The 69,429-nt window shown below is 31.4% G+C and overlaps 6 protein-coding genes across 14 annotated transcripts in view; 2 read left to right on the top strand and 4 right to left on the bottom strand.

The window, feature by feature from the left end:
• Positions 1–9,165: 9,165 nt before the first annotated feature.
• LOC25495266 (inositol hexakisphosphate and diphosphoinositol-pentakisphosphate kinase VIP2) lies at positions 9,166–27,236 on the bottom strand. 7 transcript variants are annotated; one of them, XM_013595468.3, is made up of 30 exons: positions 26,909–27,235; positions 26,066–26,125; positions 25,546–25,592; positions 25,257–25,340; positions 24,185–24,248; positions 23,721–23,874; positions 22,673–22,743; positions 22,057–22,161; positions 21,867–21,959; positions 21,179–21,253; positions 20,464–20,549; positions 19,877–20,083; positions 19,703–19,802; positions 19,532–19,602; positions 18,971–19,052; positions 18,248–18,403; positions 18,053–18,095; positions 17,497–17,579; positions 17,250–17,312; positions 17,091–17,165; positions 16,015–16,140; positions 14,652–14,893; positions 14,057–14,101; positions 13,253–13,319; positions 12,979–13,050; positions 11,360–11,610; positions 11,231–11,288; positions 10,480–10,647; positions 9,966–10,040; positions 9,166–9,610 (listed from the first exon to the last, which is right to left on the bottom strand). In XM_013595468.3, the coding sequence occupies exons 1-30, from the start codon at positions 26,978–26,980 to the stop codon at positions 9,374–9,376; spliced, it is 3,132 nt and encodes a 1,043-aa protein (XP_013450922.1). In that variant the 5' UTR covers positions 26,981–27,235; the 3' UTR covers positions 9,166–9,373. The 7 variants fall into 7 exon arrangements, with proteins under 7 accessions (XP_013450922.1, XP_024641726.1, XP_013450919.1 ...); XM_024785958.2 differs by having other exon boundaries at positions 9,374–9,610; positions 22,673–22,704; positions 26,909–27,236; XM_013595465.3 differs by having other exon boundaries at positions 9,374–9,610; positions 26,927–27,235.
• Positions 27,237–32,247: 5,011 nt separating this feature from the next.
• On the bottom strand, positions 32,248–39,338 carry LOC25495264 (uncharacterized protein YtfP). 3 transcript variants are annotated; one of them, XM_039826850.1, is made up of 17 exons: positions 39,129–39,338; positions 38,550–38,669; positions 38,390–38,449; positions 37,786–37,899; positions 37,621–37,708; positions 37,006–37,151; positions 36,824–36,925; positions 36,223–36,294; positions 36,038–36,137; positions 35,474–35,556; positions 35,027–35,104; positions 34,822–34,920; positions 34,340–34,390; positions 34,194–34,250; positions 34,062–34,103; positions 33,220–33,288; positions 32,248–32,377 (listed from the first exon to the last, which is right to left on the bottom strand). In XM_039826850.1, exons 1-16 carry the CDS (start codon positions 39,285–39,287, stop codon positions 33,220–33,222), a joined length of 1,440 nt encoding a protein of 479 aa, XP_039682784.1. In that variant the 5' UTR covers positions 39,288–39,338; the 3' UTR covers positions 32,248–32,377. The 3 variants fall into 3 exon arrangements, with proteins under 3 accessions (XP_039682784.1, XP_013450917.1, XP_039682785.1); XM_013595463.3 differs by lacking the exon at positions 32,248–32,377 and having other exon boundaries at positions 33,015–33,288; XM_039826851.1 differs by lacking the exons at positions 32,248–32,377; positions 36,824–36,925 and having other exon boundaries at positions 33,015–33,288.
• Positions 39,339–44,984: 5,646 nt separating this feature from the next.
• Positions 44,985–45,530, bottom strand: LOC25495262 (LOB domain-containing protein 24). The gene has a single exon (XM_013595460.2). The coding sequence runs from the start codon at positions 45,528–45,530 to the stop codon at positions 44,985–44,987; it is 546 nt and encodes a 181-aa protein (XP_013450914.2).
• Positions 45,531–49,452: 3,922 nt separating this feature from the next.
• LOC25495261 (uncharacterized) lies at positions 49,453–51,033 on the bottom strand. Its single transcript, XM_013595459.3, has 2 exons — positions 50,392–51,033; positions 49,453–49,764 (listed from the first exon to the last, which is right to left on the bottom strand). Exons 1-2 carry the CDS (start codon positions 51,031–51,033, stop codon positions 49,453–49,455), a joined length of 954 nt encoding a protein of 317 aa, XP_013450913.1.
• A 4,517-nt stretch (positions 51,034–55,550) lies between these two features.
• On the top strand, positions 55,551–56,159 carry LOC25495260 (LOB domain-containing protein 22). Its single transcript, XM_013595458.1, has one exon. The coding sequence runs from the start codon at positions 55,551–55,553 to the stop codon at positions 56,157–56,159; it is 609 nt and encodes a 202-aa protein (XP_013450912.1).
• Positions 56,160–69,239: 13,080 nt separating this feature from the next.
• Positions 69,240–69,429, top strand: part of LOC25495258 (LOB domain-containing protein 27) — a 645-nt gene continuing 455 nt past the window's right edge. The window contains exon 1 of the mRNA XM_013595456.3: positions 69,240–69,429. This exon is cut by the window's right edge and continues 455 nt beyond it. Coding sequence (XP_013450910.2) covers positions 69,240–69,429 — 190 coding nt within the window.

Here is a 69,429-nt window from a genome sequence, read left to right as displayed (position 1 = left end):
ATATATATATATATATATATATATATATATATATATTCATTTGTTTATTCATTATATATACAAAGCTAAAAATAAAGTTAAAAAGAAAAGAATGTGAGTAGCCTTTCAAAGCATTATAGAGCTGCTTATATATAGCAGGACCTAAAGAGATGGAAGATAGAGATGGTTGGATATTTCAAAGGGCAATTAAACTTCTTTAATCTAAACGTTTCCACTGCTTATTTTGGTGATAAATTAATTATCAGAACATTGACAAATGTACACTCTTCACTGATTACCTTTTTGTATTATAAAGTGCGTGATACGAATATATATATGACCATCGGATCAATCATCAATCATGTTACTTAAATTAGTATTATACCAAAGTTAGGTTTGATTTTTAATAGTTGGCATTTGGCTTTACAAGTTTGTAATACGGGAAAATTTTATAGTGAAGTTATGAGAATGATTTTTTTGATAAAGTTATTATCTTTTTTTGTTATAGTTTGTATATTATCATCTATGTATATGCATTACTCACTATAATTATTTCATGTCAAAAAAATTGTAACGTTGAGCATATAAAATAATAAGGGTAAAGATGAGCATATAAATAAGGGCAACGGCGAGCATATAAATTTGTTTATAATTATTTATCATTTAGGTGTCCAGTTTTATACAAGTGTAATTAAATTATAAAAGGGTAAGAATGACTTTTTGATAAATTAATAAAGGTAAAAGTAGAAGAAAAAACAATAAGCAAAAGTAATTTATGTTTTCTATGAGAACTGATTTGTAATAAGGAAAAGTTTAAATTTAGAGTGGTCCATGAGCGGTACACTATTTGATATGACATCAAAGTTATACTATTAGCTAAATAAAATAACTTTTTTCAAAAAAGTTAATTTTTTGACTGCACCATAAAACCGCCCATACTTTAAACCACTAATTTTTGGTTCAATAATAAAATGGAACAACTAACTCTTGCTCATGCAAGAATGTTAAAACATTTAAAGAGAATTTACTGTTTATTTGGGTCACACATGGCTAGAAAGATTAGTCGCACGTCCATAGAGTTACATGATTTACACACAAAAATGTTATGGTAAGCTAGTCCAGTTCATCTATGCAGTATAGTTTGTTTGTTATAAAAATTTAACCATAAATCTCATACTCACTAAATGTCAAAATATTAATAAATTATAATACATAGTTTACTCCAGTCATTTTGTGATACGTGTAATCAAGAAAAATTCAAACACATGCGATGAAAAAATAGTCATAGGTTGTCGTGTTTTATTTGGATTTCTTAAAACACCAACTAAGGTTAGTGACCACAAAGTGGAAACTTGACTATTACAAGTCACTCAAAATAAGAGTCACATCACTTTAGAGGCAAGGGAAACACGTTCAAAGAATTTTTGAATTCTTCCATTTTTTTAATGGTTTATGATGATTAATCCCTTATTTATGGGTGATAATTCAATAGCATGATGTAAACAACAAATTCAGGTTTATTTGAAATGGTCCGCAATCAAATATTCACCTACTCAAAGTCTTAGAGTATCAAGCCAACTAGCCAAGTATGGTATTGGTACACATGTGTTTGCTTAAAAGGCTTATGTTAATATTGCATATTATACCCTTTAGTTGATTATTATATCAACATCAACTTACTCTTTTTGAGATTCAATTGTCGTGTAAAAATTCATCATGTCATATCCATTTTTGTATGATTAGTGCAAATCCTAATAACAAATCATATTTTGTCGTATCTTAATGGATAATGATTGGAAGAAGAAAAAAAAATAGACTGTTACTTTTCTCACCTTATGGTCTTCTCGCACGCCCTATGCAAATTACCAAAGTGCCCTTCATATTATATAATGCGGAACATCTATGTGTATTACGGAATATAAATTCCGGACAACTGCGAAGTATAAAAGGAACTTCACCCACCATTTTTACAGTTTTACAGTTTCACTTTCACCATTTACTCTCTCTCTACATTATCCCAAATTCCGAACACCACAAATCTTGTCCAAATTTGGAGTTTTGTTGCTCAAAAGCACCGCATTTCAACCCTTGTCAAACATCATGGAAGGTAAGTTCGATTTCTGTACATTTACATGGTTAATTTGGTCGTTTTTTTTCTTCGAATTCTGGTTGGATGCAATCCGGATTTCGTTTTCCGGACTTGATTGTTGATGTCCGGAATTCGAAATCTGGACAAACCCAGAACGTTTTTCTCCTTCTGTTTTGTGTTGTTTGATTGTGATGTTTGATTACCCTAATTTGAATGTTACATAAAGTTCAACATCTAATACTCGGCGCGTAAGGGAGGCAGTGCATGCTTCCCGTAGGAGAGTGCATAGGTAACAACTGGAGGATGAAGGTGGTGTTCCTCCGAGGCGTCGGGGTGCTAGAGGACGTCGTGCTGATGTCGAGCATCAACCGGAGTAGCAAGAGTATATGGACTTGCAATAAGAGCAGCCTGATGTGGGCTTGCAGCATGCTATGGACTTGCAATAAGAGCAGGAGCTTAAGGAGGAGTTGCATGCTATGGACGAGGAAATGGAAGATGCTGAGCCACGACAAAGGCGAAAAAAGGAGAAGGTGGTGGACCTTGAGCCACGAGATGACTATCCCGGTGGCCCACACAAGACTGGCCTGTTTTGGAAGTACCATGTGCACGTGGCCAGGAAGGCGGGTGATGACGAGGTATTTATTAATGTTAAACTCACTTAATTAATGTTAATTTGTGTGAAAATGATGTTGATATTTGTGAAACTGCGTGTTTATGTAATGTTAAATCTGTTTGTGAAGCCATAAGTTTAAACTCACTTTATTAATTTTAATTATTTGCAGTGGCGTAGAAAATTAAAATGCATCAGCAACGGAAAGAAGATAAAAGCGATGCACGATGATGACACCAGACCTATCATGGCTGCACGGTGGTGGGAGAACAGATTGTAGGGCACCGACCTTGGTTGGCTCCAGGATACTAGCTACAACATGATTGACCATGGTCTGATTTGTGCCTTTGTGGAGAGGTGGCACGAGGAGACTTCCAGCTTCAAGCTTCTGTTTGGGGAGATGACAGTCACACTTGATGATGTTGCCTCTTTTCTGCATATCCCCATTGACGGCATGCTCCTGTCCCACGGGTCCATATCACGGAACGATACAGTTGAATTGATGGAGACGTACTTGGGGTCTAGTACGGGTGATGCTCTTAGAGAGGTCACAAGGACCAAAAGTGCACATTGCCGATTTAGCTACTTTGAGGAGATCTTCAAGGAGCGTTTGAAGGAGCAGAGGGATTTGGCGGCTGAGTATGGTGTGATTGAGGAGGTGGAGAGGTTGCGGGACCATGCTGTCCGCATATATTTGCTATACTTGATGGGGATCACGATCTTTACTGACAAGAGCCAGTGGGCTGTGGATGTTGTGTACCTTGTAACAGCCCGATTTTTAGCTAGATTTATTTTAATTACTTTTATTGTGTAATTGTGTGTGATTAATTGTGATTGTGTGTATTTTATTGTCATCGGGTGCATTTAAATGGATTACCGTATTAGAAGGGTATTTTGGTCATTTGGCGAGTAAGGGTAAAATGATAATTTTGGTGAGAATTATTTTAATATTTAGTGAGAACCCTTATTTTACTAAGTTACTAGTGTAGTGATTAGTTTTTACCGTTAGTGACCGTTCGTTATATTTTACCGTTGTTAGTAATTACCGTTGAGTGTATAGAAACTTTTAGAATTATGTTAGAATGGGTTAGGCACATTAAAATTTTGAGTTGAGCCCATTAAGGGAGATAACATTAGGGTTGTCATAGAATTATCATTCATTCACTTCACAAAACATTTTCCTAGAGAGAGGGAGAGGTAGAGAGAGAAAGAGGTGAAGAGAAGAACAAGAGTGTTGAAGGGAAAGCTTGAGGAATCAATTTGGGTGACCTAGGAGCTGAATTGAAGCAAGGGTTAGGGATAATCATCTTCAAAGGTAAGGGGGTTAGTGATTATCATAATCATGTACAATTTTTGCATTTTCTCATGTTGTATGAAAATGGGTTGATGAACAATTGTTGCTAAATTCTTGCTCTTGCTGTGATGCTATTTTCTTGTGCATGAATTGATGATTATGGTATGTTGTGGGTGAAATTACATGTTTCAAAGTATGTATAAATGTTAAGTTATGAAATTATGCTTAATTGATGAAATTTGATATGTTTTGATTGAAATGAGATGTGATTCATATTCCATTGATCTGGTTATTGTTAACTGATGCTATTGTGAGTGAATTATGATTTGGGTATACTTAGTTGTGGATTGATGATGAGAAATAAATTGTTGTTGGTGGTTTTGTGAAATTGGTGAAGTTGAGTTAACTGTTCATGTGAAGAACCAAAGTGAACTTTGATATATATATATGGTTGTTGACTGAAATTTTGTTATTGTTGGATGAATTGAACCTATGAGAATTTCTGTTTTCATGTTGTGGTTATGTTAGTTGAGTCATTTGGGAGAAAACGGGTTTTTTTGTGTGAAATGTCGATGTTTAAGCGTTTTCGCCAATAAGTGATTATGTGAGGTTTTGGAAAATGACCTTTGGGATGGTTGAAACATGAAATTTTTGTAGATTATGTTAGAGTCAAGTGTCAGGAGCGTGTAGGCGAAAACGACATCAAAATCCGATTAACGGTTTGAATTTTACGCGCGAAATAGTGAAAAACGCACTTTTTGAAGAACTGATTTCTGAACCTGATGCTGGCAAAACGTGTCACGATTTGGCAAGCGTGTCACGATTTTGTTGGCCGAAAATTCAGTGTTTCTGGACGTAAAATCGTGACACGATTTCTGCGAACCAGATCCTACATATTTCGCTATTTTTCACCCATTTCCGCTTTGAATTGGATTTTGATGTTAACATGAAAGTTTTAGATAATTTTGTTAGCTTTTTAATGGCCTTGGTTTGACGTCCAAATGATTTTTAGAACTTGAGTTATGATCAAATTACTACACATGGGTCATGTGGATTTTTGTGAAAACTTATCGTAACTTTTTCTATGAGCCGTGGAACTTTTCCAAACTTGATATTGGGTTTAATGAAGTACTTAGAGTGAATAATTGAGTATGCATTTATGTATTTTGGAATGTGAATGTGTTGATGGTTTATGAAATATTTTGGGCGGAGTTGAATCGGTGAAAACGGGTTTTGAGCTAAAATGTCGTTTTGTCTTGGATTTTCTCATACGAACTTAAGCTATCCTTTGAACTAATTTCTAATAGTTTGTAAGTGGCTTAAGTCCTTGACTACATGATTGATTAAAGTTGAATTGTAGGATTTTAAACTTAAATAAGTTGCCTAGCTTTGAAAATTATCAATGTTGGCCGTTTGCCACATGATTTGGATTTTCGTCGGAAATAATTCTTTAGCAAATTGTCTTGTGAGTTATTGAGATTATTCTTGTATGACTAAGTGAAGTTCTATGAATGAATGATTGTATTGAATATGATGTTTATCATGAGATGTGTATGCTATCTTACTTAGAATGTAAGGAATGTTTGAATGGTGAAACTATATGTGATAGTTGATGTTGAATGACTATATGTTGGATATGATATTTGTCATGAGATGTTGTATGTTCTCTTACTTGGAATATGAGAATGCTTGAATTGGTGAACTATATGTGATAGTTGATGTTAAATGACATTGTTGATCATTGAGAATCATGTTGATGTGTGTTGATGAATACTATGATTTAATTGTGTGTGGGCATGTTTTCTTGATAATGCAATGTGTGGAGATAATCAATATAATTGGGTGTCGTCCTATATATTGAGGTTGAAATTGTGGATTGTTGTCGCATTATCGAGTCCTTATACATGTCCATGCATCATAGTCGTTGTTGCTGTAAAATGGTTGAACTCTTTTACTTCGAGATTATTGTAAGGCAGGTGTGAGCCCTTACATTCGATGTGCAAGTGGCATCGAAAGGTGACGACCTTGTTGAGATTTGGTAGCACATGCATTTATGTGTCAATAAGTGCATATCATAACATGAGTCTTATGTGAAATATGTGATTGGTGATGAAATGAGATGAATGATTATTGACGATATTTGTGATTGGTGATTGTGAATGAATATTTGTGAATTGATATTTGTTCCTGATACATGTGATTGGTGATTGTTCATGAAATATGATAATGATTGTTCATGGCTTATGATTTGTGATTGTTCATGAAGTATATGATTGGTGATTGTGTATGAATAACTGTGAATTGATATTTGTTCATGACACATGTGATTGGTGATTATTGATGTGAGCTATTGGGGTTTGATGTAAGTATTGATGTGAGTATTTTTATTGATCAAATGCATGATGTTAATTGAAATATTCATGTTAACTGTTATTTGGATTATGATAATGTAATGCTTACCCCCAGTGGATCTGTTATGGACCGCCTGCCTATCTGTATGGATGGGTAGACGTTGTGCAGGTTTAGTTGCTTGGTGAGTTCTTGTGCTTGGTGGATATCTGGAGCCTTCTCCAATATCAGTGTTTAGATGTTTAGTTGGCTCTGATCTAGGCTTAGTTGTGTCGGTCTAGATTATCTTTTATTTTGGATTTATGTTTTATTGGAGATTACCCGTTTGTTGGGATTTTTGAGATGCATCTATGTTGATGTAATTTATTTATTCATAACATGTATATTTGAATTTACTCTGGTTTATATTCCGCTGCGACTGTTGAGGTTTATATACATGTTTATTGATTTTTGAATTTTGAATGTGGCGTAGCCTCTATTTCTTGAATAAATGTATTATTCGCATGTTTAATTGCTTTAATAGAAGTAGGGTGTTACATACCTGAAGTACTTTAGAGACCTCGATCTTGTTTCTGGTTTTTCATGGGGAGCTGCGACACTAGCTCACTTGTATAAGGAGCTCAACAATGCTACACGTTGGAACTGCAGTCAGGTGGCAGAATACCTGACTTTGTTGCAGGTATAAATTAAAAACTATGTTTTATTTTTTAAAATGTAAGCATATATGGTTTGTATATTTATATGTGGTTGTATTTGGTGCAGGCTTGGGTGTTTCATCACTTCCCAGGTATGGGAAGCAAGGATGTCTGGGAAGGATATGTAGAGAATCAGTATCCACGCGCGATGTTTTTTTTTTTACCATTGTCCGGTTTAGGCACAATGGACAACCACATAAACTATCTCGATGCGCTGGATTTGACGAGGGTTGTTATGGCCCTATATGGAGTGCACCATCAGGCACATCAGTTTGAGCGGGTCAGCCTTTACTCTGGATGGCTGAGATTCGGAGAGCGCATGTTGAGATATCTGCCGGAGAGGGTGCTTCGTCAGTTTGGGTGGGTTCAGACCATACCAAGACATCCGGTTGAGAGTGCAGCTGTTGATGTTAATTTGGCAGAGATCACAAACCGTTTTCGCTGTGCACTTGATTATGCGCTGACACCTCATCAGTTGGGAGAGCTTGCAGTTCATGGTGTGGAGGCAGAAGATGGATATATCGACTGGTTTTGTCGACATTCCCATCCACGCATGGTTCTTCATGACATGCCGGTACCGGTGCCGAGGCCACCGGAGCGTGAGATCCTTGATGCGCGAGCTGCTTAGGAGGATGGAGACCTTGCATACTTACAACTTAGCGGAAGGATGAGCCGCATCAGAGCCCACATCTATGCTGTGATGAGAAGTGGTCTCGGGCCGAAAGGGACTAAGGAATGACAACATTTGGAGGATGCGTTGAAAGAGGTGCATGATGGAAAAGTTTACCGTCGTCGGGGAGCTACTGAGGGTGACAGAGGTGGTGGCAGGGGTGTATGCGTTGAAATGCTATTTTCATCGACAAATTTTATCACGAGGTGGTCACAAACTACAGTTTAACCAATAAAATTATTTATTGGCCAAAAATGACGGAGACAAGTGGTGTATGTATGAAAGATATTTGGTCATAAAATGATCGAGAGACTTTCTCTCAAGATAAATAGTAATTTTCATTAAATTAATTAATAATTATTAATTCACGAATAAATATCCGATTTAAAGTCTTTGATGTCATGTCTTTTGATAATTTTTTTTCACCTTGGTTAACATGCGGGGCTTAAATTTAGAGGGACACCTTGGTTGTCTACAATATATATACTAATTATTTAAACAATTTTTTTGGATGATCAAATATCACCACTCTTAAACAAAATACAATGACGAGCTAGAGATTCTTATTACTAAGATTTATTTTCTAATCTGAAATATTGTATATACTCATGTAAGATAATTAACCACCTGTCTAGTTTTACGGTCAAAGTTTGAAGGCAAATTCTATGGTACACCTACTATATTTGAGTGTACCGGTACACTCACTCTTTAAATTCATAGTTAAATAAGTTGTTTTTTTTTTTAATTTTATTTTTTTATCATTTATAATTATAATAACTAAATCTTATTCATCAAAAGTGTCAACGAAATAATTTTTTATTTTTTTAAATTTTTATCACTCATAATTGAGAACATTAATTATTTTTTACGATAATATGTAAAAAAAGTTACTATGATTCTTATAAACAATCTAATGATGTTTTTTCTTATGAAATGTTGTTCTATAAAATATAAATATTGACAAATAGTTATTTATTACATAAAAAATTATCGTTCGTATATATAATTAAGAAGCAGGAGTATCAATACACCTCATTTTGTGAGTGTACCATAGAAGTTCCCAAGTTTGAAATTTTTTCTTTAAAAAAAAGTGTGAAACTATTTTTTGTGAGTGAACAAGTGTCAAACTTAATACAATCAAATTAAATGATAAACATAACTTCATATCAAAGTGGCATTCATCTCTATACATGCCCCACTTAAAATTTAGATTAGGCATTTGACGATTTGATTTAAATCTTATGTTTTCAGGTCAAAATGGTGATCATTTAGATTAGGCAATCACATTCTAGTTCTCTCCATACATGCTCCACTTAAATATAGGTCACATCGATAAACAACAAATAAAACTACCTCACGCAATTTCCTACCTAATCAAATCAATGGCATTCATATTCATATCAAAGTGAGAAAGGAAAAAAACCAAACAATAAGACTAATAATAATAAAAAAAATAGAATAAAAGAATTGCAAAGAATGGGAAGAAAATGTACTTTATTACTAATGGCTACTTTCTATTGTTTCCAACAATATTTTTTGGTTGTTGGAAGATTTAAGTTGTTACAAAAGAATTTCCAAAAGAGCCTAAAGCTCGTTTTGGATGATCAATATAATCTCCTTGCATAAAAAATGAGACAAGAAGATCAAACAGAAGGAGGAAGAATATTTCCAAGTTTACTATTTTCTGCTAGTGCTTATGGAACGGCCAAAGATTTACCAGACGCTCAAGCATGCTTTTTGTGAAATAGCCAGAAAATCCTGCAGGTGTTGCTGGTGGAAAGTCTTCTGCAGGCATGGCGAACGGGCGAATCATTTTCTCCATAGTTTCTAACGTGAGATATGAACCTACTTCTTGTAGCCTCTCTGGACCCATAATAGGCAGTGTGTGCTCCTGATGCAACCATGTTGCCTCACTATCTTTTTTCTGCCAACCATATAACACAGCATATATTAGCTATTGAGATTCCTCGCAGATAAAGTTGGTGGGAAGTAGAAACTTTATCATATCAATAAATGGTATTCACATAGGATGCGAACGTAAAACTAAAGAAGCTTTTAGCATCTTCACTGCGTGCTTTCAGCAGCAAGTAAACAATGAGACTATCATATCAATAAATGGTATTCACATAATCATACTGAGCCTAATGAACTTTTTATAGAATTTTAATTTCATATAACATGCCAGATATAGTAAGGTGAATGAAATTTTTTGAATCCTTTATGCTCTTAGGCAATATATATATATATATATATATATATATGTAAGTATATATGATTACCTCCAAGGGGGATAAATCGGCACCACGGCTGCAGGTAAGCTCTATGCGGTACCTTTTAGGATCTTCTAAAGCCACCTGTGATTTTTAAAGTCAAAATAAAGTTAGATAAATACAAATTAAAATCTAATTAACATATTGCATAAATGTCATAAGCAGACAACTTAGTTGAAAGGATTATAGTTGTGTTTGATAAAATATGACCAATCATTAGAAAAGAACATGTTCTCGTTATACACAGTTAACTCTGGAATCCAGCTCATTTTCACCGAGCTTGATTCAATCATATTATATAGTTCAATATAACACTTCAAAATGTGACCATAGGCATAACTCTGCATCTAGGAACTGTCATAAAACATCTGGAGGTCCATGCCATATATCGTCATTTGGTAAATTTCACTTGTTAGGATTCATTTGCTAGGACTACAAATGAGGATTTGAAATAACTTAATCCATTCATATAACATCCACCACTTAGGAATACAGTAAGAAATTAGTAGCCAAAATGACACACCTCTGTATTCTCAAACATCCTAAGCACAATGTAGCTCATGTAGTCTAGCTCCTTTGTTTGACATAGTCGATCTAGAGCATTATGGCAAACAAGACTCTCTTCTCCTTGAAGAGATTCATCCAAATTGCAATATCGAAGAACATTCATGAGGGAATGGATATGCGATTCCTATCAACAAAATTGGCAGAGAGAGACAAAGTATGAAAATTTGGCAGAGAGAGACAAAGTATGAAAATTTGGCAGAGAGAGACAAAGTATGAAAATAAAGATCACATAATGCAACAAAATTTCATGAATCAGTCTATTTGGATGCTCCTTATAGATAAATGTCTACTCAGGGCTTCACATTATTCAACTAGTTAAAATCAATTCTGTCACAAGAGATCTTTTATTTATTTTCTATTACCCAGATACATTTAATCAAACGAATACTAACTACGGGGATTTCAAACTCTACTTAACTTCATAATAAAGATGTCAATGACTTAATTTCAGAACAAAGACAGGAAACATCTTCATTTTTTTTGCACACAAGGAAGTATAACCTTAAGTGAAATTACACCAATGCAGGTGTCAAACACCAATTTTTCTTAATACTTAAGTCATTAGGTGATAGGCCAAGAATGATTTCATTCATTCGTAAACTGGAAATATTTGTATCATTTTTACCCTACTTAAAATCACTCACAGGAGGGGGAGTATCGAGCATTAAATATCCTCACAAAAATTTATAACACAGTGCAGCACTCACTGATGTGAAGTATAGGCGTGTTCGCACATGGCGGTCAGGTGTCTTCACATTTGCATACCTGGTGGAGAATAAATAGATTAGAATAGAGCATAATAATATACAAAACTCATAAGATAACCTGATATTCACTTTGGATCTAAACGATATTTGGTCTCTTTGTCATCATCATCGTCCTGATCCATTGATGTTTCACTCATAGTGCTACATTTTCGTATTTCATCATTCTTATGGGAATTTTTTGACTTGGCCTCTGTATCTTCCTTTTCATTGTTTGTGGATAATGAATTTTCTTGGTTATTCTTTAGCTCTGCGACACTAATTGCTTCCTCTCGAGTGTTCCTCACATCAATTAAAAGTTTTCCCAATAACCGACGAGCAATCTGAATTGAAACAGTAAAAACAAATTAAGCAGGTGGCCATAGCTTTAAATAAATAGGTAGAAACAATGCCTTTAATTTTAAAACTATATTATTTGCATGAAAATAAAGACCAATTTATAGAAGGTCTTTAACCTAGCATACATTTTAAGAATACCTATTTCATAATGTGATTATTTCTTACTTCTCTTTGCATTTAAAGGATGGTAACATATCATCAATCCAATATTAAATTAAGGGAAATCACTAGGCTATTAATCTTATAACCAAGGTGTGGATACATGGTACGGCTATAACACTCATACAAGCAAACTTTACTGAGGCATTTCTCTGATTATCAGAAGTTGTAAAAAAACTTTTCCTTTGCTTATATATCCTTGACATACTTGTTTTTCATATTTGTACAGTGTATTTCAAATATTCAAATTAAATTAATTCTACGTGACTCGTGAAACATTGTGACTTATGTAACATAAAATGGAATAAAAAACTTATGGCCTCGTATTGCTAAAAACAAATGCCAGAACCGAAATAATCAGATTCTAAAAGTCTAGGGAAATAAACTAAACTGGATCACAAAAAATATCAAGAATAAAATATAAATTTTTAAAATTTGTTTTTAATTAATATTGACTTGATATATATAGACACACACACACGAAAATTACACATGAATGGAAGGCAAACGGGCAACAAGTTGCACTGCTAAGCCTTTTTGGATGGCAAAACCAATCCTCGTAAACACAACATTCATGGACCTAGGAGACATGACATTGCTATGCATGACCCTTCAGAAAGAAAAAAAAATCATGTGCCTTCATTGATATGGTTTTATTAACTTCCTTGACTTGGGCGGCTGGTTCTATGATTTTTTTTCGATTGTTAAAGCACACTGGAAAAAGGAATTATACACAGAAGGGAAGTATAAGATAGAAGAGGCAACCTATTACTATAGAATTTAGGGCTATGATCATAGAGGGCTTCAGGAAAGGGTCGACCTTATTACAAATCTATTATTGACTGTTAGGATATAGAATAGGGAGAATTAGTTAAGTAGTTTTATCAATAGGAACATTTCGGAAGTAGTAAGGGTATCAACTGAATATTTGTAAAGTTTAGGGAATAGAGATTTCTCTATTGTAGAAGGGGAAACCCTTGAAGGAGATATTTCTCTCCTATTTCCTTATAAAAGTATTATTTCTGTTCCATTCAATTTCTTGGTTCCTAATGTTGACAGTCTAATCTTGCATTAGCAAGATGGTAATTCTATGATCTGAACCCTTGGCATTTAATGATTGGAGGTATAAAATAACTGTTTAAAATTTGCAATGTTAAATGACATTTGGGGATTTTCATACAACAGGAGTTTACCTTTGAGCCAATTTTTAGTTTCTGCTTTGGATTAATTCCATATTCATTTGGAATCACACCATCAGCAAGAGCCTGCAAATAAATTGGTAGAGTAATCAGGAAAACAAGAACAGAGCTGAACTCAGCAGCCATAGTTGATAAATATACAGAGGAAAGCAGTCATCACCAACAAGTAAAATTTAAACACATATCAAAGGGATTCAATATATATCTGTCTTATATTAGTTCAATTATATTGAGTTGAGAAGCATTTCCCTAACACATTTCTATTTACCTGAGCAACTTTGAAAAGCTCATCCAGTCCCTCAAGATTAAGATGTGCATTATGCAAGAGATCATATCTGCAATAAGTAAGTCAATATTAACTAATCACACAAAAGAACAATAACAATATGATTTACATGAAACCTCCAATATTTTCTTCAAACTCAAAGAAACGCAGATTAGTTTGACATATTCACATATCTGATATTGATGATCCGGTACATAAAACACAAGAGTTTAAAGTGTTTCAGTTGACAACAGCTCAACAGGTAAATTTTCCTCAACTAACAATCAGTTTCACATTCAAAGATTGTTACCAAGTTAACATTTAGACATCTGTTATTATAAGGTGAGTTTGCCATTATTATAGTGACATCAAAGATTTAACCTTTTTTTTTACTAAAGATTTAACTTGAATAATTGAAAAATGTCATCACAAAATTGAATGTGAATACAACATGCCTTGATGCCTATTATCCTGTATCTAAACAAAATGTTTGGTCACATTTAGCTGAACAATGCTCTTGGTTACCCAATGCAAACAATGTACAAGAAATGTGAGGTGGACAATAAAGAAGAAAAAAAAAATGTTCAATACAATTTTAGTTCATGATTTCTCCTTGAAATCTAAGAACAAGCACCCATAAATTGACAACCACGAAAACTTTTTTCAATTCAATTGCCACCATACAATGACTAAGTTCTGGTGAAGAATCACAGTTAATCTGCATATTTGCGATAGTGCATAAACACTGTAGAGTTGTCTAGAGATACAAAATTATGACTGAAACATAATATAATTGATGCAACTTACTTGCATGAATCATAAACATCAGGAATTTGGGTGATATTAAAGCGCCTGCACAAGAAACATAATGTCAGTGAGTCTGCTAATCCAATTATTCATACAAACATGTAACTTGGAAGGCACGGGAATTCATGAGTTAAAGAAATTGTCATGGGAAAATGTGATTTGAAAATTGAAATTACAAACATTATATAAGTTTTGTCGAGTAAAAGAATAATTAATAAATTCTCATTAAAAGAATTTTATCAGTTGGTTTAACATGGTACAAACATACTTGACATGGCTGAAAAGTAACAGAATAGTTGAGATGATTTAGCAGTTGATGCGTGTATATCAGATTATAAAATAACTTCATGTCTTCACCTAAGAATTAAGAAAATATACGAGAGACTTATTTATAACCTACCAGTATGTAATGAGTTTTAACTTCTCAAATAGTTTTTTAAAAATTTAGATGTGATTTTGTTCATGAATGTAACAAACCTTTTTTCTTTTCTTTTCATATTAATGGCATTCCAATTCTAACAATGTGAATATATAATATCAGAAACAAAACAAGTAAAAGAAAAATGGCAAGACTAAACCAAATAATAATGCTTACTCCTTGTGTTCATTATACAAGTCCCTTTCAAGCTTTTTCCAGCGGGCATACATCAATAGAAAACCCTCACTACCACAAGGTAATCCAGCAGCTATACGGTCAACATCAATATTTGTCTTACCAAGGGCTTTTGCTTGGTCATAAGGAGGAATGATATCATATAAGCTTCTTTCTGTAAGTTGCTCCTCTTCATCCTTTGCAAGGATTTTTACTTGTTCAGTAACCTTCTTAGTCAGCTTTATCTAGGAAAAGGCAAAATTGAGAAATAAATAAAAGATTACCAATTAGGCATTTTGGTAGGCTAGATTTACATGCTTTTAATCAAGAACAATTTAACATTTTGTTAATATTGAAAATCTAGAATGAAGAACAAGAAATTAGGAAGGAATAACTGATGGAGAGAACATTATCCTGGATTAATCGGAAACGTAGAAAACTATTTCCTTTAATTAGTGGTCAACATGGAGTGTTTACTTTGCTATAAAAATTGTCTGTATACCGAGAAGACTCTCATGTTCTTTGAAAAAACAAAATCAACCCTATTATGTTGAAATTTTAAGAAAATTTGATAATTAAGCTTGAAATAAATTAAATGAAGTTCAGGGCAGGACTTAACATTACCCTAGTTGATTTATCTAAGGCATATGCTACTGGTATTTTGTCTTATTTGAACCTGGTTGTCCATTTCATTTGGTCAATTTACTCGCTTTCTCTGAACTATTTCATAACTTTTAATTCTGTCTGTTTCGTTATACAAGAGTACTAGACAAACAATTGGAACAAGATTTGAATCACCATATGTTCTATTTCAGCATCTCCTAGTCATATTTATTGTGTTCGAAACATCTATGTATGCATAAGTTAAAGCTTCCGGCTTCTCATCTTTCACATTTGATGTCCTTGGAGTGTGAGTGATGTCAGCTTGGTAAAAGTGTTAGTTAAATAATAGAGTTATGTACCCCTTTGATATTGTCCAATTTGATGTTTGGGTCCTAGTCGTGTTCCTTTTTTTAGGATAGAGGGATAATGCCACTTCAATTGATGACTTCTCAGAATGTAGGTGGTTATTTTTTTATTTATCATTCATAGTTGTGCATTTCAAGCCCTTTAGGGTCAATTTGGAAAAAATATTCGGGTGTTGGATAATGATAATGGAAAGAAATTATTTTCTGCGCCCTTTAAATCATTTGTGACTTCTCATAGCATCATACATCAGTCAAGTTATGACTTCTGACTTTAATACGGCTGAATGTAAACTTTGTTATACTGTTTTAACGTTCAGATCTAAATTGAGTTAACACCAAATTAAGTTACAGTAACAAAAGTTTAAAGAACTAATACTAATCTAGATTTACAGACTTACCAACTCAGGAAGTAATTCCGATGCATTGGGTGGAATTCCTGCCCCATCAACCGTCCAAGGAAATTCATGTGATCCATTGCTCTCAACTGTGTTTGCACTGGAGGTAATAATATCATTCAATCGAGCCTGAAAAAACCCATTATGGACATTAAGTAAAATAAAAGGTATCAGTGTTCCATTGATATTAAATCTTATCAGAAATATGATCATGAAGTGTATGAGAAGTACACACCAATTGTTAGTAGTTTACACTTTTCATTTTGTAGCCGACAAATTGGCCCGTTCTCTAGTTACTCTATGACTTTACCAGTAAATTGCTTGAGACAAAGATCTATTGTTTGTATACAGTATTATGTATGTCTTTCCCAAGCCTGGCTTTATTTTATTTTTAAATTTCTTTTACATTTTGTCATCTTTAGAGAACTGTACACTTGTAGTATAGTATTATGGTGCTAATGTTTTTCATCAGGGATTCCCTTCAATATATTAGACAAAGGAAAGATCGTCCACAGTATGTGCCTTGTAGCCCTGTATATTCCTATTGTTTCATTTTCTTTTTCTATACTCTAATTACTTTCTGGATTTAACCCTTATGGTATCCAAACAAATATGTGACTGATTTTAATACTTCAAAAATACTTAATAATAGAATAATTTTCATATTAAGCAACCAATCATATAAAGTTTTGGGTAAAATTGCAAAATCTGGTATTAAGTTAGGTTCAACAACACATACTGGAAAAAAAATGTTTTATGAAGTTGAAAAATATCAAAATGTACAAAACTGTGGACCAATTTCAAGTATGCCATTAGACTCTCCCCTAGCCAGCTAGTATTATCTATATTCTTTGGACCAAATATTAATAATATAAAAGCATGTTCAAATCAATTGATCAATTTCTTTGATTTTGGGATTTACTGAAGTAGTTAATTAATATTTAATAGATAAGAAAAAGGCTTCAAGTATCTATCCATCTGTGAAATGCTGAGAAATAAATGAAACCATAATCCATTTTCACAACCGTTGAAATGCCTATAATCTAGAAGGCGCGGAATTTAAAACTGAGATTGAAAACCTTGGCTTCTTCCATTTCAGTATGTGCATTTTCAAGCCCGTCCAACATGGAGGAGTCCTTGCTAACAAGGGAAACCTTTAAAAAAAGATAACCAAATTAGGAAAACATATCCACACAAAAAAAAGGATTAATTATTTTCTTCAGAGGAAAAACACAAACCAGGATTGGTGTTAGCTGCCCTTCTAGGTCAAGAAGACCTTTGGCAAAAGCAGCTGCAGACATCTGTAAACACATGCTATGAGAAAATGATTCACATATGATGCCAAAGGGAAATTCGGCTTATTAACAACAATGTCCATGCATCGAATAGAAGAAATACAGAACAAATGTAGTAACCAACCACTAATTAAACCACTTAAAGCCTTCTTTTGATTAGGAGGAAAGGTGAGTGCTACTCAGGGCATACCTGCACACGACCCTCATCAGAGCTGTAAATCTTAAGGTCATGGCGGTATGTACTATGGAGGCGAAGAAGCCCCGTACCTTCTCCTGCAATATTAAATCACACAGGTTGGTCTTTGTTAGATATAGTGTGGCCACTGTCAAGTAGATGTTCATGAAATAAGAATGCAATATCACGTGTGTAACTGTAACATATATTACATGGACTATAACACAATTACCGATACCATCACTTTTTTTTTCGTTGCGACATTATTGTATTGGCATCAAGTATGTATTCACATATCGCACAACACAAGCTTGCTTGGATATTATACAACAGTGTGATTATGAGAGACTTCGTTGAATACACAGGTACAACTCCTCACCTAGTATTTTACAAATGTAAAGATGTGTATAATAGGAAACATAAATAAATGATAGAGCAGACTAAGAAAGGGAAAAACTACCACTTCAAAGTAGACACTTCAGATATTAAAGACAACCATGAAAATTTTGGATTATTAAAGTAACCATAAAGGAACCAACTAAATTTACTTGAAGAGATATTTGAATTTTACCTGGATATATTTTATTTCGAAAATATCTTCCCAGTTCTTCGGCCTAAAAAAGAGAAAAATTAATTAGGATGACTGGGAAAGAAGATTATAAGTGAAAATTTACTATTTATTCTCAACCATAAAAGCAGTACAATCAAACTCAAGTCTCAAACAGAGTAGAAAATATTTTTCTTTTATACGACTCTTATTATGAACCTGCTTTCTGCCAGCATGTGTAAGAACACCACCATATTTAAGAATCATAAGAGCTTCATCTGGCCGTTCTTCAACTTCACCATTGCTTTTTGTCACTTTGACCCACTTTAGTGGCTTTAATTGAACCTTCCTATATATGCCAGAGAAATGTCCTCCCTGGTAATGAGCAGAAAAGGCAAACAAATTAAAAACTCAAGAGTCAAGACTTACTAATAAAAAAAATTCAATTATTCAGGCTTTAAAAGGTAAATGCAGGAGTCACATCTAACAAACTATATCCTGTATTATGCGTAAAAGAGAAACATCATTAGTTTCATTTTTCATGATTGACAACCCATGGAGAAAGAGCACGTCTCTTCAGTTTTCCTTACCCCGTGCAAGAAGACATTGCTTTCAGTTGTAAAACTTAACTATTACTATGAAGAAAATGATTTTTCATTTGCACGCAAGTGTATGCTTTCCAAATTCCAAGATAGATGTAGATTATAAAAGTCTCCGGGTAGAGATGTATATGACAATTGACAACTAATGTAGAAATAAAATTTATCTTGTGATATCTAAAAATAAATCCAACCAAAGGGAGGTAAAAGTTAATGCAAAGAAGTTGGATGAAAAATTATGATCCACAGAAATCTATTTTTCAAATTTTAGTTACTAGCGGGTTCATACTACCAAACATATTCATGATGCAACAAAAGAAATACTGTCAAGAGAAATAATAACCTCCTCAAGAACTGCTTTAACTTGAAGAAGCTTTTCAGCATGCTCAAGATCTTCAGCTTCGTTATCACCTTCTAGATCTTGTCTAAATAAACACAGAAACATAATCCATTCAAAACTCCAGCTTAACATTCATTATGTCGACTAAAAAACTGCTTGCAACTACTACTCGTAAGCATAAGAGCATACATTTGAATCCAAACATAGCAAAAAAGGTAATATATTGCGTATGATATCTTCTCTCTCGCCTTTGTATTTCTTGTGTACAATATCATTTTTCATTCATGGGGGAAAGGAGATTCTATTTCTACTTTCCTTCCCTCCTTGTCTCATCATCAGAATTACACACTAATTAAAAGTGTGAATAATCCATGTTCTTGTTTAAAGCAAGGGAAATCTATTTGTTTAGTTACGTAAAGCAAGGACAACCTCAAGGTAAATGTTTTGAGAATGTAGCAGACCATTCACAACATCTGAAATTTGATTAATCATGGGTGTGAAGTTGAAGGTGAGTTGCATGTGATGTTACTATGATCAATAATGAAGCCTATTCAGGTAAAATACCTAGTGCGAGGAACCAGCGTTCGTGTGGCATCTAACAGATCTTGCAGCTGAACAGCACTTTTAAGTTTTGTCTGTTACAGAAGAACATTAGATCATACATATGGGGTTATTAGTTCAGTAGCTCATATGCAATTTAATAAACTGTACTGAAGCACCACAAAACAGAGTTACCTCAGATCTTGGCCGTCCACCATTATATTTCATTATTAAGCTCAGTAGCTTTTCCTCAGTAACCTTTAACTTCACCTTCTGTTTAGGAGTTCTATCACCACTGCAAAAAGAGAAGACTGTATAGGAAACAATATCACATTTAACTAATTCAATGAAAAAGGAAATAGAACATACTGTCGAATTACAGCAATTACAGATCGTAGTTCCTCAGATTGTCCAAAATATCCATTAATACCACTACCCTGACGAGTTAGTTGCTCAGAAGGTTGCACTATCTCATTTACTTTCCATGGTAAAGTAGGTGGAATCGCTGAAGAAAGATGAGGAGCTTTTGCATCTAGCAACATCTTCCGCAGAACACAGGCAGAATCATCATAATACCTTTAATAGCAACAGGAGAAAATAATGTGAGTTTCAGCCAATGAAAACGTTTACAAACAAACTATTAATCATAAAACGGATTTAATAGAAAAAGGATTATTTGCAGCAAAATTTCCCTTGGTGTATTAAGAATCACAGAGAGAGATTGAGATAAAAGAGAGAACTTGGTAATTCTAAAAAGTTTCCACTTATCATTCACACTAGCCTTATCATTTTTCAAATATCTTAAGGATAGAAGACCCAATAAAATCACCAACTCAAATAATTCCTCATGGGAGAGATATTTTGATTAACAGAAAGAAAGTAATTAATAACGTACTATTTTCAACCATGCTGCCAATGTAAAAAAACTGCCAAAAATTCTAATTAAAGAGAGTTACTTGTGTGAGTTTTTGACAAAGCTCCACCCATTCACATCACAAACATATGAGCGTCCCTCACTTCTCAGGAGATCAAACCCACAAACCTGCAGGCAGCAAGAAAAATTATAGCAGAATATGATTACTTTCTTTTTACTCGCAGAGAGAAGATGCCATTCAAAGGCTTATTGTTAAAATAGTATCACGTGTAATAGACTTTAAGTCCATAAAACATTGTGGAAATCTCTTTAATCCACCTACATTTTACCTACCGTAATATTTAGCTCAAGAGTCATAGTCCAAAGACTTGAAATTTTGGATAAAGTGAAAAAGTAGAATATTTAATTATCACTTGGATTTCGTTAAAATAACATAACGAGCAGCAGCTACATTGTTCCAATTAAATGAAACAAGATTAATTTTATGTAACATTATAGAACTTCTCAATATGGTTGGTTATCTTAAAAAGGAACTAAGGCAAAGAACCAACAAAACAATAGAAAAACAAGTTACAGACGAAAAGATAAATAGAAATATGACAATTAGTGAGACAGAATAGTTATTTTACAAAACAGAATATTAATACTTCAATTCAACAATAAGATTGTTGATCAGTCATGAAACTGAACATAAATAAATTTAAATGAAGAAAAATGAGCCAGGAAATATGTTTCCGAAAATAAATACAATTAAATGAAACACTGTATCACGCAGTAATCAGATTCATAGAACATACCGATTGCCTGAATGCAATGCAAACCTTTCTTGCCATTTCTTTCTCATTTGGAGTCAGCAATACAGGATACCTAACCTGCCAAATGAGATTATAAATTTGCTTTGTTGATTATAGAATAGATACTAAATGACATGATTTGCTAACTCAAATCCTAAGCTATGATCTAATCCTAATAATCAACAGATGAAGTTTATTCATTGATTAAAACAACCCCTCAAGCTAAAACATACTAAGCTTTAGGCTTGCTACAATGCAAGGATGTATTGTAGAGAAAATGGAAACAATATGAACACTTATCAGAAAAAATTCTGATACCGCTGGCGACGGCAGTTTGCCGCCAGCAGAGACTGTGATGAAGCCCTTTGGTCACATAATCAAAATCTGTTCCGATACCATGTTAAATTTGTGTATCTAAATCAGAACCACACTCACCTATATTTCTATAACATAAATAGATTAAATACAATAAATGCTAACTGATATCATTTGCTAATTCAAATCCTACTCTTGATTCTAATTCTAATAACTATATAGTTTGGATGCACCAAAAAGAAAAAGATATATGATTTGGTTCTTTGATTCTAACATGCTTCAATAAAAGTCAAATTTCTGTTACGAGCAGGATTCTATCTGGCTTTGAAATCAACAATGGTTATGTTTGCCATCAAATATTTCAAATGCCACTTACTTCCTTCCCATCAGGGTTTCTCATAACAACACCATCAACAACAGGAGACTTCCTTGCCTCAGCATGAGCATATTCAGGACCTACTGTATACACCTACAGTCATTCGTCAAACATCAGAAACATTTGCAATACACTACGCAACAAAATAAAAAAGAACTTAAAAACAATATAAATTTAAAAACCACCAGACCTTAACATCTGTCCCTCCGGTTGGCATAAATTCCTCATATATATAGGAGCCTTCACGCCTCACACTTCGCACCTCTGAATGGAACTCACTGGACCTATTACCAACCTATGATAATATAACACCAAAAGAGAGACCAAGTCCATTAATTGTATTTCAGTAATACGACTCATAAAAGAAATGAAACCATATCAAAAAGTGTGTTGAAAATAGACTCTCAAAGCTCGTGTTACTATGACAAGGCCAATAAATGTTTTTCATTTGTTAACAAAGCATATCTGTTTTTCATGGATTGTATTGCAATATAATCACTGGAGATAGAACAAAGATATGCCGACCGAGTTAACACATCCACCTAAAATTATAATAAATTTATATTATCATATTGATTAAAGCTCCCACTTAGTGTGATAAGGCTTGGTTGTTGTTGTTGTTGTATATTGATTAGAGCTGATAAAATCCAACTCTTCTGTTTATTAAATATGAAGGTATACAAACCAAATCAAAACAGCTTAGTCCCAACCTTTTCAACAAATCTGTAGGAAAAGGATGTCCTCTAGAACATATTGCATTCATGACCCACCTAATTATGGAGAGTGAGTTTCAGCCTACAGCTCACCTTCCTAAATAATTCCTTCATACCTCCACCTGCTGAACTGGGATAATATATCATTATACTGTGGTTATCAGCTTCACAAAGGCACAAAAAAAAAAAAAAAAAAAAAACAGTTACTACCATGTCTGAGAAAATATATTTTCAATTATCGCGTGTGCATGTAAAATCAAATTATTTTCACAATAACTGCATCTTGACTTTCATTCATTTAACATATGGTTCAAAAAGAAACTAAGTTAGCTGACTTTATTCTGCAATAACAAAACTCACTTAAGCACTTCATAACTAAATGCCAATGTAATAGGAAGTTATGTCAATGTAATAGGAAGTTATGCCAAAACACGTATCTGAAGAGGAAAAGCTGCATAGGACTCGTGTGATGGATGTACAAGTTCTAATGTTTAGTATATCTAATATCACAGATGTACTTGGGTTTTATAAACATCACCTAGTGACGGAAAGTGATAGATGAGCTCTATTTCTATAATCTATTCAGACTCTACATGATATTCAGTTACATTATATTTATTTTATTCTACATAAAATTCAGCGAATGATATGCATTCATTTAGTTGACTTCCTTTATTTCAAGCCATGTAAACTTACATATGCAATAGTCAATTAGAACATATTTGGTAATTGTGGCTAAAAGATGCAGATCATATTATCCTTTTTCTAGCTCTTGCATACTAGATGGCACAATGATGAACAAAATATTTACATCACACTCAATTCCAGCTACTACGTGATATTGCTATCTGTTTCTAATTGTTTGTGCTTAAATTGGAACATCAAATCAGTGCCCATGTTGGCTTTGTAGTAATATTTATACTTTATTTTCTGAATATTTTGCATCTCCACTCTATATATCTCATTTAACATTGGTGCTCCATAAAAAGAAACAAAGAGGCTAAAATAATTATGCTTGCAAAAAGTAATTCTCATAGAAACAAGCCAACGTAATGGTCATGGGTGGCTTTGTAGAAATCAAATTATAGAAACAAGTTAAAAATTAGAGAGTTTCAACATGGTATGCAAGAAACAAGCTTACCATCAATAGGCTTCTCTACAAATGGCTTCCAAAAGCGCATGCCATCCACTTCAACAAAATCTTCTTCCTCAATAAAGTAATCAAGTTCTTCGGATGGGACTTCCCTAATTACAAGGGCATATCTTGGAACAGGGATTCCAAACAGTTCAAGTTGCTTGAAGCCCAAAATCAAACATGACAAAAATAGTATATATCAGGACTTAATTGGTTGGGGTTCACACTATAACAACACATAATAGTTGAACTTAAACTCAAATGAACAATGACATGAAGGTCAGGACTTAATTTGAAACCCAAGCTAGACCCTTGAAAAAAAAGGAAATATTTGTTACATGTGAACCAGATAACACATACCAGCGACAACCACGTAACACATAAAAATATTTAAGCAAAACAAATGGCTCTGTCATAATTGATTTTAACATAGAATCTAAAGCAGAAAACAAATTATGTATCACACTTACCTCATATACTTTCCTTCGGTCATGAAGAAGGTACTGGGGCTCCAATTCATTTATGAGGAAAGGTCTGAATTACAGGCATAATTAGTTTTTAGATTGATCTATAAACCTTTGCATCCAAATATTCAAAAAACACAACAAAAGGGATATACTAAGTGCGGAGAGATTATCTTGAGAAATTAGATGGTGCATATATTAAGCGAGCCTAACCAAATAAAACAGAGAAAATTGTCAACGAATTCTCCTCCAAGTGTTATTCCCTTAACATGACTATGATCACCCGATGCTAACAAATCTAAATGACCCATTTACCTTTGCATCCTCTAACTGACCTACTTATTATGTAAAAAAAAATGTCTAAACTAGCTGACTGCTTTAGTATCCCTTGCAAATTATCTTCTCTTCTTTACTTAACAAGATTAGTAACACCCTGTGAAGATTTCAAACTCTTCCAAGTTAGATTAAATTTTTGGAGAGTGTTTGAGCTTCCCAAGCATAGTTTAGTTTGTGATGGTAAACACAAATTTTCCAAGATTTATCAGGTTGGTTGTAATAAAGTAAAATCAGTTCTACTTCTAAAATCATGTTTGACCAAATGTGAAAAAAATGTAGCTTCTAAGTTAGGTTGCAAATTTCAGACTAAGTTCTACTACAAACTTTACTTATGAGATGGAAGTTTCCAAACATAAATCATGTTACTTCAAATCCAATTTCAACCAAATCAATATAATATAAAATCTAATTTGCACCCACTCATCCAAACAAACACAAAGTCTAACTCTAGCACCAACCAGTTTTAATTTTTCTCCAGAAGCACCAATATTAAATATCACATCCTAATATCCTATACATCCTAATATCCTATCTCAGAGTTACAACCACTCCATAAAACAAATTGTATGTTGTAAAGACTATAAAGGTGTGCATATCAGTAGAAGCATACAATACAAAAATTACTCAAAATATTTCAAAACTCTCGTCCCCAGATCCAATATTTTGGTTACCTTTTACTATATAGGCTTATTATTAAAAGATATACGACTGCAAATCAACAAAAGTTCATAAACAAGCTTACTTCCTTAAAGCAGCATATGCCTCAGCCTTTTCAAGGGGATATCCAGAGGAGTAGAAAGCAATCAAACAATCACATATAGGCCAGCTGAAATAACACAATACTTAACCTGATTACTGATACTGATAGGGCAGTGACACAAATAAAATAATTCTGCTATCACTCAAATATACCATGTGAAACCATTTTGAACAGCAAATTTAGTAGTGAGTCAAAAATCTCCAATTGGAGCTGAAATTCAAAATTTGTGGAATTAACAAATGTTTCCAGCAATTGAAATAAACTATAGTACCTCTCTATTGGATCTTCGAGAATCACCTTGTCCCCAAAATGTATGACCTATATACGACACAAAATATCAAGAGAAATAAATAAACAAATAATACACTTAAAAATAGGAGTGCGCTCTATAAGAGACCAACCAACTCTACTATTTCTTTTACAAAACAAATATACATGTGTGTATCAATTCAACCATTTAATATTGCCATGTTGTTTTAACAATCATACATACCAAATGTGAAATTAGATTAATTAGCATTGATAGTTATGTGATTTTATAATAGTTATTTATAGAATTACATAAACTTAATCTACTAGTACTCAATAAAAACATTATTAGTTTCTTGTAAAAAACACATTATTAGTTAAAAAAGAACATTAATACTTGTCATAAAAAAAAAAAAATCAGAACAATTCAACCGTCTCCACTAGATTCATGAACAATTGAAATCTAAAATTTTCAAAATCAACCCAACAGCGACATAGCAGAACTTTGAAAAAGCAAAGTAAACACATCCAATTCAACTCACTTCAAATTCTCCAAATGCTTGTAACCTATCAAATATCTGTGCCATAGGTGCAGAAAACACCTGCAAAAAACACAGTCCAAAATCAAAAACCTGATAAAACAGAGCCACTGAAATCACACACCTTATAAAGTATCAGTCACCGATTCACAGAACACGACAATGACACGTAGAAATAAGTAATAATTCAAAAATTAATAAAAATTTCTTGAGTATGTGCTCATATATGAACACATTTCTCGAGTTCCAACTCGCTTCAATCCTTTAAACTCGACACGGACACGTAAACACCAGTAACAATTTCATAAAACAAAAGTGATCGAATATACTATATCAGTCATAATTTCATAAAACAAAAGTGTCTGACACGCTATGATCAATTAGTCACCAATTCGACACGACAATGACATGTAGACACTTGTAAGAATTTTCAAAAAAAAATACAAAAAATAAAAATGATTGAATATAATCACATGCACTGTCATATATGAACAGATTTCTCTAAGTATAATAAAAAAAGTAATAATAATAATAATAAATAAAGAAATAAAAATAAAAGTGATCGAATGTAATCACATGTATCGGCATCTTATCATGTACGAACATGTTTTCCGAGTTCGAACTTGCTTTAAACTCGACACTGATACATAAACACTGGTATTAACATAACTATATACGTTAGAAGTGTTGAATCGCGTCGTATACAAACACATTTTCTCCTCGATCCAATTCTTTAAACTTATATCTATAGAAACTATATCTATAGGTGTAATATACGGCAAAATGCAAAAACCAGAAAAGAAGAAACAGAGAGTGAAGAAGAAGAAATGCAAAGAAAGAGAGAACCTCGGAGCCACATTTCACCTTCTTTTCCATAACACAGACGCCGATTTTGATTTTCTCTGTAATCTTCTCCATGATCTTCTTCTTCTCACAGAATAATCTCTTATTCTTTCGAACGCTGAAATTTGATGAATAATCGCTTTTAGAGCTTTTGCGTTTGAGTAGTTTCAACTTTTTCAACAAACTCGTTTTTTTGCAGTCAAATGGCGCGAATGCGTGAAAGTAGTAATAGCGAGTAACGGAAATGATACGGTTTGTAACGGAATCGCCGGGTTTTACGGGGGAAGGAAATATTGCACGTGAGAAAATGACGGAAGAGGTTTGAGTGAAGGAGATTGTGACTTGGTAGTGAGATTATTAATACCCCATGAATTGGATTTATATTATACGCCAAATACATCAATTATAAATTAGATTATTTTTTGAGAGATTAATTATAAATTAGATAATATTGATGTATTTGATCTATAAATGTTATTGAGTTAAATTGAAAAGTAATTATTTTAATAAAAATGGATTTATTTTATTTTATTTTATTTATATTAGTAATTGAATGGTGTATATTATATAAATGAATAAAGTAAAAGAAATGAATTGTTAGTGGAGTAGAGAGGAGGGAAATCGAGTTGTAAAGTAGAGACAACTTTATATGGAAGAAAAAAAATCATAATTTGATTCATACAAAAGGTATTTATTACTTTTTTCTTTTATAGAATTTTTTTTGTCAAATTGATATATTTGGTAAAAAAAATAGTGGATAGTTTTTTTTAATGGAAAAATAGCGGATAATTGGTAAGTTAACTCATACTAAATAACTATTATTTTTGGGGATGTTGCATCCTATCTAAGTGTTACTTTAAGACTAATAGAGACGGGGTGTCTCTTTCTTTTGGGAATATTATTAGAAATAAAGCAGTTTCTTTAAAGTATTTTTTTTCATGTGAAGATTACTAAATAAAAAGAATTTTAATTACTTGACCAAAAAAAAAAAAAGAATTTCAATTAAAGATAATTCGATTCGTCGTGGAGGTTGTTGTGATCTGATGAAAATCACTAAATAAAAAGATTTTAATTAAAGATAATTTGATTGGTCGTAGAGATTTTCTTTCTTATTCGGTGTTGTGTTCGGATGGATGTGAGAAGAATTGAAGGAATCTATTAATTTACAAATCTTAAGTGAAATTTCCTATTATGTATAGTTCCGGCTTATATTTTTATATGTAATAAAAAAGTGGGAATAACAAAGTATTCTTCATGTTGATTCCTCACATGGTTTTGTCATGGTCTTCATGTATTTTGGAAATGGACGTTTTGAGATTCTCGAATATGCAATGGAGGAAAAAGGGTGGTAAACTTTTTCCTGCAAGTGACTATGGGAAAGAGGAAAAGAAAAAGGTGCACAAGTTGAATTGAATTTTTGGATTTCCTGATTCCTTTTGTTGGGAAGCATCCAAGTGAACCTAACTTTTATGTTATATATGTGTAGTTGCTTTCTGTGTCATTATTAATACATTATCGTAGACCATGGTTTGTGAGGAAAATAATTGTAGTTGCAAAAGTATAATAATCGTATAAGAGTTTAGTATTGTATTGGTCATGCCTTGAGAATGCTCTTAAAGATTGTATTTATAGTCCTCTATTGGCCTGATTTGTGGTTACTTAAGCTATAAGTAACGAGAGTAATTAGGTATTTAGGCCGCATTCTAGAAACAGGTTGATGAGGCGGCGCTTTGGGGAGGGCGTGCCTTGGGCCTTATGGCCCTTCTCGAGGCGCTAAGTCCTCTGAGAGGGTTTAAAATTCCTTTTGGAGGTCTTTTAGGTCCTTATGAATATATTGATGATCCAATTATCATGAATTGTTTTGAAAGTTAAAACTATGTGTCAACCCTAAAATGTTTGGGTGTGCGGTGGAAATAATTGATTTTGGTTAAAAATGATTCTGACTAACAATGATTTATGTTTGGATAAAGTGAAACTGAATTACAAATTTGTGTGTGAAAATAAATTCTAGAATTTCAATCTACAAATTCTAGCTTTAAGTAAAATTAATTTTAGAAGCACAATCAATTCTACTAAACATCAACTAAACATGTCAAAATCAATTTTACATTTTCAAAAAAATCAATTATGCTCGTTCTAAAGAATCAATCATACATTCTCGTGTAGGTTCATTTTCTAGGGGCTAAACTTGTTAAGGAAAACGCAAATGATGCTTATAGACTCGTTTTATTAGTGATAATTTTGTTTAAAATACAGTCGGACATTGTTCTATATATATTTTTGTAAAAATCTAGTTATTAATTATTAATAAATTTAATATACTATTCACCAGTAATTTCTTAATTCCTAGTATAAGGCCATCTCTTGTTAAAAAAAAAAAATCAATCAACAAAGGTTTCTTAGGGAATTTAATGAACAAAGTTATTTGTATATAATTTTTTTAACAAAACAAAATAGAATATAGGGTTAATAGGCCTTTACCCCCTGCAATATAGGTCACTTTTGGTTTCCCCCCTGTAAATTTTTTTTGTCATATTTCGTCCTTGAAAATTTTTTTGTTTTGAAAAACCCCCTAGGCCAGCGGACTGTGCATTTTCGCTGATGTGGCACGCTGACTGTATAAATTTTTTTTTTATTGTGTACACGTGGTATTTGTGATTTTTTTTAAAAAATAATTAAAAAAATCTAAAAAATTTTAAAATAAAAAAATCTAGAAAAATGAAAAATAATAAAAAAAATATGATAAACTACCGAAAAAATAAAAAAAAATCTCATAAAATGAAAAATAATGAAAAAAAATAAAATCAATATGTATCGAAATTTTCGAAAAAATTATAAAAAAAAATCTTAATTAAGTTCCTGAAAAAAATTTGAATTTTTTTTAAACAATTTCGAAATAAATTTTCTTTTTATAAAAATTTCTTATAAAAAATAATAAGATTTTTAGAATTTCTAAATAAATTTTCTTATTATAAAAATAGTTATTTTTATAAATATATCTTATAAAAAATAATAAGATTTTTAGAATTTCTAAATAAATTTTCTTATTATAAAAATTTCGATTAAATTTTTTTTCAGGAACTTTATCTTTTTTAGAATTTTTCAGGAACTTAATTAAGATTTTTTTTTATAATTTTTTCATTTTATGAGATTTTTTTTATTTTTCTAGTATTTTATTAGATTTTTTATTTTTATAAATTTTTCTAGAATTTTTTATTTTCTAAGATTTATTTTCGTTTTTTTATTTTAAATTTTTTTTCCTGAATTTTTGTCGTTTTTCAAAAAATTTTAATTATTTTTTTTATAAAAAAATCACAAATGCCACGTGTGCACTATAAAAAATATACAGTCAACGCGCCACGTCATCAGAAAATGGTGACTCAGCGTGCCACATCAGCGAAAATGCACAGTCAGCTGGCCTAGGGGGGTTTTCCAAAACAAAAAATTTTTACAAGGACGGAATCTGACAAAAAAATTTCACAGGGGAGAAAACCAAAAGTGATCTATATTGCAGGGGATAAAAGTCTATTAACCCTAGAATATATTAATCAAACGAATGATTCTATTCTATCTAACACAAGAAGTGTAAAGATGGAGCTTAAAATTTCATAAATCAATTACAAAAGCGCTAAGCAATACCCAAACTCATTAAAAGATTAAACATGACCAAGATCAAAAACTAAATTGAGTTTTTAACTTTTAACCATGAATAAGATAATAATTTTACTTTATCAAACAAATGAGTAATTGAATCTTCATTTATCCGAAAGAAACGACTATCTTTTTTCTTCTAAATAACCTACACACGAGCTAGTCAAATCACTTGTAATAAAAGTCGAATATTTTTATACGTAGTTACTTATTAAAAAAATAGGCTAAACTGCACTTTTCGCCCCCTATGTTTCATAATGTTATGATTTTGGCCCCCTGTTAAAAAATTACAATTTTGGCCCCTTTCATCCCAAAATTGATCAGAAGATGTCACGTGTCCCAGAAAAGGGGTCATAATCGCAAATTTTTGTAAAGATAAGAGGTCAAAAAACATATTTCCCTTATGTTAGGGGGTCAAAAGAGCATATTTCCCTAAACATAGAGGGTCACTTTTGCCATTTTTTAATAGGGGATCAAAATCGTAACATTTTGAAACTTAGGAGGCGAAAAGTAGATTTTAGTCTAAAAAAAAAAAATAATTCATGGAGTTAGGTAGTATTGTATTTGTTGTTGAGAGACAGCAGTGGAATGTGACTTTTTTTTTCTTTCAAGGTCCCCAGTCCCCACATATGAGATCATTGACTCAAGTCTACATGTTTCCCAATTCTTTCAACCAATTTTCTCTTTTTTCATTTAAAATGCACAAATCTTATTCTGGATCATGTTGAAATCCGTTTTCTTTAGTTGGTGAGAATTTAAAATTAGATAAAATATACCATACAAAGTCAGAAAAAGCTAATCAAAGCTAATGATAATTTATAATATAGTTTAGTGATAAACCAATCATCTTCCATTTTTGTTAAATCAATTTACATTTTATATTAAAATTTAGGTCACAGGTTGGACCTGTCATTTGTTATTCAACCGTTCTTGAATCTTGATAGATTCAAGAGATATTACTTTAAGAGCTCTTATATATGAACCACCTTAGGTGGCATACACCCTTTTACACTCACACACATTTGTGACACGTGGCAAAAACATTGAAAGAATAGATAAAAAAGGGTGGTGACATGATGTAAAATTACTAAAATACCCCTAATACATGGGAGTGTACATAAGAGATGTATGAAAAAGGATGTCTACCTATCTTTTTCCTTACTTTAACAAGTTGTGTTGCACTTGGAACTTAATTATCCTTCTTAGTGTTAATATTTTAATAAAGCACCGCTGAAAATATTTTAAATGGATTAGTTTAGTTCTTTTTTTTTTTTTTAATAGGCAAATATTATTAAACGTCATTCCTGCAAGACGTAAGGTATGGACGAAATAAGATACAAATGGTGCAGCATATAGACGCTACACCATAACCACCTAAAAACACCTCCAAAGATAAACCTACCAAACCACATCACCACCTAAAACAAACTAAAAAAAAAAACAAGCACTGTAAACACGGTAACCACCACCGCTCATCGTCTCTACTTACCCACAAAGAACACCCTATAAATAAAACTCCCAGACCCCAACACCCAAGTTGAGCCACATTTCGAAGAGCACATAATCGAAGGATCATGCAACTATCACAAACCTCGCGACCTCCGAACCACATAAAGAGCACAACACAAAGCCCAAAAACCAACTTGAGTCAAAGAACTGACTCCCGATCTTGAATCAAAAGTGATCGGCCCACCATACTATATCAACAAATTAGCAGGGCACCCCTCGCCCCCGGAACACCAGAGAAAAACCAAATCAAGTCAAAACAAAGATTGCAACTAGACCCCGACTCCCAATCTCGAAGCCAAATGAACCGGCCCACTGAAAACCAACACACAATATGTAAGATGAAAGACATGGCATGCAAAGATTGAACAACAAACAAATAAAAAGAAAAAGCTCAACACAATGTGACACACACCCTCCAAACTCCATAAACACCTAAACCACCCGAAAAGCACAAACAAGAGCTAGTGACGACGAAGTGACTATATCTAAACTTCTTGGCAATTAGTTTAACCCGATGCTTATAAATTAATTGGTATTGAGAAGAATGAATATTCCATCTTATAAAACTTTGTTTACGCTGGTTAGTTCAATTGATATGATCAAATCTCATCTTGAAGTTGACTCATAATTTGCAACTGCGTGAGTTCAACTCATAATGTCAGCATGATAATATTATTTGATAATATAAAACTTTTGCCCATTTTTTTTTTTTTTTTTGAGATTCTAACCTTGTAATTTAACCATTCTTTAGTTTAAAATCTTGCGGCATAAATTTATAAAATTAAAGGTATTTTTCAGTTGGACGAATTTTAGTTTATCCCCTACCACATCATATGTTTTGCATAGTTAAATGCAGCGAAGAACTAAACTAAAGATTCTTTAAACTACTTGGAATCTCATCTTTTTACAAGGGGTAAATCGAAAATTACTCAAATGGTAGAGGCAAAAATGAACTAAAAATAAGAATTTTTCATATTAAAGATATCATCCACTAAACTATTTATGACTAGGAAAACAGAAAAGAAAAGTACATTTAAAAATATACTTGTTCCTCGACAGCCCAAAAAGGAAAAAAACCAAGTTGGCCTAAAAAAGCATGATGCAACACCAACACTACCCGTTTAGAAGCAAACAAATCAACTTTCACTTTGTACCTAAACACAAGAGCCAAGTGCTAATCCACCAATTGTGGTTCCTGCAATAAATCCTCCCGACCAAGCATTCTGTATATAGAACAAAGAAAAATGGATGAAGCTCTTGAGTTGTGAATATACCATCAATCAATGAGCCGGTGGTTCATGCAAAAAATGGACCCTCAAGTTACGCTACACTTCTAATGTTTGAATTATTCTGTTTTTCTTTACATAAAGTTTAGGTGAATTATCTTTTCACCATGGCGCAACCGGTAAAGTTGTTGTCATGTGAGTTGCGACTGAAAGGTCATGGGTTCAAGTCATGGAAACAACCTCTTGTATAAAAATGACTGCGCACAATACACCAAAAATGGTGGGACCCCTTCTCGGACCTTGCGTATGCGGGAGCTTTAGTACACCGGATTGCCCTTTTTTTTTTTTTTTTTAAGTTTAGGTGAATTATCTTTTCAAGTTATTTAATTGATAAAGGCAGAGAAAGACCATGAAAAACAATATGAGAAACTATGAAAAATGACCCTCAGGTCGATGGTTTGGATAAATATATGATATATCGTCTAAAAGTTTGTTGTAGAGAAGCATCTATAACATTTTAGGAGTGCTAGCATTGCACTCTCTAACACATCTTTCAACACACTCTATCATTAGTTAAAATTCACAAGTCAAATCAAATCATGCGGGTCCCCTATAAAATTGGTATGACCCGTATCAATTTTGTACAACTAAAGAGTGCGCGTTGAAAAGTCAGTGTCAAAGAGTGTGTTGCTAGTATGACACATACAAAATTATATTATTATTGAACTTGGGATAATAAGATTGCATTATTTTAGTCACATGTATTTGACCTGGAAATTGAAACCACCAGTTACTCCATCAACATTCAATATCTGCAACAGAGACATCAATTAGATCAACATAAAATATAGTTATAAATGCTTCTCCGAAAATTCAAATGAAAAAACACAAGTTAAAGTTACCTCTCCAGCAAAGAACAGATTTGAACAAATTTTGCTTTTCATTGTATTAAGTGAAACCTTCAACAACAAAAAAAAATTGAGTGAGATTTCTAGCCAATGGAAAAGTAAGGTTGGAAAGTAGAGAAATAGTAAAAAAGAAAGAGAACCTCAGATAAAGGAACACCACCAGCAGTGACAAATTCATCTTTAAATGGACCCTTTAATAGAACATAATAGAAAACATGTTATGTCAATGATGCTTCATAAAATAAATGATTAAATATTTAATTTGGTCCTTTAAATTGTCGGACTATATCATCCTAGTCCCCTAAATTAGCAATATTACAAAATGGCCCTGAAATTGTAGAATTTTAATCAGATGCGTCCCCTCTTTAGTATTTGTAAGGACTATAATAGAATTTTGGTAATGCCGGGGATACATTTGAAACTAAGTGAATAATATACGAGTTTTCAAAAAAAAAAAAAAAAAACTAAGTGAATAATGTACTAATTTTCAAGATTAGTATTTTGCAATTCTAGTGACAATTCTAAAATATTTAACGACTAGGTTGATACGGTCCTACAATTTCAGGGACCAAATTGAGTATTTACCCCAAAATAAATACTAAATAATATTAGGAAATCTTACTTTGCCTTTAATTTCAAACGTGCAGTCCTTTAGCAAAGAACCGATGGATATCAATGCATTATTGGAAATTGAGGCCCATAAGATATCTCCACTTAAACCCTACATATGAAATAGTTTCTTTATATAGTTTGTAAATAATTTTTCCTTTTTTATTACAATGCATGTACACTTATTAAAAATAACTATAAATAGTTAGTTATAAAACCTGTCGTTCCAACAAATAGCTCCAGAATCTTTTTGTTATCCCGAATTCAAGAGGACACGAATTGACCACTTTTTGTTTCTGCGAAGACACAAACAAAACAACTTACTGCATTCGTTTCGAACAAAACCGGTCACAATCTTCATTTTACAGATTCATAGTCTATGATCAAATTTTTCGTAGTGAAAATTTGATGCTAGCTTCTGAGCTAAAGTAACAAATTGTTGAAAGGAATTATTTTTGGCAAGATACAACTTCATAATAAACCAACCAATGATATTAGATAGGCATAACGAATGCAATTTCATTTTACAGATTCATATTATACATTCCAATTATTAAGACAATGTATCATATAAAATCCACAAAATAACAAGTGTCAATAAAGGATTTAAGCAACAAAATATCAAACAGCAAATTTTTTGTTTTTGAATCAGAACCATTGTTTACCGCAAATTGAAGCTTGTGACGCGAAATAATGGTCTTCAAACTTTCGATATGCACATCAGGGATAAAATCTACAATAAGTCTCCCTGCATTAAAATGACAAAAATATCTGTAAGAGGGAAAAAAGGTAATCTGAAAAATTTGGAAGATTTTAAAATTGAGAAAGTATTCAGTTGAATGAAAATCATTTAAAATCATAGCAAAAGTTACGAATCAAGAGCTATATAGCAGACATTGATTTATAAATGTATAGAAATTTTAAACTAGCATAATTCAAAACCAATATTTCATACAAGAATTCATTTCAATCAGTGTTGTTAATCACTAATCGCAGAAAATACTGTTTTGTTCATAGTCGGCTTTGTTACGTTAATATAACACCGATACATCCACTATTTGACAACACTTTGTACTGAGTTGCGTATCATGAAACAGTCACAGTTGGTTAAAATTCTGCCAGGCTCTAGCGCTATTGTACTGCTATATCCATTTTTGACAACACTAATTTCAATTCCATAATGATTTTAGTGATTCCAAACACAGAAAGGGAAAAGACGAATCATTTACCTTTGTAACCTGAACTAAACAGATAGCGAGCACCCCAAGCAGACAACCGAAGAATAGCCGGCCCACTGAGTCCCCAATGTGTAATTAACAAGGGGCCAACCTAGTAGAATTCCAAAAAAATTATTATACTTGAATGTTTTTCACTATTTGATCTGTAGCAATGACAAAGCAAAACATAAACATACCTGTGTAAGCTGAGGAATATTTTTTTGTAGGCTGTCCAATTTTAGTCTCACTTTAACTTTAGGGAATGAAACCTGACAATTAAGTAAAAAATATGATCAGAAGTCCTAGTAACGAGTTTATATTGTCTACACGATGTAGGTAGTTAGATTCATGGATATCAAATTGAGATTCAAATCGTGAATCAGAAGACCTTTTTTCGAATCGTGAATTGAATTTTATTAGGTTGACAAAAAAAGAAGTCGGCTACACTAATTTAGGTAGTGATTCATTAGAATGAATTAGGATTCAAGATGAGATTCATGTCCAAATAGATGCACACTAGAGGTTCATATCGATTGGGTTCAGACTAGTTTTTAATCGAGATATGACTCGCATGTATCGTAAGATACTGATAACCATGGTTTAGATGACCAAATGAAACATTGCCAGTGTATAGACGAACATAATCTGAAAGGCTCCAACTTGGTTAATAAAGATGTTTGTTAAATACCTTGCCAGTAGTATTAAGGAAGGACTATGCATCATACATGAAAGGTATAGAAAATGACTACAAAGTTTCTACATATTTGAATGCAAAAGTTTAAAAGACTGATACTTAACCCCAGACAACTCCCTCAAACGCAAGTCTTCAATTTTGAATGTAAACAAGCTCGGCATTGGCTCTACGATTGAATGACCAAGCTGAGATGCAATTTCATAACCCTATGACAGAAAAAACTGATTTTATAAATCACATCTAATTCATGAATCTTAATTCAAATTAATGACTTTTAGACCGTAACCTGTCGGCTACTGCCGGTAGCAATCAATAGATAATCAACTTCAACTTGCTCAGAAGAACCAGCCGGTAGTTGCTTAATCTCAAGAAGGAATTTCCCACAGGATAAAACAGATACTGCAGTTACATTTTTTTTGGTCTGCATGGAAACTAATCGAGAACAAACAGTTCAGCATTTAAAATTTGAAAGTTCATCATTGCATAGTTTATGAAATGAATGTTTATAACCTCTAAAAATTTATCAATGAATTTCAGGTCGATAGGGGATATGCAATGTAACATTTCCAACTTGGAACATATATTATGTTGACAACAATTATCCATTTTGTGAAATGGATACTTCATGTCAATGTAGAACTAAGGTAAACGTCGTAAAGATCGGATAATAATGAACTTCAATTATCAAACTATGAATTATAAATTGAAATGTATAATGGTGATTTCCATTGGAAAAAACTGCTTATTATACATAAACATGAAAATATGAACGACATTTAGAGATCTACTACAGGTCATAAGTTGTTTCCATAGTTGTCTCAACAGTCTCGCAAATGTTTACGCTAGTAGATAAGCTCAAATAAATAAATTGAAATTTGAAATAGGCCCCAAGTAAACATACCTCCCCTTCGCTGTACTTCAGTCATGAGACAATCAATTACAGAAGAAGAGCTATTGCTGACAGGAAATGCTCTACCATCATCCTCAATCTATAAACAGTTGATCATAAATTAGAAAATTACACAAAAAGCAAAAACGAGTAACAAAAGGCTTTTCAAAGAACAACCTTCAATTCCACCCCATGAGAGGTAAACCAAGACATGGTATCCACTGGACCGTGCACATTAAAGAAAGATCCTCTCAGTTCCTTGTGACCTCTTGGATAGTTTTCTGCCAAAATCTACAAACTAGTCATCTTCCAAAAATCGAGTTACAATTACAGTAAGACTAGTAAAGCAATTAGATCGCAACCAAACTATACAAGAGACAGAACAAAACATTTAAGCTTAAATTGTTGTTGGTTTTTACATAGAAATACAACAATGTTACACGATAGAACTTCACTTTAAGTTTGAGAGGTACTTTTTTCTCAAAATGCCAAACTCAAAAGATCACTCTAGTTCATCCAACCTACTCTGATGCGATGATTAACATGTCTTACACAAACAAACAATAAATTAAACGATGCTGGTGATGACTGGAGAGAAAAAATTTGTTCAGTTGTGCTACAAGTAAAAGGTAGTTAACAGACTATGCCACGATAAAACATAGGATCGATCATTAAAAAACTTTAACTTTCATTATATCTAGCTTAAAAGTCATACAAATAATAGTTTTTGATCGATTGATAGTGTAAAAGTTTTAAACCAGCACACGGAAAGGAGGTTTACCAGATTGTCAGCACAATGGCCATTTGTCACATTGCATCGGCCTCCTCCAGAAATTTTCACCTACGAATAATACCATCAGAAGAAGAACAAAACAAAAGAGAACAACGAAACAGAAACATGGAATACAACCCAATAGTAATATCCACATGCAATCGCAGACCTTGGAAAGAGGCTTCCCCTTCTCAATAATGACCACATTTAGGTGAGGTGCAATAGTTTTGGCATGAATTGCTCCATACACCCCTGCTGCTCCACCTCCAACAACTACCAACTTCTCTTCCTTTAAGTGATCAAAAACCAAAGTATCACATTGTTAGTCCATGTTTATTTCATCATGTTGTGGCAGACTCAATTAACCATTTTATCTTTCAAAACCTTGTTAGTATATTCTGCTGAGATGGAATTAGTAGTGGTAGTTTGTTAGAAGTTAGTTATTCCTCTCTCTTGCTTGCATATTGAGTGGCATTAAATTGGCCAGTAAGCCTCAGTGAAAAGTATCAACATTTTAGCTCTAACAATATTCTCTCTTCTACTTCCTTTCAACCGCTCTTCCTAATGCAATTGCAACCTATGTAACACCGACACTTCAAATTGGAGATGTCTCTCGTGTCCTACACTAACATGATACCAACACATATGGAACACTGACGCATATGAACACATTCAATTATTCTATTTTCTGATATTATTATGAAAAATAATAAGTGAAGATAATCAAGAACAAAAAAATGGAACATACCTTTTTAGCATGACAAAGAACATGGGTAGTGAAGGTTCTTTTCCATTGTGTGAAGACAAAAGGGTTGAAAAGAACACGTGAGGAAAACCCAAGACTGAAGGAGAAGCAGTTAGTTACCGTGTTCTGCGGAGTCCGACACACTACGGCTGCCATTGACATCCTCTGACTTTCTCATCCCAAATGTATATGCTATATCGGTTCAACCGGTTTAATCATTTTCAATATTTATTTATTTTTTTGGTGTATTTATGAGTTTATGGGGGTGTATTGGATTCAGATTTCAAAATATTTTAAAAGACTTTTTTGTTTTATAAAAATCTTATGGTATTCAATCATAATTTTTAAGGAATGTAAAACATTTTTGTGGTATTCAATTAGAATTTTCAAGATTTTTTAATGAGTCCAATGAAATCCAGTGATATTCAATTGAGATTTTGCCTAACTTGAAAATTGTGTGCAGTTATTCAAAACTCTACGGATTTTAATGGATTGTTGTGAGTAATGGATTTTGTGAGATTGTTTAGTGTAAAATGTACATACTGACAATCTCGCACCTAGTATTAAGACTTTTCTATCTCCCACACATAGCCTTACTGTAACAATGGCAGGTTATATATTTTGTTTGGCAAATTTATTGTCGAAATCATCATGCCTCTGACTTGCACTTTTCTTAACATAACTTTTACGTCATTAAAAAAAAGAATCTACTATATAATCTTGTGGTTAATTTACCATCTACCTATATATCAAATTATTATAAAAATCACAACTTTACGTTCATTGGTATTATAATAATTTTTCTACTTGCATTTTTCTACCTGTAACATGCATTTTTCAATCAAATTATTATAATCAATAAACTAACATAACTTATTTTTAGGTCTATTTATTTTGATATCATATCTCCAGAATTTTTAAAATCAATCAACCTGCTAGTAGTATATTATCTAATAGTCTTTTTTTTGAAGAAATATTACACTCATTGATTCAATGTTTTTTTTCGGTTGATTTATAATTGTACTTTTGTTTTTGAGATTTTTTGGTATGTACTGTATCTTTAAATTTATTGACCCTTTTAAAATCTTAAAAATCTGTTAAAATCCTTTAAAATCTATATCATGAATCCATTAAAATCTTGCAAAGAATCTTAATTGTAAAAAGTCTTTCAAAAAAAGTCTTTTAAAATCCCACAAAATCAATACAATCCAACAAAGTCTTTTAAAATCTTCAAGATTTTTTCTATCAAAACAGTCTTTTAAAATCTCAATCCAATACACCCCCTAGAATTGACATTTCACAAAAATATGTATTACACACTCATTTTCACTAATTGACATTTCAAAAACAATTGTATACTTATGTTTGTATTTATTAAATTCTTTTTAAATATTTGCTACCTTTTTTTTACATAAACAAAACTATATTCGTTCATTTAAATTGATAAATTATATCATACAACATTGCTAAAAAACGTAAAAGATAAATTTGTGAATAAACTCAGTATTCAAGTTAATAACATATAAGAGAAAATGCCTACAAATAAAATGATAACATTAAAGTGACTGGAATACTCATGTCTTTGGATGTGCAACGTTAATGTATAAATCATTTATTGAATAATCAATCTTTAATACAAATCAATTGAACATCATAACAAAGACGAAAAATCAAACAACGTCACATAAGACAACAAACAACAATGTGCCGCACTCATACCACAAAATCATGAATACAAAGAATCTAGTTCTATGTGAAAATCGCTTATTTAGAAGGGTCAATAGTGCTTTACCCCTCCGTAATATATGTCATTTTCGGTTTTTCACTCTGTAATTTTTTTTTTTTTAGTTTACGTCCTTGTAATTTGAAGATTTTTGGTTTTGGACCTTCATTAATTTTGATTGTATAAAATCGATGATATGACAAAAGGAGTAAATCAAAATTTTCTCAAATTACAAGGGGGTAAATCAAAATGTTCTCAAATTACATGAAGCGAAATTTGCCATAAAGAACCAAAACTAAAAAATCTTCAAATTATAAGAACGAAAAATAAAAATAATATATTTACAGGATGTAAAATCGAAAATGACATATATTACAAGGGGTAAAACACTATTGATCTTTTTTAGATTGAAATAGAGAGAAAAAGATAAAGATGAGTGATTATAGATCAAAATTGATCCAAAACCATCCCCTTAACAAGAAAAATGGAAGAGAAAATCTAGAGAGAGAAAAATGAGACCGGCTTATGTTTATTTATTGTTTGTCTTATCATTGAGATTGAATTATTTTAACCATGATTGAAGATATTAGTGTTTGCATCAGTGATCTTGATCTGATCTTTGATTGGTTTTAAAATAAAATTTAAAATATGGATAATCATAATGAATATCCTTCGAACATTGGTTAAAATATTAAAAGAAGTAAGTTTATATAAAAAAGGATATACTTAGGGTCTGTTTGGTAACACCCAGAAAAGAGCTTATAGCTTATAGCTTATAAGCTCGTTTGACAAAAAAAGCTCTATTTGGTAACACTTTTTCACCATGAGCTTATAACTTAATTTCACGAGCTTATAAGCTATTTTTCAGAAGCTATTTCAAATAGCGTTTGAGCTTATAGCTTATAGCTTATTATCTTTTCTTCTAATTTTACCCTTATTAATTTATCTAAAAACCAATTCTACCCCTTTATAATTTTTTTAAGTTACCTTTATATATTTTGTTTCGACTAACATTATGTTTATATATTATTTTTTTACGTGCTTTTATATATTATATTTTTGGGCTAGTTTTATATATGTCATATTGTTACACTTTTTTTAAGGGACATTATAGAAGTAACATAATTTATTATATGCGCTGTTATGTTACTTTTTTCTTTTAAAAAAATGTATTGTTACGTTACTTTCATTGTTACTACTGTCAGTTGCTACAATAAATTATGTTTATAATTTTCTTTGTTAGTTGAATTTGACGTTCTTTTTGTTAAGTTTATAGTTTATAATTTTATTCTTAGGTTTATAAGTTAAAATGGATAGATAGAAACATATATTTTTTTTTGTTACGTTATAAAACTTAATGAATAAAAGTTTAAAATAAAATTTTAGTGGAAAATAATTAATTTAATAATAACATATAAAATATATATTAAATTAGTAAATTAAAACTACTAAATTTTAAGTATTCTAAATATTTTGGTAAAAGAAAGTATTTTAAATATCAATTGTTTTTTATTTTATTATGAATTAAGAATGTCCTTCTGTGTCATTTTACATTTATAGTTAGTTGAGCCGCTAATTTTACCAAACACTTCAATTAGCTTATCAGCTATCAATCATCAGTCATCAGCTATAAGCTATCAGTCATCAGCTATCAGCTAAAAGCTCTCAGCTAGCTTATCAGCTAAAAGCTATTTTTACCAAACAGAACGTTATTATATTGATAAAAGTAATAATTTGTATTTTAAGATGATTTTTTAAAGGACACTCCTTCACTTCTCCTTGTAGACAATATGTTTTATTCAGAAATCTAATTTTTGAGGGAAAGGCTTGATTGTATGCTTTGCAATATGGTTCTATCATGTGTTTTACGGCACTTCCAAAATAGTTTTTAGTTACTAACAAATACTTCTCGAGACATCATCTTTTATCAGCTAAAACTTATGTAGAATTAGAGCTATTAAAAATAGGTCGGGCCTAAAAGTAGCCCAAAAACATATTCGGGCTGTTTTGGCCTAAGCCTATTTGGTCCATACAAAAATTGGGCCGGACCGGCCCATTATTACTATTTAATTTGATTTTTTGTTAAAAACATAGTATATTTTTGAAAAAAATTATCAACAATTTTAAAATTTATTAATAAAAATGAATGAATTTAACTTAAGGTTTTAAAATTTTAAAGTTTATAAATTATTAATTTGATTTAATTGAATGAATAATCTACAGTTTCATTAATATTCCAAGTTAATGTAAAAATTATTTACACTTTTATGTTCATCTAATCATATTTTAACAAAAAAAAATAGTGGTGAGTGACTAATATATTAAAAATACATAAAAAAGAGTGAATAAATTTTAAAAGTAAAAAGTAAACGGGCTGGGTCAGGCTGACCCATGACCCATACAGGCCGGCCCGAGCCCTAGAATATGCGGCCCAATTATAAATGGGCTGGGCCGGACTGGCCCATTTATATAGTCGGGCCTCTCGGGCCGGATCAGCCCATTTGACACCTCTACGTAGAACCCATGCGAATTTTAATCCATCAAAATAAATGTGTAGAAAAGAGTGTTTTGAAGAGTGTGTTGTTGAGTTAAAAAAGAAAACCGCGGAATCCACCAAAAATAGCAGACAGGTATGATCGTGTACATCTTGCAAACATCTATATTTTCTTAATCCTCCTAGCCATAATCATCTTCCAGCTTCACATGCTTGTAAAACTCTTATTACAGAAAGTTGATGCAAAGCTTGAGCCTCTTTATTGTCATCAACCTCCCAAAGCAACTTCATTTGGGTAATCTCCCAACAATTCCACCATCATGTGAATCCTCTGGGAAAGCAAATATGGACATATGGATCATAGATGATACATCATCAGGTTTCATTGTCATCTCACTAATTGGAAGATGGAGGTTGTTAATCTCTAAGTGCCGCTGCTTTGAGAATATGGTCATCAAAGCTGAACGGTCTTTCATCCGACGTCGGTCCATATTTAAGGTAAAATTGCACTTTTAGTCCCTTAATTTAATTTCAGGTAACAGTTTGGTCCTTTATCTTTTTTTCATTTCAATTTGGTCCTTTTTGTCCATTTTCATATGAATTTTTAAGTTTAAAATTCATGATTTTATTTTCTTATGGTCCTTCAGTCTTCAAATCTATGATCCTCGTCTATGTTTGCATAAGAATGTTAGATTTGAAGCTTGAAAATGTATATGAAAATGGACAAAAAGGACCAAATTGAAATGAAAAAAAGATAAAGGACCAAACAGTTACCTGAAATTAAGTTAAGAGACTAAAAATGTAATTTTACCCATATTTAAATTCACGGTAAGCTAGATTCTTATGTTTGAGAAAGACGGAGATGGATGTTGAATTCAAATACTTTATCAACCAAAAAAATAAGAATTCAAATACTTTTATCCTCTATACCTACATCTCTCTCAAGATAAATTTTCAATGCTGAGCAAATTTAGATCATATGAAATTTGATTGTTATGTTTTTTTTGCCCTTAATGTGTTGTTTAAAAAAATGATTTGATGTAAATTATATATGTCAATAGCTACATGAAGTAGTATTCAAAAAAATGTTATTAGTTGGTGAATAAATGCTATTAGCTTGTGAGAGAATAATCAACTATTAAACAATTCTAATGTAATTATATGAGCTTATTCACTATATACGATGAGTTTGGGGTTAAAAATATATGTTAAATCTAACCATATATATGACTGACACTAATTAATATACAACAAGAAAGAATTAATATAACATTGATCGTTGAATCCAGAAATACAATTATCCACTTGAACAGTTTTTCAGAAAACTAAATACACAATTGATTTGGTCACTTTAGATGGAATACTCCTTTCCATATTCAACATGCATCAAGTTCTTCTTCTGATCATTCTTCAATTGATTTGATTCCACACTGCAGATAAAAGTCACAAAATATATTAAACATATATATCAGAGAACAAATATAGTAGCAATTCATCACATACTCATGAGGCAACTTTGATTAAAATATAATAAAGTTCAATAGAAATTCACAAATAATTTACACATAATAACGTCTGATAATAATAATCACTTCAAAAAATAAATAATAATAATAATAAAAAGAACAAGAATTGATACCTGCTAATTATTCATACACATCCTTTCCTTATATTCTTCTATGTCCTTAAAAAAGTCATCTGGTTCAAGATCCCAACCGGCATCAACACCACCATCAAGGTCATTCAATTCTTCGTTATCAAGGTCATCCAACGCAAACGATGGAATATTTGTTTCTTGAGGAGCAGTGGAAGGTAGGGAGGAGTGGAGATTTTGTTGTTGTGAATGGTTGTTCATCTTACAAATAGCTAGTAAACTTTGTGTGCGATTTAACTCTTCCGTAGACTCGCGTATCAAACCTAAATATTGATGAATAACACCAACACATCCATGAACGGGGAATTCTGCACGAATATCCGACTCAAAAATAATTGAATCCATTGCATCGGCTCTTACATCGTTGTCTTTAATATTCTTTAGTAACTTCACTATGTTGGAAACACCAAACAAATTGTGAACATTGTCAAACCTTTTTGGTTTATCAGTTGGAAAGTAAGGAGCTAAAGGACAATCTTTGGGACACTTTCTCCTTTGATACTTGCATGCTGCACAAACTTTGTTTGATTTCATGATATTCATTAATGGTACGTAGGAGTAAATAGGGTTTGAATAAGAAGCAAAAAACGAGAATGAGAAGGGTTATAGATCGTGAATGAGAGGGAACAAATCTATTTAAATATATAATATAAGTGGCCAACTATTAATGAGGAGCAGAAACTTCCCTTATCCAAAATTTTCGTAAAATAGCAACTAAAAAGATCAATTTGTGTTTTTTGAGGGAAAAAAGATCAAATTGTTTCTATTATCTATACTATCTATAAAGAAAATAACTTTTGAGCTGTTTTGTGCTGAATTTTTTCTCTTTTAAAAAAATACCCTCAAAATAAATGACACATGTAACAAATAGATAAGAATAAATTTAAATATTAAAATAAAAGCGCAACAAATAAAAATGTCTAATTTTTTCCTTTATCATTTAAAAAGTGTAACAAACTAGATGAGTGTATCTATATTTACTTTGTTATATTGTTGGTTTCAAATAGATAATCCTGGTTAGTTTGATTTGTTATAATTTGAAAGCAAAAAACATTTATATTTTTACTTTTAATCAAAATTATAATTTCATAAAAAAACATTATTCATAATTTTTAAACTTAAGCGCAATAAAAAGAGTGGAAAAATAGGCACGTAAGTACCTGTCTTTTCGCTAGCTATATATAAAGAAAAAAACTCATTTAAGCTCTTTTAGGCTGACTTTTTCCCTTTTCAAAAATGCTTTCAATTTTGAATACAAACAACACATGTAACAAATAGATTAGAATAATATTAAATATTAAACAAATGTAATAAACACGATATAAATAGATATATTAGTATAATTTTTTTTTAAAATAATGTAAAATCATATCAAATAGTAAAAGCCAATAAATGAAAAGAAATCGATTCAAACTTCTCAATAATAATCCCATTTACGTAGAGTGCAATAGTTTGGGATGAATTTCTCCATACAACCACCAACTTCTCTTTCTCTAAGTGAACAAAAAAAAAATAATACATATCCTTTGTGCATGTTTATTTCACCATGTCATGGCAGACTCAATTAACCAAACTAAAGTTTGCAATATGAAATTTAATTTAACTAAAACGTGAAAGCATGAACGTGTAACGTGTTTTCTACTAAAGCTAAGGTTTCAAATAAAGGTTCGCAATAGTGATCTTGGTCTCAATATGACCGCTTTTGAGGTAACATACTAACATTGTTTATATTTGACTGTAATTCTCTATAATACTCCATCCGTCCAGCTACATAATAATTGTTTTTTAATAAAATTTAATCTTCTGATACTCTACTGGGAAGTATCGGATAAGTATCGGTCCAGAATACGTAAGGGATACATTACGTCGTCCATTTTAAAGTATATGGGCTTCAGAGATTATTGGTTATGGAGATCATGGAAAAGAGAGAAAATGGAATGTAATTAGAATTTAATTTTTTATGAATAAACAAAAGTGTTTTTTAGAAAAGATGGTTTTTTAAATAAAATAAAATAAAATAGGATAAAAATTTGTCTTTTTTTTTGCTTATATTTTAGATAAAAAAATAGTTTTTTTCTTTACATTTTAAAACGGAGGGAGTCCTAAGTATTGAGACACAATTATAACCGCTATTTAATGACTATATTATCTTCATTTTTAACTCTACCTCGTTTTCGGTTATTTCTCGCACTATTATAATTTCGTAACATTTTTTTTCCACATCATTGGGCATGAGTAGTACCGGTAGTTTTATTAGATTATATTTAGCAAGTCTTGAATAGGAATGTAAATATTAAGTACCATATCTTTAGCATTAATAGGAGTATCAGCATTCATTAAAAATTGATGTTAGCAGGCACATAGATTAGGAGTAATTGTAGGAAGTAATGAAGGATTCTCTTGTATATATCCCACGGTCTAATAGAATGAAATCAGAATTGACAAATACCATATTGTTTTAACAAGTTTGTTTGAAGTTACATATTCCAATCACTATTATAAGTAAAAATTAACATTTTAAATTTGTTTATTAAATAATGTATATGGTATATAATAAAGATATATACATCATTAATTAAATAAATCTAAAGTAATGATTTTTGCTTATAACAGTAACTGAAGGGTGTAGTTATTAAGTTGAAATAATATTCTCTCTTGCATATTGTGTTGCATATTAACTTGAAACAATATCGTAGCTTCTACTTTCTCTCTTGCATCTCTTTCTAATCCAATTGCAATCTACACAACACCAACACTTTAAATTATTTTTTATTCTTCTGGTGTCCGACACTAACACCACTCCAACAGACACGGTTACTTTTTATTATTCCATCTTCTCAAATTATTATTAGTGTTATAGCGTGTGTCCAATGTCACTACTTAACATATTATACAACATGATTTATTCCAAAATTGTATCCCTTATTAAGCACAAACAAATACATTTTTAGTAAATAAATAAATAAAAATAAAATGAAGTGATCAATTTACATATATTACATTACAAATAGAAGGTTCTTTTTTTTTTTTTTTTTTTTTTTTTTGCTTTTTGATTGGCCTTGGTTTGAATGTCTGATTAGTTGCCTCATTCCAAATCTTGAAGTTTTAATTCAGAAATGTCCTTGGCATCATTGGGCTGGCAACAAATACATATTTTGTTAATACAAAATCATAAGCAAGAGAAAAATTATACTTCCCTAATGAGAATGATATGAAGTACAAGGTAACACATAGGGAAGAAAAAATGAAGTTGGCAAATTAAAATCATCTCAATGATATCATCAAAAGCGGGTGATAAAGATTGTTGAACAAGCGAGTAGTAGCATAGCAAGTTTGAATTCAATTCATGTGAAAATGACTTAGATCATAAAAAAAATTACATTATTTATAATTACTTTTAAAATTGTTTTTTTTTTTTTACCGAAATAAAGTTAACTATTATCATTAATCAACAATGTTCAATACAACAAGGATAAGAATAAAAAATACGGTGACTAGCCCAACTTGGGGTGTACATGGGTTGGGTAAACCGAAAAAACCCGTCAAACCCACCCAAAAAAACCCAAAAAAGTGGGTTGGGTTGGGTGATTGGGTGGATATGGTTTTAAAAAATGAAAAACCCATAAAAAATAATGGGTTTTGGGTAAAACCGGATCCATACCCAATAAACCAATTTACCCAATAATTTCCAAATTTTAATTTCATTTTCATAGAGAGGAAAAAGAATAACAAATGTTTTGATCATAAATTTAGTTTAATTTCTAAAATTGACACAACACATCCTCTATATTGAAAATAAAAAAAATATTAGAGTTACAAATTATGATGTTGCAATTTATAGTTACTTTGATGCTAAAGCAATTTTACGTCATCCAACTTTAATTTATTTCAAGTATTCGATGATCAAATTTTTTATTTAATATTAAAATTTATTATTTTATGATGCTAAAATATAGTGAAAATATGTTACATAATTATTTTAAGAAAATAAAAAGTTGAAAAATTTTTATGAAAAAAATACAAGGACTCGTCGTTTAGTCATTTCATATTAACAAAAAAAAATTTGGGTAACCCACTATCCAACCCAAACCAAACCGGAAATTAGTGGGTTTGCCCGAACCCACCCATTAATTTAACGGGTGGATATTTTACCTAATCCAAACCGGAGTACCCTATATGGTTCGGGTCTTGGGTTTGGCCAAACCCAACCCAAATCAAACCACTTACACCCCTAAGCCCAAGAACATACCACCCTAGCTAAAGTATGATCATGTTCGCTTGTCTCCTAACAAACTTCACCTCAAAGTTGGAATGTAAAAGATAACTGATAAATAATACTATAAACAATATAATAATTTAAAATTGTTTATTTGAATAAATATATTTTACAGATAGGGTAAAACTTTTTAATCTCATATTATATGCAAATATTAAAATCTAACAAATGATTATAGGTTCATGAAAACTTACCACTAAATGAGGAAGGAACCAGAACAACATGCAAGTCAATATTGCTAGGAGGTAGATGCAAAAGAAGGGGGTAAAGTTTAGCATTCAATGGATTGCGACAACACACAAGAATATCAACAAGTCCAGTTTCCTCCAACAATTTCTCCTTCAACTCTTCTACACTACTTCCTTTAAAGGTAAATAATGACCCTTTATTTGCATCAATAACTTCACCATTTTCATTACCAACATCATAAAATATAACCCTACCTTCTTTAACTGGTGATGGAGAAGGATCTTCTAAATATTCAAGTTGCTCCTGGTAAATTAAAAGAAGAAAAATGTTAGCTGAATAGAATATTGATAATTATTATTATCACTAATGTTAGCTGAATAATTCACTTTATATATATCTTTTCACAATTAATAAAAATTAATTTTGAATGATATCACATTGCAAAGAAAGACATAAATGCACAATGCCTAGTTAAGATTTTTATTTTTATTTTTTTACAGAAATTCCTAATTAAGTTATCATGCGATGAATATCTCTGCACAAAATATAATATATGTCCTTGACCCCTCAAAAAAATAAAAATATATGTCCTTGTCTCCCCTAAAAAAATATGTCCTTGTCTTTTTTATTTCGTGTATAATGACAGTAAAATAGTTTCACAAAAAAAAAAAAGGCTATAAAATAATACACAAAGAAAAAACATTTTTATTAGAAATTGAATTCATAAACTCATTATATTACATACATCAAGCCATTACATCTACATATATATAATGCTTTTATTTCGAAACAATACTTACATCAACTCCATCCTATATGAGAAACTCTTTGATACTATGTGTGGTTCATGCTAAGATTTGGGTGCTCTCTAGATTTCTCATTAGATTTCGTATTAACCATAAGTTTGATAAATGTTTTGATATAACGAACCTCGGGTGTCCGAGGAGGAGACCTTAGATCAATCTTGACAAGGGGTCCATGATCCGAATCCAAAAAAGGTGAAGAAGAAAAAGAAGAAGAATTATCTGACGTTGTAATCGGATAATCTAGACAACGATTTGGCGGTGTTATAGGTGTAGGCCTAGGTCTTGGTTTAGGAACATGTCCTGCTTGTTTTGGCATAAGTTCCACAATATCAACATCCCATAAAACCCAATTAGCTGTTGCTGTTCTATGTGGAACATCATGTGTTATTGTGTTTCTCCAAGGTGGTAATCCTCCATTCCCACGAAGATATTGTCCAAAACGTGTCCTTAGTTTCACTTGAACACCATCTCTAATAGGTTCCCATTCAACCGATGGACTTAACTTTTTAGGCAAAGTTTGCAAAACTTTTTTACCCGTGCTTTTCAAAAGAATTGGCATGTTTGAGGCTGTTAAATATTTTCCATAACAACTTTTTAATCTTATGACATTGCTGTATTTGTTCTCTATTAACTCGACCGTCCATTTTGCATTGTCGTAGCAACCATTGCGGTCTTGGTAGACGTTTTCTTGATCTTCATGTGCCAACATGTATTTATCATGGTGGCTCCTTAGGCGCACCACTTTCGCCTTTTGGAAGAACTCCATTCAACAAAAATTGGATTCGATGATGATATATAATATGATGTCAAAGATGATAACAAAGAAATATCGATAAGAATGTAATGTGATGAAGATGAAGAAAAAAATATTGAATGTAATAAGCGGTAAATAAGATCTTCTCTCGTTTTTCTCCTTCCTCTGAGGTGCAAAACGACCTGGATGGTACGGAGGGAGAAACGAGAAAGAAATAATTGAGAGGAACGTAGAAGAAAAGATGTAATATAAATTGAGACAGAAAAAAAAGGGCTGGATTAGTTGGAATATTTGCAATTTTGCATGTACTTGACGTGTTTGTTACGCGTGACAAAACAATTGTCTAATTGGAGTAGTAAACAATATATATATATTTTTTTTTTTTTTGAGGGAAAGTAAACAATAAACATAGATTTTCCTAAAAAAGAAATAGATAAGTCCCCCTTAAAAAATAAATAAATAAACATAGAATAGGAGTAGTTCTAAAATGGTTCAAAAAGTTCAAATCTAAAATCTAAAATCTCTCTCAAATCATCTAAATCCAAAATTCCTTTAAGTTCAAATCAAACAACACTCCAATAACAAGTAAGTTTTCATAATCAAACATCATTAACCTTTTTATATTTATGTGTTATATTTTTTCTCTTAAATTAGATTTTTTTTTTAGTTTTAGGGTTCTGTTTAAATTTTGATTTTTTTAGCAAGAAATGATACAATGTTACATGTAAATGACTTATATTGCTTAATTGCTTAGATGTTTGCATGTTTACGTTATAGTTATGAGTTTTAGGGTTTATGTATAATTTGCACTCCAAGTGTTTGATGAAATGTTTGAATGAGTTTTTCATTGACTGCATAATTTCTTATGGTGTAGATATGAAATAATGAACCGTCATTTGTTCAAATCTCAAGTACGTTTCAACACTTGAAACCATCATTTGTTCAAGGTCCAGGTCGATATCACGCTAAAGGATATGAAGGATCAACTGAACGAAATTAATCAAGGACAACCCCGGAGACACAAGTAGGGTGAAGGCCTTTAATATGCACGTCCCGGTTATTTGAAGACCGAAAAGATAATGCTGACAGACGATGACTGCGTGAGGAGCATGTTCTCCAAATATTATCGGGAACACATTTTCCCGGTAATTAAGTTGGAAGCTATGTTGCTGAGATCGCCTGAAGATATTCTCAACAGTTTGATTCTGCTAGAAAATTATGTTTAGGTAGCATCATTAATATGTACAGTCTTTATTTTGTTGGAATTTAAATTTAATTCTTGTTAGTTTGCTGAAGATGTTGATATTGAAGTGTCGTATACTTAGGGTAGAGATTTGCAGATTCTTTGAAAAGTCAAAGAATGAAGAGAATACAACATGCATTCTAGCAAATCAACTTTATAGGGTTTCACATCGAATTCCTTCGTATAGAATGACTGTTACATATGGGAATGCACCATAAGAGGTTCCTTTGAATTGGATCGTGACTTGTCAGTTGATAGGGCAGTAAGATTAAGTTCAAAGCAACATCTTGGAATGCATTTCTTTGTGTGATTACTCATTTTATATGAGGAAAATCGATGTGAGAATTTATATAGTTGATTTGATAGAATATATGTGTTGTATTCTCATCATTCTTTTTCTTTTGACTTTTCAAAGAAGGTTGTAAATCTCTACCCGAAGTATACAACACTTCAATGCCAACATTTTTGGCAAAATTTCAAGAATTAAATTTCAATCCAACATCATGATGATACCACATATATTTACGGAGAATGTAATGTAGATGAAATTAAAACTAAATAAAACTATGTATTGTTTTAATTGATTTTGTATACTTGTGTCACTTTATTCGAATTTATTTATTGAATACACAACTTTTATTCAAATTCACTATGAGTTTAATTAATATTCGAAGACATTATATTATTTAGATGCTAAAATCATAAAATAAATGCAAATATAAATAAAAGTAAAGGAACAAAAATAATACACATAAAATCTCATTTTGTTAATATAATTGATACAATTACAATAAGGTATGTTTCTTGTCTTGGGAAGGGGGATTGGAGTAATACTAAATCTGCTTCAGAGAAATATGGAGGTGAAGGGGTAAAGCAAAAATTTATATTATAAGAAACCCTATTGGGGTGATACTAAATCTACTTCTTTTTACCCCAATAACTTTTTACCCCTCTTGGGGTAAAAAGAAACCCTCTTGGGATAAAGCAAAACCCTCTTGGGTAATGTATGGTTCTTGTCTAATGCGAAAAAGACCTTCAATGTCAACCTTGCATCCAAATAAACCGCACTTTTTTGCAGTGCGTTGCCATCCCCATCGACCATTCATACAATCCGTGAAATTTTCAAAAAGGCATCTTTCTATGAAAGACAAGGATGGAAAAATTTTGAATGGCTTACATAGGTTTTAACTACAATAAAAAGTAAAAAACCGTGTAAAATCAAGTTTGAATAACTAACCACCGTCTAAAAAACGTGTTCTATGTGCTTAGACCACCAGCGAAGGTGCGTGAGTTAACTCACGCTACAGACAAAAGGTGCGTGAGTTTGACATACAATGTTTTGGATGTCAGCATAGTTGAGATTTCAAAAAAAATTATTATGGTAAGTTGGGGTTTCAACACAATGAGATGTATCCTTAAAAAAAAAAAAAAATAGTTGAGATGTCAACCACCATAATTAATGCGTGTTGCATTCATCGTTTGTTGATCAGAGAAAATAATTATGAAGTACTCACTCTGTTCCATAATATAAGCAAAAAAAACACATTTTCTTTGTCCCAAAATATAAGCAAAAAAGACAAACTTTTATCTTTTCCAAGATTTTTTTTTTTGTTATTCTCATAAAATTAAATGCAAATTACATTCAATTTTCTCTTTATTTCATTTTTTCCATAATCAATAGCCAATGAAAATTGTTTTTACATCTTCCTATAAAACTTTTCCAAAGAAAACACAAAAAACTATACTCCAAATTTTTATGCTTTAGTTTTCTTAATAAATATGATTTTTGTTTTTTTACTTATAATTTAGGACGGAAGGAGTATTATTTAAAGGCCCTTTCCTCAAACTTGGCCTACTATCCATAAAATGATAGGAACGACCGTGATTTATTTATTTATATAATCTAAAATTAGTAAATTTTACTTTGAATATTCAATACATATGTTTTTAAATTTTAATGTTTTTGAAAAAATACATCGTCAATGAAAATCTGTCATAGAGTTACACGAAAATAGAGAATCAGTTACAAGTTTCCTATGATTATGGTTTAGCCTAAATTTAAATTCAAAGTTGAAAAAGATTGAGTTGTCCGACAAAACAGCACTATAGTAGTTATATTAATATTTCGAGTTTTTTTATTTACACCCCATGTTTTTCTGGTTACACCCAAATTTTCTTAAAATTTTTTTATAATACCAAAATTGTCCTTTATATAAATTTTCTTAAAATCCTAATTTTATTCATTGTCACTGAGTTTCACCCTCTTTCACCCCACAAGCGATCACGATCAAACAATTTGATGTTCAATATCAATCTCCATGAAAATTAAAGAGTGAATCAAAATATTCTTCATCCATACTCAATTGGATATAAGTAAGTGAATTTCTTCTTCTATTTGCAAGTTTCAATTTTTTTCCTTCAACTGCACTGATGCACTGTACGATTACGGTTTTAATTTACATTGGTAAGGTTAACTTAAATTCAGTTGTTTACATAAACCTACTTAAACTGAGTTTACATGAACCTACTTAAATTAAGTTTACATGAACCTACTTAAACTGAGTTTACATGAACCTACTTAAACTGAGTTTATAGAACAAGGAAAACACAAAATCGCAGAACTGAGAACCCATAAGAAGAAAAACACAATCGATTGAAGAACAACACTTGCTAACTTGATTTGCTTCGAATTTTCTTTGAAATCATGAATGGACGTGAGAAAGTATGGTTTTGAAAATCTTCGCAGAACATAATCGATCGATTGGAGAATTATGGTTTTGGAAGAGAGGTTTTGGGGTGTAACCAAGAAAGAAGGAATATGCTTTTTGAAAATCAAATTTTATGAAAGGGTAATCTTGTCATTTTGGGGTGCAACCATGATTAACTAGGGTGCAAGTAGAAAAACTCTAATATTTCTAGCATATATTTCTACCGCGTTTGTTAATTTAATTTTATAAAAATTTAGTTTATATTATTCCTATTTTATTGGAATTGTTCCTGTTATAACTAGCGATTACATGCACACTGTTACACTTATAATAAAAGAATAAAATATTATACAAAAATATTATTTAAGATATGTTATTTTTTTTTAAATTAAAAGAACATATATTTAAATAATATATATTACTATAAACATATCTTTAATTTAACCGATCCTAATTTATAGACCTAATTCTCGCTAGCTTTGTTTCTTTATATACTGAATCTCTATATCACCGCCACTCCCTCAAAACACAAACCCTCTTTCTACTCATACCGTAAAAAACCCTAATATTCGTACCTAATGAATATCAACAGAGGAGACACAAGCAAGGCTTGTGCATCTTGCAAATTCCAAAGAAGAAAGTGTTCAAAAGATTGTCTTCTAGCTCCTTATTTTCCTGCTGATAAACCACAAGTGTTCGGCAACGCTCATCGTTTGTTCGGTGTTTCCAACATATCGAAGATATTAAAGCAAGTTAAGGAAGAATATAGAGATGATGCAATGAAATCAATTATTATTGAGTCGGATATGCGTGCTCAATTCCCTGTTGGTGGATGTCTTGATGTTATTATGATGTATTATGGTATGATCAAGAACTCTGAGCTAGAACTAAATTCTGTTAAATTCTTACTAGATCATTGTAAGCAAAATCTTGAACCCTACTTATCAATTCATCATTCTTCTGCTCCGTCTAGTAGCACTCGAGTTCCGAATCCTTATTTTGATACCAAACAACACTTTGAAACTAATTCTATGGATGCAGCAAGGGTTACACAATTGATCAGTGGTGTTAGCAATGCAATGGAAGAAAAATCTAACTTGATGGTAACACAAGGACTATGCCATTGTGAAGAATTATTGGATCTTAATGGTAGTACAAAATTTGATTTAAGGGAAAAGGAGAAGTAGTAACTGAGGTACATATTTGTTCTTTTAATTTTAATTATGGGTAAAATTTTATTTATTTTTATCTATGTTCTTATATAAGTATATGTTATGAGCTTGTTGTTCTATGAGTAAATTTATTATAGAAATATGTCCTTCATTAATTACATATCTTTAATCAATATAGGTTTATAATTGTATTCAATATTCTGCGTTTGTTTCATGAGTAAATTTCTCACATGATGTGTCCTTCATTAACACCTTCACTGTAGTTAAGGACTGACACGACACAATAAGAAGGTTTAGGGTTTTATCCTCATACACAACATAATATCAAATGATGTTTAAGCATTGTCTAATGTCCCCACAAACCAACACGAATTTTTTGATTCAAAGAATCCATATAAAAATTAAGAGATCAATCTGAAACAATTTTGGTGAGCTAATAGTTCATATATATATTCATCCTCCGACTTTAAACGAGTCCACTTAAGCGGATGATAAGATTGAACTCCTCATAAAACAGGTTCTTGGGTTGGGTCGGATGCCGAGTTTAAAAAAAAAAAATCAATATGAAAAAAGAGATCCAACTTAAAAGATGTTAGACATATTTTTCACTACAAACTTTCATACTTTCGATCTCTATTGTTTCTATTTAGTGCATTTTTATATTTTTCAATTTCATGAAGTGTGTCACTGGTTGTCTTTCTACCCTATTCTCCACAATCTAGTCTCACTTTAACCAACTTCTAGTTTTCCTTAGGTTCCTTGTTGCATCAAATTCAAATTTATGAAGTAGTTTGAATGTTATAAGCTTTAATTTTTTCCTTAACACATTTGTTATTTCTAACCCTCATTTAATTTTTTATCGGTCAAATCTTTTATTCTTAACTTTTAGTTAATGTAAAATTGAAATTGTATTATATATTTATGTATTATCTAATAATATATTTTTGTTGACTTTAATTTTCATTGCAGATCAAACAAATTGCTAAATGATCGGCTGATGAATGTCTTTGAAATGGAAGTACTTGATTTTTAAGTGAGAAAATCAATTTGATTTGTAGTTTTTAGCATTTAAAAAATTTGGTGTTGGCAATTGAGATTGAAACCCCAGACCTCTTAATATCTATGTTTTTATGATCAATTCATCGAGATTAGATTATATTATTTCAGGATTCAAAAAATCAAAGCATTCTTTGAATCTTTCTTGGTGTCGTGTATATTATTATTATTATTATTATTATTATTATTATTATTATTATTATGTATAGAAGATATCTATTAACTATTTAATAAAATTGATGCCATATAAATTTTCAATTTTGCCCATAGGAGGGGCAATTTGGTAATTCTATAATTCCTTAATCTTGGAGAGTGCCACCTCATCCAAATAATCCTAAATTCAGTTGCTTATACATTACCGTTGTGAGATATTAAGGTATCGTTTGACCCAATTTTTTTCCAACCAACTTCTCTACGTTTTTAAGGAGAAGTTAGACCAAATACTTTTTTGAATGCATAAAATTGAATTGAATGAACTTTGGCAAAAAGTTATTTAATTTAATTTAATTTAATTTTTTTGAATCGTCCTATTTAATTTTTTAAAGAGGTTCCATTTAATTATTATCTTTTTTCAAAGGAATTTTATTATCTTTTTATCACTTATATATTTATTTTCAATATCGTTTACTCATCACAACCTCACAACTATCTTTATTCACGCTGTCATTTAATGATACTAAATATTTTTATTTCATTTCTTCAACCTCGCGAATACACACACATTAACGTTTAGAGTAATATTTTATGTTTGTTTATCTGTTTTTTGTAAAACTTTTAACTATTTTTCAATTTTTTTTTATTTTTTACTATTTTTCAATTTTTTCTCGTAAATTCAGTTACTTTTACACTGTCATTGTGGGAGATTAAGATACCGTTTGACCTTTCTTTCTATTTCAAGTTGTCTACATTTTTAAGAAAAAGTTAGGCATACCTCAAAAAAAAAAAAAAAAGGAGAAGTTAGATCAAATACAATATCAATTAAGTACTTACTAAAAAATGTACTTTTTTTTAATGCATAAAATTGAATGACTTCAAAAAAGTTGTTGAATGACTTCAAAAAACTACTTCTCGACAATTTATTTCACAAGCATCTCTTAGGAACCTTTTCTTTTATTTTTTAATATTATATTTCAATATGTTTTTTTTTTCCTTCCTTTTAATTTTTTTAAATCGTTCCATTTAAATTTTTTAAGGAAGTTCCATTTAATTTTATTACCTTTTTTTCAAAGAAATTTTATTATCTTTTTATCACTTATACATTTAATTTCAATATCGTTTAATCATCACAACCTCATAGATATTTTTATTCACGCTTGCTAAAAATATATACACATATATTAGCGTTTAGAGTAATATTTTATGTGTGTTGGTTTTTTTGTTACGCTAATGCGTATGATTATTATTATAAAATTTTGTTTTTAATTAAAAGTAAAATTGTAGATGTCTTTTCTTCAAAAAAGGTATAGATACCTAAAAAAATTAGACTTATATATTTATTAAGATATCTGTTTCCATGACACCAACAATGTCACAAATATAATATCGTATAATATAAATTCTTAGATTTTTGAAAGACACCAAAAATATAATATTCTTATAACGAAATTTGTTATAGAGTACAATTGAAATAGAAAAAACCAACTATTTTGATATTATTTATGTTATTATTTGAGGCTCCTTAAATTGTTTCTCCTATTCAAATATTTAACAAGTCATTTATATGATGATACAAATTTGTATTCATGTTACACAAAATAAACGTTATTGAGTAAAAAACCTTGGCCAATGGCCACACTGTATCTAAGTTCAGCTGGGAACACTGTTTCACTTTCTTCTTCATAAGAGGCCACTTTCTTGTTTTTTTCATAGTTATGAGACCATGCATGACTTGAGTTGACTGATTTTTATGGCTTGAGAGGTTCATTTTTTGACACTGTTTTAGTTTTTGCTTCATCATATGTGGTTTTCTTCCTTTTTTCACGATTATGCATTTTAAGGTTTTTTTTTTTCAATTGTTTGTGGATTATGTACCATAAATTTTTATGTTGCATGGCTGTATAAAAATCTTCCTTTGTTATGTGGAGTATAGTAGAGGTCATGATGATTGAATTTTAGCTCATGTAAGGTTTTGATACAATTGTTATTTTAGATTTTGGTACTATAGTTGAAAACAAATTGATGCATGTGGGTTATTTTAGTTTTTGTGAGTAATCATAAAACTGTAACAATTTTCATACTTGGTAAGGTTTTGATTTGATGATACAAAAATTGATCATATAAATATGTTAGCTTCTTTCGATATCAGAATGAACATAGAGAATAAAATTAAATGATGTATTATTGTATATCTATATATGACTTTCAATGTCAAGGAATTATGACTACATTAAGGATCTAAAAAATGATTTGGACATTTGGAAAATAGGATTTGGAGTGGTGGATTCTTGGATTGTGACTGGTAGTAATGAGAATCAACATATGAAACTCATTATTTGTGATGAGTTAGTTAAAATTTGTTGTAATTTCCTTTATGATTTATCAAATTTACTTATTAGTGTACATTTTGATTTATTTATATTTTTTGATTTCTTTCTTGGATTTAGGGTGATCGAGTTCATGTAATATCTCGATATAGAGAATTGGAGCATTGAAAGACTTTGATCGAGGAAAACAAAACTTATACTTTGTATAATTGTCATGTGTTTGATAATGACATTACATTTAGTCCCCTTAAAGTTGTTATTGGTTCTGGTACAAAGGTGCAGAAGTATGGCAAGTTAACTTACGTTCTTACTCATGAATTTCGCTTTAAGTTATTTAAGAAAATTCAAGATGGAAAATTCAAAACTGGCGTTTTAGATGGTATGGTTATGTGCTTTAATTTATTTCTATGTTTTCTCCAATTATAATGTTCTTATAGATGTAATTTTGTTTTACAAAATCATCGGGCTTCTTCATGAGATTGTCCAGACAACGCCAATTGGTACTGGAAAGAAACCGTACGTGTACGAACATTGTGTTGAAAGATAAAATGTATTATGGTTGATGTAACACTATAGGAAAAATACTTCGTAACTTTATCATTTACCATCTATTTACCTTGAATTCTTTGCTTCTATTTTGTAGTCAATGACAACCCAAATATATGTAACAATTGGTCAGGTTCGAGGCTGCTCATCAACCTACATCATCCGGTTATTGAGAAGTTTAAGACTTAGTAAGTTTGCATTATGATTTCACAATAGTGTTAGAGTAACTTATTATTTCATAATCTGATTTGATTGTTTTTTGACCATGTTTCTTGAATTGTTGTCGTGACCTTAACACTTCTCAGGCTCATAGTCAAAACTTCAGTCAGAACTTAAGTCAGAGTTCGGCTTCTTCTCAACGTACTTCGTACAACGATTTTTCCAATCTGTCTCAAGTTAGGCCAATTGCTGAATTTCTAAACTTAGTCAAGGTCTGCTTCTTCTTCTCTCTTCTCATTGGTCAAAAACAATGGAGAGAGAGTAAGAATATAATGTGAGTGTGAGAGAGAAAATTGTCTAAAAGTTGTCACTAAATGGTTGTACAAATATCATTTCTCTTAGGATAATGGGGAGGCTATCAAATTGGAAAGGGGAAAGTTTAGAGACTAAAATCACTTGAAAAAGAAAAGGACGGGACTAAAGTCATACAATCATGATATTTAAAGGACCAAAATGAATTTAAGCTCTTCTAATAAATAAAAAAAAAAACTCATTATAATATTGCAAAGGTTAGTATCCATTTCCCATCTGCATTTTGAGATATTAATTTCCCATAATGGGGAGGCTACCATAATAATGCCTTATCAAACGGGAAGCTATTTGATAAAGGACTGAGTGGGAATCGAAAGAAATACTGCTATCCATCATATTTGAATTTAGTCCTTCAAACAGAAAATCAAGTCATGCACAAACCTCATTATGCAGCATGCAAACAACATCTCAAAACCAAATTTAAGAGCATCTGGCTAGGGCCACCTAGGATCCTTAAATCTTTTCTTTTTAACTTTGTGCGTATTTATACTTCATTTCAAGGATCGGTCCATTAAGTTTGTTTATTCAGTTTCTTCCTCCCTACCGTTTTCTAAACCTGAAATTGAAGGGAAAAGAAAAGAGAACTTCCTTCCAATGCCGTCCTTGCGTGACCGCCGCAAACAGATCTGAGCTTTTGAAACACTTTCTAATTCAAATATGTGCATTACAACTTACTGAACCTGGTACACAATGTATGCATTAGCCCAAAATATAGTTATCAAGTTAACAACCAAAGTATTTAAACTCAAAAGTTAAATTTACTTTTTTTTCAAAGAGCTTCCACCCATCACATTTTATCATAAAATAATTACATTAAGAAAAGCTTCTACACATTTCCTATTGATAAATCAGTTATTTCATCCTTATGTATAACTCCTATCATAAAGTTAAGGGTAAGAGCCAAGGAGAATTACAGTCACTAATTCTCATGGAATCCACATGAACTCAGGCACAATACTCCATGTATATTAAAACACAATGAAATTGACAAACCATCAATTCAAATTGCTGCAACATATAGCTATAAAACGTTTGAATATTATCACTTTTGCCTTTGAAGAACTTCATCAAGATTCAAGACTAAGAGTATAATTTATCCCTCAAGACTAACATTATATGGCCAGTCACTTAAACTATAAAGCACCTCAACCTATGCTGACAGACTTGTAGGCTCAAAAAGAACAGTCTAGAATTTCATTGAGAGTCATAAAAGTGCAGCGAGTATCATCCCTTACACAATTTAGGCTCATATTCCCATCTTTTATTGGCAATTCACATTCACAGTATAGAGTTACATTTGGGATCATAAAAGCACAAAGTAAATTCATCGAGCAAATAATATTTATAATTCTTGTTGGATCATTGAGGCATCCCATAATCCACAAAGCGGCAATTCACAATCAAAAGGTCAAAATTCAATATCATAAAAGCACAATGAGTATGAGCATTTATATTACGAATACAAATTCATACCAGTATCGCATGTAAGGCATCATCAAACTTTAAATTATGATTAAAGTGTTCATATTGTTTCTTTTAGGGTCATCCAGGCATCCAAATACTTGCAACATATACGGAATATATAATATCCACTGATTCCTTTCGGATCGTCAAGGCATTCCACATCCAATATCATAGTGGCAATTCACAGTCTAAAATTGCATTCAGGGTCATAAAAGCACAGCGGATCCATCCCGTATTTTATGAATATAGATTCATATCAATATGTATTAGGGTCATCAATTTTACACTATGGGTAAAGTGTTCAAAATATTTCCTTTAGGGTCATTGAGGCGTCCAAACACTTGCAACATTTTTGAAACAAATCATATCCATTAATTCTTTTCATATCATTGAGGCATTATGCATGAATAAAAATTCATATCAATATCACATATAAGGCATCATCCAAAATTTACATTATGATTAAAGTGTTCATAATGTTTGCTTTAGGGTCATCGAGGCATCCAAACATTTGCAACATTTATGGGACAAAAATTTATCCATCAATTCCTTTCGGGTCATCGAGACATCATAATAGTTTAAAAATTTGTGCTCATATATCATATCTGGGTGACAATTCATAGTCTAGAAATGCACTCAAGATCATAAAATCACTAAGACATCCCAACATTTACAAAATCCTAAGGAGCAAAACTAATATTCATTGTTTCCAACCATTGGACTTAGGATTATATCATCCCCTTTTCAAATTACAAAAAAATGATTTCAACTCACAGAGGCAATCACAGTACAGAATTTCAGTCAGGTCATAAAAGATATCATCCAACTTCTACATCATAAAAATAGTGTCCATTATATTTTCTTCAAAGTTGTCAAGGCACCCTAAATGTTTCAAAATCTCTCATATACTGTGAAAAAAAAAAATTCATCTAGCAGTGTTTCGCGGGTTTATATGCATATAGATACCCTATTAACTTTTATATTTACAAAATTGTAGGTTCTTTTGTAAAAGGTCTCCGACAGAAACAAAGTTTTGAATGATTCCTACCGTTAAAAAAAAATCAAGAATGAAAACTTGAAAATCAAGATAGAGTTAGAAATGTACCATTGAATGTGAGACTTCAAATTATTGAATCGACTTTTACACTATTAGTAAAGTGTTCAAAACATTTCCTTTGTCATTGAGGCGTCCAAACACTTGCAGCTTTTATGAAACAAATAATATCCATTAATCCCTTTCGGGTCATCGAGGCATCATATATTCCATCTCAATGTGGCAATTTACGATTTAAAATTGCATTCAGAGTCATAAAAGCACACAATGGATCCATCCCTTATATTACGAATAAAAATTAATATCAATATCACAGGTAAGGCATCATACAACTTTTACACTATGAGTGAAGTATTCGTAATGTTTCCTTTAAGGTCATCGAGGCAACCACACACTTGCAATATTTATGGAACATATAGTTTCCATTGATTTATTTAGGATCAATGAGGCATCCTACATTCCATCTCATAGTGCAATTCATAGTCTAGAACTGCATTCGGGGTCATAAAAGCACAACAAATCGATCCCTTATATTATAAATAAAGATTCATATTAGGATCATCGATTTTTACACTAAGTAAAGTATTCAAAATATTTTCTTTAGGGTCATTGAGGCGTCCAAACACTTGTAACATTTATACATTTATGGGACAAATAATATCCATCAATTCCTTTTGGGTCATCGAGCATCATAATAATTTCAAAACTCAGGCTCATATATTGTATCTGAGTGACAATTTATAGTCTAGAATTGCACACAAGATCATAAAATCACCAAATCATCCCAATTCCCAACATTTACAAAATGTAATGTTCTTTAAAATCATCGAGGCATCCCAACATTTACAAAATGTAGTTTTCTTTAAAATCATAGAGGCATCCCAACATTTACAAAGTTTAATGGGACAAATAATATCCATCAATTCCTTTCGGGTCATCGAGACATCATAATAATTTCAAAACTCAGGCTCATATATTGTATCTGAGTGACAATTCATAGTCTAGAATTGCACACAAGATCATAAAATCACCAAATCATCCCAATCCCAACATTTACAAAATGTAATGTTCTTTAAAATCATCGAGGCATCCCAACATTTACAAAATGTAGTTTTTTTTTTAAATCACAGAGGCATCCCAACATTTACAAAGTATAATGGGACAAATAATATCCATCAATTCCTTTCGGATCATCGAGGCATCATAATAATTTCAAAACTCAGGCTCATATATTGTATCTGAGTGACAATTCATAGTCTAGAATTGCACACAAGATCATAAAATCACCAAATCATCCAAATTCCCAACATTTACAAAATGTAATGTTCTTTAAAATCATCGAGGCATCCCAAAATTTACAAAATGTAGTTTTCTTTAAAATCACATAGGCATCCCAACATTTACAAAGTTTAATGGGACAAATAATATCCATCAATTCCTTTCGGGTCATCGAGGCATCAAAATAATTTCAAAACTCAGGCTCATGTATCATATTTGAGTGACAATTCATAGTCAAGAATTGCACTCAAGATCATAAAATCACCGAGGCATTCCAACATTTACAAAATGTAGTTTTCTTTAAAATTACTGAGGCATCCCAACATTTTAAAAATTTAATGGGACAAATAAAATCCGTCAATTCTTTTCGGGTCATCGAGGCATCATAATAATTTCAAAACTCAGGCTCATGTATCATATCTGAGTGACAATTCATAGTCTAGAATTTCACTCAAGATCATAAAATCGCCGAGGCATCCCAACATTTAAAAAATTTAAGGAGCAAAAATAATATCCGTCAATTCTTTTCGGGTCATTGAGGCATCATAATAATTTCAAAACTCAGGCTCATGGATCATATCTAAGTGACAATTCATAGTCTAGAATTTCACTCAATATCATAAAATCACTGAGGCATCCCAACATTTAAAAAATTTAAGGAGTAAAAATAATATCCGTCAATTCTTTTCGGGTCATCGAGGCATCATAATAATTTCAAAACTCAGGCTCATGTATAATATCTGAGTGACAATTCATAGTCTAGAATTTCACTCAAGATCATAAAATCACCGAGGCATCCCATCATTTAAAAAATTTAAGGAGCAAAAATAATATCCGTCAATTCTTTTCGGGTCATTGAAACATCATAATAATTTCAAAACTCAGGCTCTTGTATTGTATCTGAGTGACAATTCATAGTCTAGAATTGCACACAAGATCATAAAATCACCAAATCATCCCAATTCCCAACATTTACAAAATGTGATGTTCTTTAAAATCATCGAGACATCCCAACATTTACAAAATGTAGTTTTCTTTAAAATAACAGAGGCATCCCAACATTTACAAAGTTTAATGGGACAAATAATATCCGTCAAAATAATATCCATCAATTCCTTTCGGTTCGTCATCGAGGCATGATAATAATTTCAAAACTCAGGCTCATGTATCATATTTGAGTGACAATTCAGAGTCTAGAATTGCACTCAAGATCATAAAATCACCGAGGCATTCCAACATTTACAAAATGTAGTTTTCTTTAAATTCAAGAAACAAAACCTGAAGATCAGGATGTACCGTTGAAGATGAAAGGGGCAGAACAGAGCGTCAATTTCTTGTTTTCTTGAAGAAAAAAGAATCAGGCAACGAGACGAAAAGATTCCACCAACACGTCATGACCGAATGGGAACGATATTTTGCAACGAGCGTATTCGGTATTTATAGGTTTTTCTCTTGGGCTTTTTATTTTTATGGCATGTTAAGCCCTAATTCTAAATATTAATATTTCTTACTTTTCATATACACACCCCCCGTTTCTTTTTGTTTTAGTGTAAGTAATTACTTAGGTTTTTTGTTTTTTGTATTCGACTTAACTATATTTTTACTTTCTATTTATTATTAGTACTAGCAGAAAGACGGGCAGGACGCATGTAATTATTTTTATTATGTTTTTTTTTTTATAATTTTCATTAAAAATTTTTAATTTTTAAATATTATGGAAATTATTGATATATTGATTTATAAACAAAATATTGTCAAAATATCTAACAAAATTATTTTTGAACTCAACATATTTTAGTTTGTCTGGATAAAAAATTAAGGTAAAATAATGATCATTTATTATTTATTCTAATAGTAATTAGTAACATCATAACATAAATGTGGGTGTTGTGTAAAAGAAACATCATAAATAAATGTATAAATGACATGTTATGTAAAAGAAGCATTGATATGATTGTGATAAAAGAATATCTTTAAAAATTACATTTTTCGTAAAGTCTCCATCTTCTCCTTCTATTTTCCGTTCTTTAATGAGAACTTTTGTTCAATTTTGAGAAACTCTTCTTGATAAAGCTACATATAATTAACCATGGCTGAAAACATGCAAGGAATATAGATTCCGACATTGGGAATGATCTGTCCTTGTGACTTATTTATGGTAATAGCAAAACTGAGTCTAACGGAAAACTGTTTTCTACTAGTCATGAACTCACATTTGTTTTTAATTTAATTCTGAACAAAAATGCTTTTTTTTTTTTTCCAGCATTGCTTCTTGTTAGGATTTCCACATCCAACATATTCTTAAATAAACCACGACATAACAATCATGTTCCACTACACAGGCTATATTTAAGGTCTATGTTTCGCAGCAACATCAAAGGTGCACCTTTTTTTACCTTTAAAATATGGCCACATGTTGGTTTGTTTTAACTCATAATTGCCTTGCCACAAACTAAATGTGGGAAAAGTTTGTGTATCATGTAATAAGCATGTGTAAGAAAACAAAAGAATTTGAACATGTACTATCTTTGGTCTTGAATCAAATAAATGACAACTCTGGGCCTTTCCATACTTTTAAATTTGAACATGTACAACTTCTGAACCTACACTTAGGTTTGAAAGGAGGCGGACAATCACAATCAGCATCACTTTTACATCTTGAAGATGCTGTAGTGAAAAGAAAATAAAAAAGTGCAACTAAAATAGGATAAATAAAATATTGAATACAAAGTAAATGAGGAAATATGAAGGATAAAAATGGCTTACCTTCAACGTTGGTTACACCAAGAAATAAGAAAAGAAAAACAATACTAACGTAAATAAACTTGAAAATTTCAGCCATATTTTCCATTTTTAAATGTAACGGAGGGTTTATCACTTTACTATTTATAAAGTTTATCATTGCCTTACATCATTTAAATATTCAGCCCTTATGGAGTTGTAAAATGTTATTTCTAAAATTAGAATCATTATTAATTGCTCTCAAGTAAGGCTGGAAATGAGTTGAGTCGAACCGAACCTATCTGAGCTTGACTCGATTCAATAAGAAATGGTTGGGCTCGAAACTCGACTAGAGTTCGAAACGAACCTTTTTTTCAACTCGAGTTCGACTCGTTTTAAGTTCACGAGCAACTCAGTTCGACTCGTTAGGTTCAACTCGTTTGCTCAAATTGCATATTTCAAAAGTTTTTTTTTAAATGTTTTTTTTTTTTTTTGTCAAAAACACATCTTTGACCTTTAGAAAAAACAAATTATATTTTAAATAAAACTACTAGTATGGTAGTAGCACTTTAAATTTAAACTTACTACTGCAGCACATACTACTACTATGTTTTACATTGTATCCGAAATGCTGTTCATATATATATATACTCCTGCTTTCTAATATCTTCGAAACTCCCCGATGTGGGACAAATTTTATGCATATGTTTGTTTAAAAGTCATGTGAAGGTACTATTAACTATTTTTTTCCTTTCTCTAGTATAACAATTATCGTTGATTTTTATTCAAATAGTAATTATTAGAAGAAACTTGTAATAAATTTCATATTATATATATCAAAATGGTTCATGAACCAAACGAGTCGAACTATACTTAGTTCAAGTTCAGCTCATTTAATTAACGAGCTTAATTTTCAACTCAAGTTCGACTCATTTGGTTCGTGAACCAAGTTCAACGAACCAATTATCGAATCGAGTATCGAACTATTTTCGAGCTGGTTCGGTTCATTGCCAGCCCTACTCTCAAGTACAATATTGTATTGTGTTTATCCCTTTAACACACTTATTAAAGAGATCACATAAAAAAAAATTACCAATAGTTAGAATTTGTTCTTTTTTAAATTAATTTGCATGACTATACAACCTTTCATGATAGGAAAAGGAAAATCACAATTGTTAGATGATGACTCCTCCTCGTCGTAATGTATATTTTTAATGTTTTAAAGTCTTTTGTTATTTTATTGTAGAATTTTTAGCGGATTCTAGCGAGGTACTTGGTAGAGACACTAGTGGGTTGATTCTATTAGCCAAATTCGTTTGCTAGAAATTAACTACATATTAGCTACAAATATGGTCGTAGCAAATCGCATATTTTCTTGTAGTGTAGATTACAATTTATCAATATACTCTAAAAAAATCCCATTTATATTTGTTTAGAAGCCCTTTAAATATTAAATATTCTTTTATCAACCCACTAGTAACATCGTTAAATATTTTTAGAAGCCCTTTAATTGTTTTTTGTTTTTACAAATGTTCTTTTATCATTGGGATGCTGCGTTTTTATTTTGTTACTTAAAAACAAAAAACAAAATTGGGAGGCTGCGTTAAAAAAATTAATTAATTACGTTTTTTTAAGGAATAATTAATTAGGTTATGCATATCCACTTTTTTTTTTACCATATGTTCTTATCCAGTATAACAATATCATGCTTATCGGCTAAGGAGGGAAAAAATAATTTGAAACTCAATCCTAATTTATAGACCTAATTCATCAAATCAATTAGGGTTCTCAACCTAATTAGAAGCCCTCCTCTTTTCCCTTTATCGTTTTTCTGAAACCCTATTCATTCTTCCTATGAATATCATCAAACCAAACAAGGCTTGTGCAGCATGCAAGTATCAAAGAAGAAAGTGCACTAGAGAGTGTGTTTTAGCTCCTTATTTTCCGGCCGATGAACCAAAGATGTTCGGCAATGCTCATCGTTTGTTTGGTGTTTCAAACATACAGAAGATACTAAACGAAATTAAGGATGGTGGTCAAAGAGATGAAGCAATGAAATCAATTATTGTTGAGTCGAAAATTCGTGCAAATTTCCCAATTCATGGATGTCTTGGTGTTATTCATATGTATGCAGGTATGATAAATAAGTCTT

This window comes from Medicago truncatula, chromosome 6 (genome assembly GCF_003473485.1).
Source record: "Medicago truncatula cultivar Jemalong A17 chromosome 6, MtrunA17r5.0-ANR, whole genome shotgun sequence".
NCBI classification, from domain to species: Eukaryota; Viridiplantae; Streptophyta; class Magnoliopsida; order Fabales; family Fabaceae; genus Medicago; species Medicago truncatula.
The sequence above is the reverse complement of the archived record's forward strand: the minus strand, read 5'-3'. Positions and strand labels throughout refer to the sequence as shown.

Bases quoted from the DNA above. Each gene is read 5' to 3' on its own strand.
- LOC25495266 (XM_013595468.3), bottom strand. From the start codon at position 26,980: ATGGAGAAGATTACAGAGAAAATCAAAATCGGCGTCTGTGTTATGGAA. The intron at 20,084-20,463 runs GTAACTCTCTTT...TTGCTATTAAAG, and splicing joins TTTGTCAAAAACTCACACAA to GTATTATGATGATTCTGCCT. The intron at 14,894-16,014 runs GTAAGTCTGTAA...GCCTTTTCCTAG, and splicing joins CGGAATTACTTCCTGAGTTG to ATAAAGCTGACTAAGAAGGT.
- LOC25495264 (XM_039826850.1), bottom strand. From the start codon at position 39,287: ATGTCAATGGCAGCCGTAGTGTGTCGGACTCCGCAGAACACGGTAACT. The intron at 34,251-34,339 runs GTTCTCTTTCTT...TTGTTGTTGAAG, and splicing joins GTGGTGTTCCTTTATCTGAG to GTTTCACTTAATACAATGAA. The intron at 33,289-34,061 runs GTCAAATACATG...TTCTATATACAG, and splicing joins CTGGTGGTTTCAATTTCCAG to AATGCTTGGTCGGGAGGATT.
- LOC25495262 (XM_013595460.2), bottom strand. From the start codon at position 45,530: ATGAAATCAAACAAAGTTTGTGCAGCATGCAAGTATCAAAGGAGAAAG.
- LOC25495261 (XM_013595459.3), bottom strand. From the start codon at position 51,033: ATGGAGTTCTTCCAAAAGGCGAAAGTGGTGCGCCTAAGGAGCCACCAT. The intron at 49,765-50,391 runs GTTCGTTATATC...TTAATTTACCAG, and splicing joins CTCCTCCTCGGACACCCGAG to GAGCAACTTGAATATTTAGA.
- LOC25495260 (XM_013595458.1), top strand. From the start codon at position 55,551: ATGAATATCAACAGAGGAGACACAAGCAAGGCTTGTGCATCTTGCAAA.